This window comes from Lolium perenne, chromosome 1, assembly GCF_019359855.2.
Source record: "Lolium perenne isolate Kyuss_39 chromosome 1, Kyuss_2.0, whole genome shotgun sequence".
In the NCBI taxonomy this organism is placed as follows: Eukaryota; Viridiplantae; Streptophyta; class Magnoliopsida; order Poales; family Poaceae; genus Lolium; species Lolium perenne.
This window is the reverse complement of record NC_067244.2, coordinates 247,065,148-247,137,236: the sequence shown is the minus strand read 5'-3', so window position 1 is coordinate 247,137,236 and position 72,089 is coordinate 247,065,148. Positions and strand designations below refer to the sequence as shown.

The 72,089-nt window shown below is 42.0% G+C and overlaps 2 protein-coding genes, 1 long non-coding RNA gene and 1 pseudogene across 3 annotated transcripts; 2 read left to right on the top strand and 2 right to left on the bottom strand.

Annotated features, from left to right (window-relative positions):
* Positions 1–7,701: 7,701 nt before the first annotated feature.
* Positions 7,702–8,577, bottom strand: LOC127327282 (uncharacterized). Its single transcript, XR_011750727.1, has 2 exons — positions 8,462–8,577; positions 7,702–8,383 (listed from the first exon to the last, which is right to left on the bottom strand). It is a non-coding gene; the product is annotated as an uncharacterized lncRNA (long non-coding RNA).
* A 2,693-nt stretch (positions 8,578–11,270) lies between these two features.
* LOC127339471 (chloroplast stem-loop binding protein of 41 kDa a, chloroplastic-like) lies at positions 11,271–12,746 on the top strand (annotated as a pseudogene).
* A 21,469-nt stretch (positions 12,747–34,215) lies between these two features.
* Positions 34,216–42,958, top strand: LOC127339464 (uncharacterized). Its single transcript, XM_051365318.2, has 9 exons — positions 34,216–34,372; positions 34,472–34,595; positions 36,466–36,594; positions 36,668–37,090; positions 37,161–37,224; positions 37,371–37,510; positions 37,614–37,925; positions 38,230–38,643; positions 39,900–42,958. The coding sequence occupies exons 1-9, from the start codon at positions 34,353–34,355 to the stop codon at positions 42,699–42,701; spliced, it is 4,428 nt and encodes a 1,475-aa protein (XP_051221278.1). The 5' UTR covers positions 34,216–34,352; the 3' UTR covers positions 42,702–42,958.
* A 20,164-nt stretch (positions 42,959–63,122) lies between these two features.
* On the bottom strand, positions 63,123–64,923 carry LOC127327517 (uncharacterized). The gene is made up of 4 exons (XM_051354297.2): positions 64,751–64,923; positions 64,312–64,482; positions 64,142–64,212; positions 63,123–63,590 (listed from the first exon to the last, which is right to left on the bottom strand). Exons 1-4 carry the CDS (start codon positions 64,799–64,801, stop codon positions 63,323–63,325), a joined length of 561 nt encoding a protein of 186 aa, XP_051210257.1. The 5' UTR covers positions 64,802–64,923; the 3' UTR covers positions 63,123–63,322.
* Positions 64,924–72,089: the final 7,166 nt, after the last annotated feature.

Genomic DNA, 72,089 nt, shown 5'->3' with positions numbered 1-72,089 from the left:
GGAAACAGACTTGCTCGCAAGAGTTTATCGATAAGTAACAGCTTTATAGCAAGAGTAGTGAAATAACAGCAGCAGAGTGACAGAGACAGCAGTAGTGATTTTAGTAAACAGCAGGATTAAAATACTGTAGGCACGGGGACGGATGACGGGCGTTGCATGGATGAGAGAAACTCATGTAACAATCATAGCAGGGCATTTGCAGATAATAATAAAACGGTGTCCAAGTACAAAGCAATCAATAGGCATGTGTTCCATATATAGTCGTGCGTGCTCGCAATGAGAAACTTGCACAACATCTTTTGTCCTACCAGCCGGTGGCAGCCGGGCCTCAAGGGAAACTACTGGATATTAAGGTACTCCTTTTAATAAAGTACCGGAGCAAAGCATTAACACTCCGTGAACACATGTGATCCTCACATCGCTACCATCCCCTCCGGTTGTCCCAATTCTTGTCACTTCGGGGCCATTGGTTCCGGACAGCGACATGTGTATACAACTTATAGGTAAGACCATAAACAATGATTATCTTGATGAAGCAATAACATGTTCAGATCTGAGATCATGGCACTCGGGCCCTAGTGACAAGCATTAAGCATAACAAGTTGCAACAATATCATCAAAGTACCAATAACGGACACTAGGCACTATGCCCTAACAATCTTATGCTATTACATGACCAATCTCATCCAATCCCTACCATCCCCTTCGGCCTACAGCGGGGGAATTACTCACACATGGATGGGGGAAACATGGCTGGTTGATGTAGAGGCGTTGGCGGTGATGGCGGTGATGATCTCCTCCAATTCCCCGTCCCTGCGGAGTGCCAGAACGGAGACTTCTGGCTCCCGCGACGGAGTTTCGCGATGTGGCGGCGTTCTGGAGGGTTTCTGGCGACTTCGACTTCTCCCCTGGTGTTTTTAGGTCGAGGCGAATAAGTAGTCCGAAGGAGGGCGTCGGAGGCCGGCCGAGGGGGCCACACCACAGGGCCGCGCGGGCCCCCCCTGGGCCGCGCCGCCCTATGGTGTGGGGCCCTCGGGCCTCCACTTCAATTGCCCTTCTGGCTCCGTTAGTTTCCTGGGAAAATAGGGCCTTCTGCATAAATTCCGAGGTTTTTCCCGAAAGTTGGATTTCTGCACAAAAACGAGACACCAGAGCAGTTCTGCTGAAAACAGCGTTAGTCCGTGTTAGTTGTATCCAAAATACACAAATTAGAGGCAAAACAATAGCAAAAGTGTTCGGGAAAGTAGATACGTTTTGGACGTATCAACTCGCAACCAATGAAGCTAACGGAACATTATTAGGATCAACATTAGATCTACCATTCACAAGCATAGACATAATAGCATCAATCTTATCACTCAAGGAGGAGATTTCTTCGACAGAATTTACCTTCTTACCTTGTGGAGTTCTTTCCGTGTGCTATTCAGAGTAATTAATCATCATATTATCAAGAAGCTTTGTTGCGGTGCCTAGAGTGATGGACATAAAAGTACCTCCAGCTGCTGAATCCAATAGGTTCCGTGAAGAAAAATTCAGTCCTGCATAAAAGGTTTGGATGATCATCCAAGTAGTCAGTCCATGGGTAGGGCAATTTTTAACCAAAGATTTCATTCTTTCCCATGCTTGGGCAACATGTTCATTATCTAATTGTTTAAAATTCATTATACTACTTCTCAAAGATATAATTTTAGCAGGAGATAATATCTACCAATGAAAGCATCCTTACATTTAGTCCATGAATCAATACTATTCTTAGGCAAAGATAGCAACCAATCTTTAGCTCTTCCTCTTAAGGAGAAAGGAAATAATTTTAATTTTATAATGTCACCATCTACATCCTTATACTTTTGCATTTCACATAGTTCAACAAAATTATTAAGATGGGCAGCAGCATCATCAGAACTAACACCAGAAAATTGCTCTCTCATAACAAGATTCAGTAAAGCGGGTTTAATCTCAAAGAATTCTGCTGCAGTAGCAGGTGGAGCAATAGGTGTGCATAAGAAATCATTATTATTTGTGTTTGTGAAGTCACACAACTTAGTATTTTCAGGAGTACCCATTTTAGCAATAGTAAATAAAGTAAACTAGATAAAGTAAATGCAAGTAACTAATTTTTTTGTGTTTTTAATATGGAGAACGCAAACAAGACAGTAAATAAAGTAAAGCTAACAACTAATTTTTTTGTGTTTTGTTTAAGTGCGGCAAACAAAATAGTAAATAAAATAAAGCAAGACAAAAACAAAGTAAAGAGATTGGAAGTGGAGACTCCCCTTGCAGCGTGTCTTGATCTCCCCGGCAACGGCGCCAGAAAAAGCTTTGCTGCTTGTGACGGTAAAGCACATGTCCGTTGGGAACCCCAAGAGGAAGGTGTGATGCGTACAGCGGCAAGTTTTCCCTCAGTAAGAAACCAAGGTTTATCGAACCAGTAGGAGCCAAGAAGCACGTTGAAGGTTGATGGCGGCGGAGTGTAGTGCGGCGCAACACCAGGGATTCCGGTGCCAACGTGGAACCTGCACAACACAACCAAATTACTTTTCCCCAACGTGACAGTGAGGTTGTCAATCTCACCGGCTTGCTGTAACAAAGGATTAGATGTATGGTGTGGATGATGATGTTTGCAGAAAAAAATAGAACAAGTATTGCAGTAGATTGTATTCGATGTAAAAGAATGGACCGGGGTCCACAGTTCACTAGTGGTGTCTCTCCCATAAGATAAATAGCATGTTGGGTGAACAAATTACAGTTGGGCAATTGACAAATAAAGAGGGCATGACCATGCACATACATGTTATGATGAGTAGTGTGAAATTCAATTGGGCATTACGACAAAGTACATAGACCGCTATCCAGCATGCATCTATGCCTAAAAAGTCCACCTTCAGGTTATCATCCGAACCCCTTCCAGTATTAAGTTGCCAACAACAGACAATTGCATTAAGTATGGTGCGTAATGTAATCAACAAATACATCCTTAGACATAGCATTGATGTTTTATCCCTAGTGGCAACAGCACATCCACAACCTTAAAACTTTCTGTCACTATCCCAGATTTAATGGAGGCATGAACCCACTATCGAGCATAAATACTCCCTCTTGGAGTTACAAGTAATGACTTGGCCAGAGCCTCTACTAATAACGAAGAGCATGCAAGATCATAAACAACACATAGATGATAGATTGATAATCAACATAACATAGCATTCATTATTCATCGGATCCCAACAAACGCAACATGTAGCATTACAAATAGATGATCTTGATCATGTTAGGCAGCTCACAAGATCCAACAATGATAGCACAATTAGGAGAAGACGACCATCTAGCTACTGCTATGGACCCATAGTCCAGGGGTGAACTACTCACACATCACTCCGGAGGCGACCATGGCGGTGAAGAGTCCTCCGGGAGATGATTCCCCTCTCCGGCAGGGTGCCGGAGGCGATCTCCTGAATCCCCCGAGATGGGATTGGCGGCGGCGGCGTCTCTGGAAGGTTTTCCGTATCGTGGCTCTCGGTACTGGAACTATTATCGATGAAGGCTTAAGTAGGGGGAAGGGTAGGTCAGGGGGCGCCACAAGGGCCCCGCACGCTAGGGCCGCGCGGCCTGGACCTGGTCCGCGCCGCCCTGTTGTGTGGGCGCCTCGTCGCCCCACTTCGTTTCCCTCTCGGACTTCTGGAAGCTTCGTGGAAAAATAAGATCCTGGGCGTTGATTTCGTCCAATTCCGAGGATATTTCCTTACTAGGATTTCTGAAACCAAAAACAGCAGAAAACAGCAACTGGCTCTTCGGCATCTCGTTAATAGGTTAGTGCCGGAAAATGCATAAATATGACATAAAGTATGTATAAAACATGTAGGTATTGTCATAAAACAAGCATGGAACATAAGAAATTATCGATACGTTGGAGACGTATCAATGTGTAAGACTTAGAAGGGATAAAACCCCTAGTTTGAATGAATGTAGCAAATCGTTGAAACCAGACACGAGGAGCTTGTTTAAGACCATCAAGGGATTTCTTGAGAAGACAGAAAATATTTGGATTAGAGGAATATTCAAATCCAGATGGTTGTTGACAATAAAAGGTTTCATTGAGAGTACCATTAAGAAAGGGATTTTTAACATCAAGTTGGTGAATAGGCCAAGATGAAGAAACTGCAAGACTGAGGATGATGTGAATAGTGCTTGGCTTGACAACAGGGGAGAAGGTTTCATCAAAATCAATTCCTTGTTGTTGAAAAACCTCTGCAAACACAAATGAGCCTTGTAGCGAGCCAAAGACCTATCGGAGTTATACTTATGACGAAATACCCACTTCACCGAGACAATATTGGCACCGGATGGTTTAGGAACAAGAGTCCATGTATTATTTTGAATAAGAGCATCAAATTCATCTTTCATGGCCGAGTGCCATAATGGATCAAGAAGAGCAATTTTTTAGGAGCTTGGGATAGGTGAGATCGATGGAGTAGCTGAGAGATTGAGAAAACGTCGGGGAATATGAAAACTCTTTTTACCATGAGTACACATGACATGATCATTGGTAGGGATAGGTATGGAAACGACATTAGGAGGAAGTGGATTAGTTGCTGAAGAAGAAGATGTAGTGGACGCGAGAGAGACTGAGTTAGAGGATGTGCTGGTAGGAGAGTCTGCCGCGGTAGGAGAAGGTGACGCGGCGTGGTGCCGCGGGCTCTCGGCAGGAGGTGGTGCTGCCGCAACAGGGGGCTCGGCTACCACGGCGGGAGTTTCGGTAGGCACTAAAAGATGACGCGCCATGGGGGTAGGTGACGGTGAAATAGAATTAGTGATCGACGGGGGCTGGACGACTGAAAATGAAAAAGTATTTTCATCGAAGGTGACATGACGGGATATAAGAACACGACCAGGGGAAGGATCAAAACATCGCGATCCTTTGTGATCACCGGATGGACCTAAGTATATGCATGGCAAAGATCTTGGAGCTAGTTTGGGCGGCGGTAGAGAAGATGTTACGAAAACATAGACAACCAAAAACACGCAAATCAGAATAATCGGGGTGAGATAGAAAGAGAGATTGAAAGGGAGAATAAATAGGAATGCTTTAGTTGATCGTATATTTAAAAGATATGTGGCTGTCTGTAGAGCCTCTGCCGAAAAACATGGTGGAAGAGATGATTGGATTAGTAGGGTGCGTAAGATGTCGTTGATAGAACGAAGATGATGTGCAGCCTTGCCGTTTTGAGGAGATGTGTATGGGCAGGAAAAAACGAAAGTGGATGCCTTGGGAGAGAAAGAAATTTCGATTTTGGTTATTATCAAACTCTTTTCCATTGTCACATTGGATGAAACGAATTGGGAGACCAAAGTGAGTTAGAACATATTGCCCAAAATTAATGAAAATTTTGTGAACATCAGATTTGGCACGAAGAGGGAATGTCCAAATATAGTGAGAGTAATCATCTAAAATAACAAGATAATATTTGAACCCTGAAACACTTGGGACGGGAGAGGTCCATAAATCACAATGTAATAATTCAAATGAAAAGGTACTAGATGTAGTTGATGTGCCAAAAGGTAATCTAATATGTTAAATTACACATAGAGGGATCATGAGAAGAACTAGAACTAGGGAGGCTAAACTCTTGTAGCATGGATGACACGATAGTTTTATTGGGGTGACTGAGACGATGATGCCATAGGTCGACGGAGGAAATCATGGCTTGAGGTGTGGAGGTGGGTGCGCCATTATTGTCAGATCATTCACAGATAAACCAAATGGATCAAATTCTATGGAAACATTATTGTCAATGGTGAATTGACGAAAAGAAATCAGATTTTTAATTAATGATGGAGCAAATAAAATATTTCGAAGGATAACATTTGGTAGATTTTTAAATTTTGTGTTTGGATTAATGATATAAGAGTGACCGGTGCATGAGATTGGAATAGAGGATCCATCGCCAATGGTGATGGTAGAAAAGGGAGATGAGGAACAAGCTGACAGAAAATCCATGTTTGAAGACATATGCGAGGAAGCACCAGAATCAAAAATCCAATCCGTACCCTCATGATTGTTGGGTTGTTGAGTGTGAAATTGTTCATGGCAGCGAGGAAGGCGGCTTGATCCCAGCTTGGTGGAGCAGTTGACGAAGCAAGAGACACATGCATGTACTGAAGAGCCGGAGGAGCGTGGTACATGTGGGGCAGCGATGTCGGCGGAGCCATTTATTGCTGCGGCGATATCATGTAAGTCGGTAAAGCCTGGACGGTGTAGACCTGCTGCGGAGGACGAGGTGCGAGAGGCCCGGGCGCGCCGATGGAGGGGCGGAGGCCGGGACTCCAGTGCCCGGTGTAGGCCGGTGGGGCGCCGTACGAAGAGGGGGCCGACCAGGGCATCGGCCAGACCTGAACGAGACCCGTCCATGGGTCATGCTGCGGCGGCCAAGGGGCCATGGCGGAGGGTGGTGGCGGCACTGGTGATGTCGGCACGGGTGTACATGTGGCCGCAGTTGGAACTTTTCCTTGAGCTTTTTTCCCGCGACCAAAGAAGCCTCAACCCTCAAAAAGGTGTACAGAGTACGGAATCACCATCTTGCTAGAAATAGTCACGACACTAGTGTGTGTCTGAGTTGAACTAGATTATATTACTAAGTAATATGCGCCTTGACTTTGCCATGTAAGTATATACTCACGTGCACAACTCATGTAATATAGTCTTAATACCTCGCAAGAAACACAAAGAAGCAGCCAAAATCACCTACCAATGGCTCTCAGATTTTTAAAAGGGGTAAAAACTGACAAATTTTTTGCTAAATGGGGTAATATGGATGAAAAATTATTAAATGGGGTATATGGTGTCAAAAATGTGAAACTAAGGGGTGAAAAATGGAATTTACTCTAAGATCAATTTTATATTTTGACAATGTTTGAAAATCAACTTTCAATACTTGGTGAAACTATTAAAACCTAAGAAACTTGCTGAAAATATTTTTTGAAACACTTTTTTCACGCTTGGCTAGTAACAGTTAGGAAATAATTGACAATCGCCTTAGAATCCAAACCATAAAATATATTGATGAAAAATACAATAAACAACATCAAATTTTGAGTTCAATTCCTAAGGGACCACAACTCCGAGACACAATATTTTGTATCTAGTTTCGTAGAGGTTTGTTGCCCACCAACATGTTTGAATTTATTTCACCGTACTTTAAATTTGTATTATACGCGTTCGATAAATTTATGACATGCCGAATGTGTTTAAATTTTCTATCTATTTTAATGTCATTTCATTAAGATTCATTGTGTTTCCAAATCTACCGTGACGTTTCATTTTGTTTCGGCCTCTCCTTCTCTAATATATTACATGCAAGGCTCTTGCATGGTTTAAAAAAAAGAAATTCAGGTTTCAAATTTCATCGAGGCAAAACTTAGTTTAGGTTTGTTTAAAAAAATATCGTTAAAATAAATACACTAATTCAAACAAATTGTTAATTTGATAATTATTTTGAGCATACATCACTTCTAAATATAGGGTTTAAAAATAACTAGTTGTATTAATAGATGGGAGAGCGAGTATTAGTGAGGTAAAACTAGATGATACCCCGCGCGTTGCTGCGGAATCATTAGATAGTTTTAAATAAAATATAACAGGTGATACCAGATGTAGCAATACAATCAGAAATTCTAAATGACACGATTATAAGAAAGAAAAAAAGTAACAAACAACATGGTACATATATACTTTTGCAATTTCCGTATAGTACTTTCATGGGTATGTTCACTAATTAGATTGTATACAGTTACGCGACGCCCTTCATTTTGGTTGGCCTATATTGCATCGCCTCCTTTTAGTTTGCACCTGAAAATGAAATGTAACTATATGAGAAATTAGAATGGGAGGGCATATGGACTGAATGTATTATTTTACCACCAGACAAAATAGCATCTTTTTTTGTTGCAACCGATTAAAAAAGAATCGTAATGTCAAGAAAGAGCAAAAGTGGTCGGATGCTTCCATTCATTTCTGGAATGGCATCTGACTGACATCTTGAAACAAATGACACTCGATCAATATTGAAAATAAAATAGTCAGAAATTTTACAGGGATAAGTAGCAGCATATATCACAGTAATATATTAAAATTGGTGTTTTACAGTTATTCTGCTAGCGAGATAAGTAAGAAAGGACATCACACCTAGTTTTAGCAAGGATTATCACCTGAAGAAAACAATATATTGTGTTTGCAAAACACAAACATGAAGGGACTCTCACAGCGCTTGACAAACCTAGTAACACTTGAGCCTCATGGGTTCACTCTGTACAGCTTCAGGTACTCAGATGTGTCAATTGACAAATTATTAGAATCCTCAATCTGGATTTGACATATTGATAGTTATTTCTGCATTTTGTTAAAATATGTGATTCCAGATTAAGTACATAGTGAAAAGCAATAGAAACAGAAGAGCATGGTTGTTACCTGATTAGGAGATTGACATGTAGAATGGTTGTTCTTCTCATTTTTTTAAATACATCAGGAATGTTGAAATGACCAGAGGTGGCTTCTAAAACAGTCTGCAATATAAGCTTCTCCTTCTAAAACAGTCCAGATGGCAGGCAGCTAAACATACACAGTTCACTGAACTTTTCCACTGAGACATGCATGGACACATTCACCTAAGACCAATGAGTTTTCAAGGCCAGGCCTGGTATTAATCAGTACCACGAAAAGCAGTCGACTAGCACATCACGTATACTGTATTTAGCAATACGATATTTTTTAGCCATGAAATTGAAATAGAATCCATATCCGTCCAACCATTTTGATTTCGCTGGGAAGCGGTTACATGTAACGACTGCTCCTAATTAGGATGTAAAACCAAATTTGTTTGAAACCAATCTCTTGGCTGTTTTCAGCGCTGGGTTTCCTTCCTATTTTAGCACCTAATCACCACTGGAGCCGCGTTGCCGGATCGGAGCAGCTACAAATACCACCACCACCGCCGGCCACACCCACAACCCATTCATCCACCAATCGAGCTCTTCTTCTTCTTCCGGCCATCACCTACCCACCTAGCTCTCCCACCAAGCTTCTTCCCTTACAAGCAAGCAACAATGGCCGGCGGCATGACGGTGCGCGACGTGTTGTACATGTACGACGTGGCGCGGCAGGCGTACGAGCGGTTTGTGTCCATCAGCGGCAACCCGGAGCAGGCGCGGAACGCAGTGGCACTGCTGGTGTGGTTGGACCAAGGCACCGTCTCTGCCCTCCACCACGTGCCCAACATCAGCCCCGCTGCCGTCGCCACCGTCGCTGCCGAGGCCAACGGCATCCTCGAGTGTCTCCGCCACCAGGAGGCCATGCTCCCTGCCATCCCACTCATCTCCGTGCTCTGCCAAGATGGCGACGTTGACCCGCGCTTTTTCGCCTTCCACCAAGACCTCGTGGTGAGGGGGGTGGCAGAGATACTGGATGGCGTCGGCAAGCTGATCTTTGATGATCGTCTGCAAGTGTTGCTGAGGAGGTACCAGACAGGGCTGGTTGGCAACCCGCCAGAGCTGATGGCGCCATACCGCGGCAAGCCGGTGGCAGTGCCAGAGGACTGTCGCTCCATGTTCATCACCTTCTCCAAGGGCATGCCCCTCGACCGCGAAGAGATCTTCGAATACTTCAGGCAGTAAGTAGATTACATCTATATTTTGGATCGTTTATGCATGCATGTATAGATCATATGTAAGCAATTGGCTTGACATGCAGGAAGTGGGGTGACTGTGTTGTGAGGGTGCTGATGGAGAAGACATCGGGTGGCAACGCGCCAATGTATGGCCGGATCATCTTCAAGAGTGAGGCGTTCGTGAAGCTGGTGCTCAATGGACAAAGGCTCGTCAAAATCACCATTGGACACCGTCAGATCTGGCTCCGCAAGTACGCCCCGAGGCCCACCAATGCCTAAGATCAGAACTCACTCTTGCCAAGTGCCCTGCCCTGGAGTTCATGTTCGGATTGATCTACCCTCTTACAGTTATATCCATATTGCTAGCTAGTTGCTATACAAGGCTATCTTACTAGATCTTTATATTTAGATCAGTATATATCTATTTACATGTAATGCCCGAAAAAATTATTAAAAAGTTCGCCAATTTATTTATTCGGCAAGAAAAAATAACCAATAAGAATCCACCTTCATCGTATACATGTTACCCGATCGAGACATAAGTCCAACCAATCCGAAGACCTTTGAACATTTTAAAATATTTTTGCTTTTAAAATGAGCGTAGACCTTAAAATAGCAACAAACAAAGCACATGGTCATTGGATCATGATGCATACTATACATACATACCACACGTGCATTGTACATTTTTATTACTTGTTTGCACTTCATCTGTTATTTACACTTGCAAGTGTGCATCACCTTGTATGTTACTCGATCCAGACATAAATCCAATCAATAAGAAGACCTTCCACCATTTTAAAATATTTTGGAATCTAAAATGAGCATAGACCATTTTAAACCATTTGTTTCCCCACCTCACTCACTTTCTCCATCCAATCCTGGACTACTTCCCCCCACCCCCCCCCCCCCCCACCCATATATAATCTCTATTCATCGCACGACGCATTGTTGCGAGCCATGAAGGCACATGCCTAATTAAGCTTTTTGCTGCCAAGCTGGCATTGAAAAAACTGCATAGTGTCCCCTCATTATACTTAGAAAATCACTTCACCCCAAAACCTAGGAAGGTGTTCTAGATTTTAATTTGAAACTACATATTAGCAGAGCATACTTAACTTTTCTTTCTTGCATACCTTTACTATTATATTGCAGTCCGTCAAAAAATATTTGATGTCAACCATTCAACACATCTAGACCGTCTAATCATATAAAACATCTTCCACTATCTGTGTGACCACCTCTTCTAAAATTCTCCTAAGCAGCAATCACTTTCCAAAATAAACTTTAGGAGCACTAAAACTGTTTGTGCCCCATAAGGAAGTAAATAGGGAGTATTAATCGCGAGATCACCACGATCAAAGGATGCCCATGATCGGCAAATCGTCAAAATCAGCCAAGAGATCATATTTGCTACATGCATGGAAAGCACATACGGTAGGAAGAATTCTAATTGCTCGCATATGATCCTCAACATCACGGTCTTCTGCATAGTTTCTCCAGCATGATCTGATTGCCTCGCACACATACCATCCTTTCCTGCTATGGCTCTGCCCCATCCCCTACCGCACCTTGGCCTTCTCCCCCCCCCCCACCCACCCCACCACAGTCGTGATGAAGAGGGCCGTCGTATTCACCTCAGGCCACATCTCGAGCTTACCATCTTCATTGTCGCCATTCCTCCCGTGCGTGGCCGACGTGACGGTGGCGAGGTGGCCGACGTCCCATGTCGCGGCCATGTCGGTACGCGCAGAGGATGATGGGGTCAGAAGAGCATGCTCATCGTCAACACCAACAGAGAGGTGGGCATGTGGTCATCGGGTTCTACTTCACCAATGCGCTCCTCGCCGCCGGGCACGTGTTCACCGTGCTCACTGTCCGCGACGAGGGCTCCGACAAGATGAAGAAGCCCCCATTCACTCCCTTCTCAGTGCGATAGACTGGACGGCCCTCATGGCCGGCGGTTATCAATCAGTGAGTTCATGTTAATGTTATTGATGGATTGCCGTGGACGCAAAAGCATGCAGGAGCTTACGAGCACCAGAGCAAAGAGGGTGCGGGGTGACCTAGCGGACGTCGCTACGACGGTCGGCCGAACGTTCTTCGACGTCGTGCTTGGCAACAATGTCAAGGACCTCGATGGCAACAATGTCAAGGACCTCGACACCATGAAGTATGTTCGATAGCTAGCTGCCTCTATTTTTTAACACGGTATTCAGGCTTCAGAACATTTTTTGTGGTTTTCAGAACAATCCATCCGACCAGCCACCACATGTCGAGGGGGTAATATAAACGCCCGTGGTTGCATTTCCTCGTACTTAATGTCATGTTTTGTTACAAGAAAAACAAGGTTTATTTTAGCTTTGTGTGTGTGGATGCTCACACGCTGGATGCCATGAAGGTGAGTGCTTGGCACGTCGGCGTGGAGAAGTACATCGCGGCAGAGTTAGGCAGCTGGGTCTGGTTCAAGGAATGTATACCTTACAAATTAATCACTTTTCCCTCATTTAGTGATAAAGTAGGACAAATCGATAAAACTCATTGTATTCTTGCGATATACTCCCTCCGTTCCTTTTTAATTGACTCAAATTTAGTACAAAGTTGTACTAAATCTGAGTCAATTAAAAAAGAACGGAGGGAATATTATTTTGTATGTAGGAATTGTGCGAAAGTGGCCGGTGTCGATCCCAGGTCGGGGATGCAGCTGTCCAACATCTTCAATGCGAGGGACATGGGAAGATCTTCAACTGTGTGAGCGACCATTCTGTGGAGCTCGACGGCTTGGCCAAGATGTGCACAACGGCTGCTAACACCACCACAGCCGAGATCGCCCACTACAACCTGGCAGTTGCCGGCGTGGACGCCAAGAAGACATTTGCCCTAACTCAATCCCTACCACCGCTCGTACCATTACTATACGACCACTTCCTTTGCTCCGCCTCATCCACCCACTGTGTGCCCGCGTGGGTCCAGACTGCTACGCGCCAGAGGCAGCGACCTCCACTGTGGAGTCGGCACTCAGTAGTGTCACGTCCTCTAGCGGGATCGGCGGCAATTTCTAGCCCCGCGGGGCCAGGGTTGCATCGATGATGGGTGTACTTAGGGTGTATTTGGTTCCATAACCAGGGGGCGGAAGGAATGGTTCCATTCGATGTCATAGGATGGTTTCAATCCAGTGTTGGTTCGGAAAAAAACAGTTCTGTTTTCTGGTCGGTTCTAGAATCGCACAGCCGAACAGTCTAAACATGATTTTTTGTCCAAATCAAAATCAACACAGGGCAAAAGAAAAAACCTTCCCTGCCCGACCTCCATCCCGCCGGCTATGATCCACCTCCATCCCCGATGGCGATGCCCCTAGCCCTGATGTGCCGTGCAAAAATCAGAGGCAGATTCGGAGGAGCACGGCCTAGCGCCGCGTGCTTGGCCATCACGCTTGGCTGGCCACATGCGGGAAACGCTTGGTCGCCGTGTGTGCTGACCAATGCGCGTGCCTGGACGCCGCCAGATCCTTGGCCCGCTGCCCCGTCTTGGGAGAGAAAGATGGAACATGAGCAATATTAGCCAGAACATCCGACTTTTTCCTTTTTTTCCACATATATGGAGCAATGCTTAGCGAACCCAGCCACCCAGGTTCAAGTCCCCACGGACGCAGAATTGGGTTCTTATTGTTAAAAAAAAACACTGTATGGACTTCCCCTACCGTATTTCTTTCAAAAAAAAATGCTTAGCGAACCATTCCCATAGATTGCACTGATTTGGCCGGACGAGTCCATCCGCATCGTGGAGTATATTCCGTTCCAAGGAACTACTCGATTCCATTTCTTTTGCCCAATCAAACACAGGAACAAGTGTTAGATGCACAACCATCCCATTCCGTTCCTCATAATTCTAGAACCTAACACACCCTTATCTGCGACCATGTGCTCATGCGGTTCTTGAAAGTTGAAACGAGCATCTACTCATGTACTTATATGAGGCTTGGGTGTTCCGTTTCCATGCCTGTTTTTCCTTTTTTTTATCTGTATCTTCTAGCTTAGCATCATGTGCAACCACGGTGTGTACTCAAAGATATTAAGCAATTACCATCATGTACAAACTCCCCCACATACTTCCTAGGAAAAATATGGTGACAATTGAGAGGCTTACCCTGCTATTTTTTTATAGAATATTCTTAGCGAAGACATGTTGAATGTGAGAGCACCCAAGAGAGATTGTATTGACATAGGTATCCCCAATGGACCTGCCAAAGATGGTACCCGGGGTTTACTGAAGGCCCACGACTCGATGAATATGAAATTTGAAAGCTCAAGTTAGTACTAAGGAAAGCTAGAGTTGTATTAGGAAATACATACTTGTAATTTTACGGGACGGGTTAGAAATCCTCCCGGACTCTGTAACTTGTGTATTACGAATCCCTCGGCTCCGCCTCCTATATAAGGGGGAGTCGAGGGACAAAGAGAGGATCGACTCATTGTTTCACGCAACCCTAGTTTTCATAACCGTCGAGTACTTTTCGGCTGAACCTTCGAGATCTACTTGCCCTCTACTTCCGACTAAAACCCTAGTCTACAATACGTAGGCATTGATAAGTTAATTCCTTGTTAATTGGCACCGTCTGTGGGAATTAGAGGTGTCAAGAAGCTGATCTCGATGGCACGTTCAAGATCGTCGACTTCGTCAACTGCAAGCAACGCGATGGACAGAGATATACCGATCGAAACTGGTCTAATCGATTTTGTTCCTCACCCGCCCTCCCGTTTGGATGCATATGCGTATTTGGAGGAGCTCATGGAGATGATGTTCGAAAAGTTCCACTTCCATGTCGAGAAGGAAGGATCGTATCATCTCGAAATTCCGATCTCGTCGGGATTATCAGCGGTCGATCCCGATTTTTCGGGTTCAACATCGTCAATCGAGTCAAGCGACGAGGAGATTTCACCGCCACGCTTCATCAGCACTATGGCAAGTGAAAAATTCGCCAAGATCTTCAGCGACATGTCTTTCGAGTCATTTGCGGACTCCGATATAAGCGATGACTCGAGCAACATCGACAACTTCAACTTCATCGATAGATCCACTATTGTTGGAGAGGTCTTCACCAATCTCTATGATAGTGTCACCAAATCAGACAAAGTTCAGAATCCAAAATATCATCAGATCTATGTAATTGTAGAACCAAGTCGCCCACAGGAGGAGACGTCAGAGAACTTCGACGATGCGGGAAATCCGTATGTCGATCCTGCAGATCTCACGCGAGGTTTAGGGACAAAATATATCGGACCAGGAACACGAGAGATAGTGCGATTTTCGCAGGCAGTATGAGATCGAGTCGCAAGTGCCATTGATGGTACAGAGCCGATGACCATAACAACGACACCTGAGGAGTTACAAGCGTATCAATATAGGCTTGTACGTACCAGGAGGGAGCTCGAGAAACAGAAAATCGAGTTGGATAGGAGGCAGGAAGCAGCTTCTGCGTCAAGCAGGCGAAGAGCAAATTTGAATCAACAATCTGGCACTTCAGGAGATAGTCACAGAGCAGCTCGAAATAGAGCAAGATCTCGGCTGCAAAATATACCTGAGGCAGATAGGGAGAATCTGGTTCAAAACCTCGACATGTCCTTTATGTCGATAGCCACGAGGGGGAACATTATCCCTAAGACACCAGAAGCTGGGTATATGGTGACGCAAGCCTTCATCCTCGCATCCAAGCCACCTCCCGAAGATCCAAGAGAAGCATTGTACAATATGGCCATGGCAGGAGTTGGAGCCATGGGAACGGCGTTTATAAATTCGCCTCCCGAAGGATCAGCAAGGCAAAATAGTCCACGACCTACCGCAGCAGCACCAGGTCCCGAAAGAACAAGTGGGGCGAGAGACGCAGCAACTCAAGCACGGGTAGACAGAGCACGACAAAATAGAAGGGAGCAGCGACATTCTCCAGAAATAGATGAAGAGGATATGTGTGGTTTACCGCTTTACAAGGAGAGTCCGGAAAACTCGAGTTCCTTCAGGGTTTAAACTACCCGATAATTTCAAAAAATTCGATGGCCTGCAAGATCCCGAGGATTGGCTAGTTGATTATCTCGAAACGGTGAAGTTGATAGGCGGAACCAGAGCAACAGCCATGCAGAGCATTCAAGTACACCTGAGTGGAGCCGCACGATCTTGGATAAAGAAGCTTCCTCCAGGCTCCATCGACAGCTGGGACAGCTTTGAGGATATATTCGTCAAGAATTTCCGATCCACCTGCAGAAAACCCGCATCACTAGAAGAGTTGAGGGCGTGTAGACAAAAGTATGATGAATCAATGAGAAAGTACATCCAGAGGTGGAACATCATTAAAAACTCGGCAGAGAACATTGATGCACGTGGTTGACGTATTGTCTTTCCGTTCGACATGCGTCCGTTGGGAACCCCAAGAGGAAGGTGTGATGCGCACAGCGGCAAGTTTCCCTCAGTAAGAAACCAAGGTTTATCGAACCAGTAGGAGTCAAGAAGCACGTGAAGGTTGATGGCGGCGAGATGTAGTGCGGCGCAACACCAGGGATTCCGGCGCCAACGTGGAACCTACACAACACAAACCAAGTACTTTGCCCCAACGAAACAGCGAGGTTGTCAATCTCACCGGCTTGCTGTAACAAAGGATTAGATGTATAGTGTGGAAGATGATTGTTTGCAGAAAACAGTAGAACAAGTATTGCAGTAGATTGTATTTCAGTATAGAGAATTGGACCGGGGTCCACAGTTCACTAGAGGTGTCTCTCCCATAAGATAAACAGCATGTTGGGTGAACAAATTACAGTTGGGCAATTGACAAATAGAGAGGGCATGACCATGCACATACATATTATGATGAGTATAGTGAGATTTAATTGGGCATTACGACAAAGTACATAGACCGCTATCCAGCATGCATCTATGCCTAAAAAGTCCACCTTCAGGTTATCATCCGAACCCCTTCCAGTATTAAGTTGCTAACAACAGACAATTGCATTAAGTATTGCACGTAATGTAATCAATAACTACATCCTCGGATATAGCATCAATGTTTTACCCCTAGTGGCAACAGCACATCCATAACCTTAGAGATTTCTGTCACTTCCCCAGATTCACGGAGACATGAACCCACTATCGAGCATAAATACCCCCTCTTGGAGTTACTAGCAAAAACTTGGCCAGAGCCTCTACTAATAACGGAGAGCATGCAAGATCATAAACAACACATAGATATAAATTGATAATCAACATAACATAGTATTCTCTATTCATCGGATCCCAACAAACACAACATATAGCATTACAGATAGATGATCTTGATCATGTTGGGCAGCTCACAAGATCCGACAATGAAGCATAATGAGGAGAAGACAACCATCTAGCTACTGCTATGGACCCATAGTCCAGGGGTAGACTACTCACACATCACTCCGGAGGCGACCATGGCGGCGTAGAGTCCTCCGGGAGATGATTCCCCTCTCCGGCAGGGTGCCGGAGGCGATCTCCTGAATCCCCCGAGATGGGATTGGCGGCGGCGGCGTCTCTGGAAGGTTTTCCGTATCGTGGCTCTCGGTACTGGGGGTTTCGCGACGAAGGCTATTTGTAGGTGGAAGGGTAGGTCAGGGGGCGTCGCGAGGGGCCCAGGAGACAGGTCAGCGCGGCCAAGGGTGGGGCCGTGCCGGCCACCCTCCTGGCTGCCTCGTGGCCCCACTTCGTTGACTCTCCGGTCTTCTGGAAGCTTCGTGGCAAAATAGGACCCTGGTCGTTGATTTCGTCCAATTCCGAGAATATTTCCTTACTAGGATTTCTGAAACCAAAAACAGCAGAAAACAGCAACTGGTACTTCGGCATCTTGTTAATAGGTTAGTTCCAGAAAATGCACGAATATGACATAAAGTGTGCATAAAACATGTAGATATCATCAATAATGTGGCATGGAACATAAGAAATTATCGATACGTCGGAGACGTATCAGCATCCCCAAGCTTAGTTTCTGCTCGTCCCGAGCAGGTAAACGATAAACAAAGATAATTTCTGGAGTGACATGCCATCATAACCTTGATCATACTATTGTAAGCATATGTAGTGAATGCAGCGATCAAAACAATGTAAATGACATGAGTAAACAACTGAATCATAAAGCAAAGACTTTTCATGAATAGTACTTCAAGACAAGCATCAATAAGTCTTGCATAAGAGTTAACTCATAAAACAATAATTCATAGTAGAGGCATTGAAGCAACACAAAGGAAGATGAAGTTTCAGCGGTAGCTTTCAACTTATAACATGTATATCTCATGGATATTGTCAATGTAAAGTAATATAACAAGTGCAATATGCAAATATGTAGGAATCAATGCACAGTTCACACAAGTGTTTGCTTCTTGAGGTGGAGAGAGATAGGTGAACTGACTCAACAGTAAAAGTAAAAGAATGGTCCTTCAAAGAGGAAAGTATCGATTGCTATATTTGTGCTAGAGCTTTGATTTTAAAAACAAGAAACAATTTTGTCAACGGTAGTAATAAAGCATAGGTATCATGTAAATTATATCTTACAAGTTGCAAGCCTCATGCATAGTATACTAATAGTGCCCGCACCTTGTCCTAATTAGCTTGGATTACCGGGATTATCGCAATGCACATGTTTACCCAAGTGTCACAAAGGGGTACCTCTATGCCGCCTGTACAAAGGTCTAAGGAGAAAGCTCGCATTGGATTTCTCGCTATTGATTATTCTCAACTTAGACATCCATACCGGGACAACATAGACAACAGATAATGGACTCCTCTTTTATGCATAAGCATGTAGCAACAATTAATTTTCTCATATGAGATTGAGGATATATGTCCAAAACTGAAACTTCCACCATGGATCATGGCTTTAGTTAGCGGCCCAATGTTCTTCTCTAACAACATGCATGCTCTAACCATAAAGGTGGTAAATCTCCCTTACTTCAGACAAGACGAACATGCATAGCAACTCACATGATATTCAACAAAGAGTAGTTGATGGCGTCCCCAGGAACATGGTTATCGCACAACAAGCAACTTAATAAGAGATAAAGTGCATAAGTACATATTCAATACCACAATAGTTTTTAGGCTATTTGTCCCATGAGCTATATATTGTAAAGGTAGAGGATAGAAATTTAAAGGTAGCACTCAAGCAATTTTACTTTGGAATAGCGGAGAAATACCATGTAGTAGGTAAGTATGGTGGACACAAATGGCATAGTGGTTGGCTCAAGTATTTTGGATGCATGAGAAGTATTCCCTCTCGATACAAGGTTTAGGCTAGCAAGGCTATTTGAAACAAACACAAGGATGAAGCGGTGCAGCAAAACTCACATAAAAGACATATTGCAAACATTATAAGACTCTACACCGTCTTCCTTGTTGTTCAAACTCAATACTAGAAATTATCTAGACCTTAGAGAGACCAAATATGCAAACCAAATTTTAGCATGCTCTATGTATTTCTTCATTAATAGGTGCAAAGTATATGATGCAAGAGCTTAAACATGAGCACAACAATTGCCAAGTATCACATTATCCAAGACATTTTAGCAATTACTACATGTATCATTTTCCAATTCCAACCATATAACAATTTAACGAAGAAGAAACTTCGCCATGAATATTATGAGTAGAGCCTAAGGACATACTTGTCTATATGCTACAGCGGAGCGTGTCTCTCTCCCACACAATGAATGCTAGGATCCATTTTATTCAAACAAAACAAAAACAAAAACAAACCGACGCTCCAAGCAAAGCACATAAGATGTGATGGAATAAAAATATAGTTTCAGGGGAGGAACCTGATAATGTTGTCGATGAAGAAGGGGATGCCTTGGGCATCCCCAAGCTTAGACGTTTGAGTATTCTTAATATATGCAGGGGTGAACCACCGGGGCATCCCCAAGCTTAGAGCTTTCACTCTCCTTGATCATGTTGTATCATCTCCCTCTCTTGATCCTTGAAAACTTCCTCCACACCAAACTCAAAACAATTCATTAGAGAGTTAGTGCACAATCAAAATATACATGTTCAGAGGTGACATAAATCATTCTTAACACTTCTGGACATTGCACAAAGGTACTGAAAGTCAATGGAATCGAAATATCCATCGAACATATCAAAACAGGCAATGCGAAATAAAAGGCAGAATCTGTCAAAACAGAACAGTTCGTAATGACGAATTTTATTGAGGCACCAGACTTGCTCAAATGAAAATGCTCAAATTGAATGAAAGTTTCGTACATATCTGAGGATCACTCACGTAAATTGGCATAATTTTCTGAGTTACCTACAGAGAATTTTGCAAGGATTCGTGAAAGCAAAGAAATCTGTTTCTGCGCAGTAATCCAAATCTACTATGAACCTTACTATCAACGACTTTACTTGGCACAACAAAACACAAAACTAAGATAAGGAGAGGTTGCTACAGTAGTAAACAACTTCCAAGACTCAAATATAAAACAAAATACTGTAGCAAATTAAACACATGGGTAGTCTCCCATAAGCGCTTTTCTTTAACGCCTTTCAGCTAGGCGCAGAAAGTGTATATCAAGTGTTATCAAAAGATGGTGCACTGGGCCCCCAGACCATAGGCCGGCGCGGCCCAGGCCCTGGCCGCGCCGCCCTATGGTGTCGTCGCCCCTTCGACCCTCCTGCGCCGCCTCTTCGCCTATTTAAAGCCTCCGTCGCGAAAACCCTGATGCGTTCGACGAAACCCACAGAAACCTTCCAGAGCCGCCGCCATCGCGAAGCCAAGATCTGGGGGACAGGAGTCTCTGTTCCGGCATGCCGCCGGAGCGGGGAAGTGCCCCCGGAAGGCTTCTCCGTCAACACCGCTGCCATCTCCACCGCCATCTTCATCACCGCTGCTGCTCCCATGAGGAGGGAGTAGTTCTCCATCGAGGCTCGGGGCTGTACCGGTAGCTATGTGGTTAATCTCTCTACTATGTACTTCAATACAATGATCTCATGAGCTGCTTTACATGATTGAGATTCATATGAGTTTTGTATCACTACTATCTATGTGCTACTCTAGCAAAGTTATTAAAGTAGTTCTATTCCTCCTGCACGTGTGTAAAGGTGACAGTATGTGCACCGTGTTAGTACTTGGTTTATGCTATGATCATGATCTCTTGTAGATTGCGAAGTTAACTATTGCTATGATAATATTGATGTGATCTATTCCTCCTACATATGCATGAAGGTGACAGTGTGCATGCTATGTTAGTACTTGGTTTAGTCTTTTGATCTATCTTACACTATAAGGTTACTTAAATATGAACAAATTGTGGAGCTTGTTAACTCCGGCATTGAGGGTTCGTGTAATCCTACGCAATGCGTTCATCATCCAACAAGAGTGTAGAGTATGCATTTATCTGTTCTGTTATGTGATCAATATTGAGAGTGTCCACTAGTGAAAGTGTAATCCCTAGGCCTTGTTCCTAAATACTGCTATCGCTGCTTGTTTACTGTTTTACTGCGTTACTACTGCTGCAATACTACCACCATCAACTACACGCCCGCAAGCTATTTTCTGGCACCGTTGCTACTGCTCATACTTATTTATACCACCTGTATTTCACTATCTCTTCGCCGAACTAGTGCACCTATTAGGTGTGTTGGGGACACAAGAGACTTCTTGCTTTGTGGTTGCAGGGTTGCATGAGAGGGATATCTTTGACCTCTTCCTCCCTGAGTTCGATAAACCTTGGGTGATCCACTTAAGGGAAAACTTGCTGCTGTTCTACAAACCTCTGCTCTTGGAGGCCCAACACTGTCTACAGGAAAGGAGGGGGAACGTAGACATCAAGCACTTTTCTGGCGCCGTTGCCGGGGAGGGAAGGTAAACGGCACTCACACATTGGCAAGCCCGGCAACTAAGCACTTTTCCTCCCTCGTCAACTACGCGCCAAGCACTTTTCTGGCGCCGTTGCCGGGGAGGAAAGGTAAAAGGCACTCATACTTCGGTTCCAGGTTAAGTACTTTTCTAGCGTCGTTGTGTTTGTGCTCGAAGCTATTTCCTTTAGATCCTGCAATTGCATCTTTTTGTTTCTTGTTTTACACTAGTAAGGCATAATGGAAAACATCTGTGAGCTTTTTATTCTATTTCCTGAGTCAAGACATGAATGGTTTAATGCGAAAATTAAAAAACCTATGGAATCTTATTTGCATGATAGTAGCAATGATATTACTATGAATACTTTGAACACTATTGTTGCTAATGCTATGGAAAATTCTAAGCTTGGAGAAGCTGGCTTTGATGAGCATGATCTTTTTAGTCCCCCAAGAATTGAGGAGAAAATTTTCTTTGATGATACTTTGCCTCCTATTTATGATGATTATAATGATAGTGGTCTTTTGGTGCCACCTACTATGGAGAGTAAATTTTGTTGTGATTATACTATGCCTCCTACACTTGATGAGAATAATAATGATAGCTACTTTGTTGAATTTGCTCCCACTACAACTAATAAAATTGATTATGCCTATGTGGAGAGTAATAACTTTATGCATGAGACTCATGATAAGAATGCTTTATGTGATAGTTATATTGTTGAGTTTGCTCATGATACTACTGAAAGTTATTATGAGAGAGGAAAATATGGTTGCAGAAATTTTCATGTTACTAAAATACCTCTCTATGTGCTGAAATTTTTGAAGCTACACTTGTTTTATCTTCCTATGCTTGTTACTTTGCTCTTCATGAACTTGTTTATTTACAAGATTCTTATGCATAGGAAGCATGTTAGAATTAAATATGTTTTGGATTTGCTTCTTGATGCTCTCTTTTGCTTCAAATACTATTTCTTGCGAGTGCATCATTAAAACTGCTGAGCCCATCTTAATGGCTATAAAGAAAGAACTTCTTGGGAGATAACCCATGTGTTATTTTGCTACAGTACTTTGTTTTATATTTGTGTCTTGGAAGTTGTTTACTACTGTAGCAACCTCTCCTTATCTTAGTTTAGTGTTTTGTTGTGTCAAGTAAAGTCGTTGATAGTAAAGTCAATACTAGATTTGGATTACTGCGCAGAAACTGTTTTCTTTGCTGTCACGAATCTGGGCAAAATTCTCTGTAGGTAACTAAGAAAATTATGCCAATTTACGTGAGTGATCCTCAGATATGTACGCAACTTTCATTCAATTTGGGCATTTTCATCTGAGCAAGTCTGGTGCCATTTTAAAATTCGTCTTTACGGACTGTTCTGTTTTGACAGATTCTGCCTTTTATTTCACATTGCTTCTTTCGCTGTGTTGGGTGGATTTCTTTGTTCCATTACCTTCCAGTAGCTTTGGGCAATGTCCATAAGTGTTAAGAATGATTGTGTCACCTCTGAACATGTGAGTTTTTGATTATGCACTAACCCTCTAATGAGCTTGTTTCGAGTTTGGTGTGGAGGAAGTTTTCAAGGGTCAAGAGAGGAGGATGATATACTATGATCAAGAAGAGTGAAAAGTCTAAGCTTGGGGATGCCCCGGTGGTTCATCCCTGCATATTTCAAGAAGAATCAAGCATCTAAGCTTGGGGATGCCTTGGGCATCCCCTTCTTCATCGACAAATTATCAGGTTCCTTCTCTTGAAACTATATTTTTATTCGGTCACATCTTATGTATTTTACTTGGAGCGTCTGTTTGTTTGTTTCTATTTTTGTTTGTGTTTGAATAAATTGGATTACATCATGCTTATGTGGGAGAGAGACACGCTCCGCTGGTTCGTATGAACACATGTGTTCTTAGCTCATAATATTCATGGCGAAGTTTCTTCTTCGTTAAATTGTTATATGGTTAGAATTGGAAAATGATACATGTAGTAAATTGCTATAATGTCTTGGACAATGTGATACTTGGCAATTGTTGTGCTCATGATTAAGCTCTTGCATCATATGCTTTGCACCCATTAATGAAGAAATACATAGAGCATGCTAAAATTTGGTTTGCATATTTGGTTTCTCTAAGGTCTAGATAATTTCTAGTATTGAGTTTGAACAACAAGGAAGACGGTGTAGAGTCTTATAATGTTTATAATATGTCTTTTATTTGAGTTTTGCTGCACCAGTTCATCCTTGTGTTTGTTTCAAATAACCTTGCTAGCCTAAACCTTGTATCGAGAGGGAATACTTCTCATGCATCCAAAATACTTGAGCCAACCACTATGCCATTTGTGTCCACCATACCTACCTACTACATGGTATTTCTCCGCCATTCCAAAGTAAATTGCTTGAGTGCTACCTTTAAAATTTCATCATTCACCTTTGCAATATATAGCTCATGGGACAAATAGCTTAAAAACTATTGTGGTATTGAATATGTAATTATGCACTTTATCTCTTATTAAGTTGCTTGTTGTGCGATAACCATGTTCACTGGGGACGCCATCAACTACTCATTGTTGAATATCATGTGAGTTGCTATGCATGTTCGTCTTGTATGAAGTAAGAGAGATCTACCACCTTATGGTTAAGCATGCATATTGTTAGAGAAGAACATTGGGCCGCTAACTAAAGCCATGATCCATGGTGGAAGTTTCAGTTTTGGACATATATCCTCAATCTCATATGAGAAAATTATTAATTGTTGTTACATGCTTATGCATAAAAGAGGAGTCCATTATCTGTTGTCTATGTTGTCCCGGTATGGATGTCTAAGTTGAGAATAATCAATAGCGAGAAATCCAATGCGAGCTTTCTCCTTAGACCTTTGTACAAAGTGCATAGAGGTACCCCTTTGTGACACTTGGTTAAAACATGTGCATTGCGATGATCCGGTAGTCCAAGCTAATTAGGACAAGGTGCGGGCACTATTAGTACACTATGCATGAGGCTTACAACTTGTAAGATATAATTTACATGATACATATGCTTTATTACTACTGTTGACAAAATTGTTTCATGTTTTCAAAATCAAAGCTCTAGCACAAATATAGCAATCGATGCTTTTCCTCTATGAGGACCATTCTTTTACTTTTATGTTGAGTCAGTTCACCTATTTCTCTCCACCTCAAGAAGCAAACACTTGTGTGAACTGTGCATTGATTCCTACATATTTGCATATTGCACTTATTATATTACTCTATGTTGACAATATCCATGAGATATACATGTTACAAGTTGAAAGCAACCGCTGAAACTTAATCTTCTTTTGTGTTGCTTCAATACCTTTACTTTGAATTATTGCTTTATGAGTCAACTCTTATGCAAGACTTATTGATGCTTGTCTTGAAGTGCTATTCATGAAAAGTCTTTGCTTTATGATTCACTTGTTTACTCATGTCATATACATTGTTTTGATCGCTGCATTCACTACATATGCTTTACAAATAGTATGATCAAGGTTATGATGGCATGTCACTCCAGAAATTATCTGTGTTATCATTTTACCTGCTCGGACGAGCGTAACTAAGCTTGGGGATGCTGATACGTCTCCGACGTATCGATAATTTCTTATGTTCCATGCCACATTATTGATGTTATCTACATGTTTTATGCACACTTTATGTCATATTCGTGCATTTTCTGAACTAACCTATTAACAAGATGCCGAAGTGCAGTTCTGTTTCTGCTGTTTTTGGTTTCAGAAATCCTAGTAACGAAATATTCTCGGAATCGGACGAAATCAACGCCCAAGTTCCTATTTTCACCGGAAGCATCCAGAACACCCGGGAAGGACCAGAGGGGGGGCACTGGGCCCCCCAGACCATAGGCCGGCGCGGCCCAGGCCCTGGCCGCGCCGCCCTATGGTGTCGTCGCCCCTTCGACCCTCCTGCGCCGCCTCTTCGCCTATTTAAAGCCTCCGTCGCGAAAACCCTGATGCGTTCGACGAAACCCACAGAAACCTTCCAGAGCCGCCGCCATCGCGAAGCCAAGATCTGGGGGACAGGAGTCTCTGTTCCGGCACGCCGCCGGAGCGGGGAAGTGCCCCCGGAAGGCTTCTCCATCAACACCGCTGCCATCTCCACCGCCATCTTCATCACCGCTGCTGCTCCCATGAGGAGGGAGTAGTTCTCCATCGAGGCTCGGGGCTGTACCGGTAGCTATGTGGTTAATCTCTCTACTATGTACTTCAATACAATGATCTCATGAGCTGCTTTACATGATTGAGATTCATATGAGTTTTGTATCACTACTATCTATGTGCTACTCTAGCAAAGTTATTAAAGTAGTTCTATTCCTCCTGCACGTGTGTAAAGGTGACAGTATGTGCACCGTGTTAGTACTTGGTTTATGCTATGATCATGATCTCTTGTAGATTGCGAAGTTAACTATTGCTATGATAATATTGATGTGATCTATTCCTCCTACATATGCATGAAGGTGACAGTGTGCATGCTATGTTAGTACTTGGTTTAGTCTTTTGATCTATCTTACACTATAAGGTTACTTAAATATGAACAAATTGTGGAGCTTGTTAACTCCGGCATTGAGGGTTCGTGTAATCCTACGCAATGCGTTCATCATCCAACAAGAGTGTAGAGTATGCATTTATCTGCTGTTATGTGATCAATGTTGAGAGTGTCCACTAGTGAAAGTGTAATCCCTAGGCCTTGTTCCTAAATACTGCTATCGCTGCTTGTTTACTGTTTTACTGCGTTACTACTGCTGCAATACTACCACCATCAACTACATGCCCGCAAGCTATTTTCTGGCACCGTTGCTACTGCTCATACTTATTTATACCACCTGTATTTCACTATCTCTTCGCCGAACTAGTGCACCTATTAGGTGTGTTGGGGACACAAGAGACTTCTTGCTTTGTGGTTGCAGGGTTGCATGAGAGGGATATCTTTGACCTCTTCCTCCCTGAGTTCGATAAACCTTGTGTGATCCACTTAAGGGAAAACTTGCTGCTGTTCTACAAACCTCTGCTCTTGGAGGCCCAACACTGTCTACAGGAAAGGAGGGGGAACGTAGACATCAATTCCCCTCTCCGGCAGGGTGCCGGAGGCGATCTCCTGAATCCCCCGAGATGGGATTGGCGGCGGCGGCGTCTCTGGAAGGTTTTCCGTATCGTGGCTCTCGGTACTGGGGGTTTCGCGACGAAGGCTATTTGTAGGCGGAAGGGTAGGTCAGGGGGCGTCGCGAGGGGCCCAGTAGACAGGTCGGCGTGGCCAAGGGTGGGGCCGCGCCGGCCACCCTCCTGGCTGCCTCGTGGCCCCACTTCGTTGACTCTCCGGTCTTCTGGAAGCTTCGTGGCAAAATAGGACCCTGGGCGTTGATTTCATCCAATTCCGAGAATATTTCCTTACTAGGATTTCTGAAACCAAAAACAGCAGAAAACAAGAATCGCACTTCGGCATCTTGTTAATAGGTTAGTTCCAGAAAATGCACGAATATGACATAAAGTGTGCATAAAACATGTAGATATCATCAATAATGTGGCATGGAACATAAGAAATTATCGATACGTCGGAGACGTATCAAACATATCTGACGAGAGAGCAATAGATGCGTTCGTGGCAGGAATTCGACGAGGAGATTTTGTCGAAGACTTGGGGAGAACCAACCCGAGGACAGTATCAGCATTAATGGAGATAGCAAACAGGTGGGCAGATGGAGAAGATGTTGTTCACAATAAGCAACATAGGTCACCGGAGGAGGACCGCGGTCGAAATTTTCAAAATAGACGACGATTTCCTCGGCAGTTCTCGAGTTATGATGCTCCTGGCCAAATATCGGTTGGTTTTCGAGGAAGCACTGGAGGAAACAATAGAGATGAATATCAAAGAAGTAGCGAGCAGCGAGGTGACAATAGAGATGACTCCCGGAATAACATGCAAAATAGTGGACCAAGGTTCCAGAGACCATATGTATCTCCCGAGGATATGATGAACGGGCCATGTCAGATGCATTTCTATCTCGACAATAATGGGAAGAGGCAGTCAGGACATCTGCAGAAGGACTGTCAAAATTTTCAAGCAATGTTGAGGTTTGCAGGGCAAGCCAATGATCAAGCAACAAATAGAAACCCCCAGGGGCCTAGGAGTGAGATCCACCTGCCACCTCCTCCCGCAATTACGGACTAAAATCGGCACCAGCTCAGAATAGCGGCAGCACCACACCCACCTCCATATATCGACCCCAACTCCAACAGCGCGGTCTCGATGATTCAGAAAGCTAGGCCGTCTAACAGGGCTCAGAAAATAATCTCGTGTCAAGTGTTCATGGCAGAGAAGATGCCTCCACCAACGATTGAGTATCTAAATTGGTCGGGACAGGACATTGGCTTCACAATAGCGGATCACCCGCAGCAAGTTCCTCGACCAGGGCAGTCAACACTTATCTTACCAGCGGTGATCGCAGGATTCGACGTATCTCGAGTATTCATAGATGGAGGCAGCAGTCTAAACCTTATGTATGCAGATACACTAAGGAAGATGAACATATCCCTGGCAAACCTAAAACCTACGAACACACGTTTCCATGGCATCACGCCAGAGAAGCCAAGTTATCCGCTGGGGAAGATCAATCTCGACGTTCAGTTTGGAACCCGAGAAAATTACAGAATAGAAAGGCTGGAGTTCGAAGTTGTGGATTTCCCGTCGCAATATCACGCCTTGTTGGGACGACCAGCATATGCCAGGTTTATGGCAGTACCACACTACACGTACCTGTTGTGGAGGTTACCTGGACCTAAGGGACCGATTACTGTCAAAGAAAGTTTTGCGTTAGCTGATAAATGCGACAAGGATTTTCATCGACTGTCAGAAACCTTCGGGATGCAAGCAGAATATATGGCGTCAAGGCTAACAACTGATTATGATATGTTGCCAGATGTAGGAAGGCCACTCAGGGAGCCAACATTTAACACCACCAAGGATTCTAAGGAGGTGCAGATTCACCCGACAGATCCAAAGAAAACGACGTCCATTGCAACAGACATGGACCTCGCATAGGAAAGCGCGTACGTCGAGTTCCTCCGTGAGCACTGAAAAATCTTCGCATGGTGTCCAGCTGACATGCCAGGAGTACCCAGGGAACTTGCCGAGCACCTCCTAAACTTGGATCCGCCTCCTATATAAGGGGGAGTCGAGGGACAAAGAGAGGATCGACTCATTGTTTCACGCAACCCTAGTTTTCATAACCGTCGAGTACTTTTCGGCTGAACCTTCGAGATCTACTTGCCCTCTACTTCCGACTAAAACCCTAGTCTACAATACGTAGGCACTGATAAGTTAATCCCTTGTCAGGTATGCATGTAGAACGTTTTTCGTTAGCATGATGCAAGTCTTTTTTTGCAATTAGCTTGTGTTATTTTGCTTCTAATCATTTAGTACCATGATATTGGAGCTCTGATTCCTTCAAACATAGTGTTTTTTTTGCATATATACACCAATTATGACCATGATGGAATTACCTTTCTCCTAAATTGTCGAGATCACTTTGTCTTCTAAAATTTGCAAATTTCTGCTACCCGAATTTTACCATCCTTGAAAGGGTTTCTCTCTTCAATTTGTCTTTTTTTTTGTAATTTTGGAGAAATGAAGCCTAGCGTTTGTTTTGACATGTTGTGCGCTGATTTATGCGAGTTATTTAAATACAATGCTTATATATTTGCTCTCTATCAAACTATACGAGCTTGAGGCAAAGCTTAGGCAGAGAGACTTAATAGGTTGGAACACATAATTTGACAATATAGAGTTGTTTGATGGTAACGAGAACATAGTTTCGTCATGTGAGGTGGGTTAGAATCATCCGTTCGTGAAATAGAACAAAAGGTTCATAATTGTGTTTGAACGGTTTTCCAAACCGTAGCTTTGCAATGATATTAAGCCAATGAAATATTTATAAATTTTCATAGTGAATATTCGATGTTGCTCATAAACTAAACAACAAAAATTGCTCTTGTGGCATGATTATGAGGCAATGAGGAAATTTTTGGTCACCTAACCATGTAAATGAAGTTGGAAAGAACAATACTCACATTGTACGTGATTATCTAAAGCGCGCGCGAGAGAATAAACCTTAGTTAAGTATAAATAGTTGTGACATTGATTTTTATGCGTACAATGCTTAATTAGCTTTTACTGAAATACAAATCGAGGAAAGTGAAATCTTAAAGATGTGTAGTTATCAACTCCGTTCGCTTCAAAATGGATGTCGTAAATTTAGGAAATTTGGATAAATTTATACACTAAATATTGTACAGATACATCAGAATTTAGACAAATTTGCGATCTACTTTTCGGACGAAGAGAATACTATTTTATACGCACAAATTTTAAATGCATCATGTTCATATAAGCTAAACTCACCTCTACATGTTCGTTTTTCCTGCCCTACTTTCTAGAAGTTATTGAATGGTATTTTTTGTTGATGAAAAAATAAGATGCATAAGATAGAAATAAATGCCAGCCATTGTAAGTATACCTTGCCACTCAGGACGGGTCAGGCTGAACAAAGCCCTACTCGGAAAATCTAGGCCCAGGTGACAAGGTATTAACTTGTCAATGCCTACAAGTTGTAGACTAGGGTTTCGTGGAAAATAGAGGGCAAGTAGATCTCGAGGGTTTCAACCGGAAAAGTACTCGACTGCTCAAAATCTAGGGTTGTGTTGACAATGAATCGATCATTTCTTTCTCCCTCGACTCCCCCTTATATAGGAGGCGGAGCCGAGAGTTTCGTGATATACAAGTTACAAACAACGAGAGACTCTTTGAGTTCGTCTCGTATTAGTTACAAGTCTTTTATTCCTAATACAACTCTATCTTTCCATATCAACACTTAATTAGGCTTCCGGGCTTTGTATTCTTCAAGTCATGGGCCTTCAGTAAACCCCAGGTACCTTAGTTTCGATCTTGGTAGATTAGATCTTACTTCTTCCTAGATTAGATCTTGGTTTTTGTTCATGTTCACGGTAGAATTTTTTTGTTTTCCATGCAACGAACCGATCAGACCCCGATATACTGGCGTAATTCGACATGTGCCGCTTAAGGTCTTACCAGATGCCGAACTCCGGTGATATTTTATCGGGTATCTAACACGTCCGTTAGGATTTTTCTTCGTATCTGTTGATACGGAAAAAGTAGCAGAGCGCATTCGTGTGCGATACCACACCACGCAGGACGGATCCTGGGGTCTTACCTTCGTAAAGTATCACGACATTCAAAGATTTATTCGCGACGGACACGCTCTGAGAATATATTGTCGAGTGCCTTTTTCGGCTGTTGGAATGACATATTTATTCGAGTCATATGATGACTTATTATCTTAACTTCCCGATGGTAGTATATGAAGAGTTATATCGTAACTCAAAATATACTCAATTTGACTCCTTAAGTTTCATCGGGTACGCGACCAGCCTTCCCGATGGGAGTAGCCCCCGAGGCTACAGCCCATGACTCAGCATGTCACGACAGTCAGGCTGAAAAATCAGCCCATGCCCGTTCTGGCAGACGGAAAGTCTGATGGGCCTCAGGTCGAGCCTCTTCACCAATTCACAAAAATCGCAAGCCTAGCCGCCGGGCCAAAAAATAACACTAGGCCCGGAGGCATGGTCGGGCCGGGCTAGGCTCAAATTTTTTGATAGTTTGGGTCAGGCCGACCAGGCCGAGTCATGTACACAATACTCACACATGTCGGCAAGACATTGTTGTAATAATCTAGATGATTATTGTGTGCTCAAAACTATCATTTGATTATTTATGCTCGGGTTGTTGTATGTATTCTATGTTTGTGTTTTATCATTTTGCATATGAAATCTATGAAAAAAAACCCTGCTGGTGCTGCTGGATTCGGTTTGCAGGCTCCGTTCCGTGCCAACAATTTTGCGACCACGAACATGAGTTGAGTGGCTCGAACTCGCGTTTTACAGTTTGCATTTTTACACTAACTGTTAGAGATGCTCTTAGAGTTTTTTAGAAACGCAGTATAGACGCAGACGCTTACATACACTCGTATACACTCACCCATTCTAGAGTTACTTAAACATGTTCTTGGGAAAAGAGTGTTTATCAACGCTATCAAACTTATTAAGTTTTTCCACAAGTTCTGGAAGTCTCTCCATTGGCAATAGAATATTTTGATGCCCCGCAAGCAGACAGGGCTAGTTGAAGCACACTTTTGTGAATACCTTTTGGAAAACCAAATGTTTAAACTTTATTTTTTGGAACTTTTTAAAATCGACAAAATCAACAAGATTCTAAATACGCCATAACTATTAATAAGTGTGTATCTATCATCGTTGGAGGGCGTGTGGAGGTGTGTCTCCGACGCATCTTACTGGTTTTGGTTGGTGTTCCTATTGATCTACGCTTCTCTTCATCGGCAACGGTTGATGATCTTGTGTGCTCGTCCTTTGTGGCCTTAGCACGGCGACTTCTCATCTGTATAGCACATCAAACTCTACTATATATGATGCCCGGCTCAAGTGAGGGAGGGGCGAGGAGGCGAGCCTTCGGCTCGCTCGAGTGCATGTAGTCGTCGCTAGGTGGCTCAAGGATCTAATTATAGTTTTTATGACTTTTAGTATTTCTTATATTGTTGCCAAGGATTGTGAATAAATCGATGGACTTTTCACCAAAAAGTGATTTTTGTCTATTTAATTTGCTTGACCATTTGACCTTCTATTAATACTGATTTATGGTTGTAAGAAGTGCATTTACGAAGGGCGAGTGAGTACAAAATGCATTTGGTGCATATTTGGCAAATGCATCCATTGCATGACAACTTTTATTCTTACAAAGTCAATTAAGTCCAGATACGGATTATGTACTAAAAATACTACAAGGTAAGACCGGCAGACGCACCAAAAAAAAGGTAAGATACAATAAGTTAACTGGCTATAGTTTATTTCATGTTAGCAAAAGCCTCATAAGAGATAAGGGAAGAAAGAGAATGAAGTACAACCCAACTAAACGACTATACCACACTAAACAAAAAGCAAGTGTCTGGATGTAGCTATTATGAGGGTTTTTGTCTGGATGTAGCTATTATGAGGGTTTTAGGAAGTGGTTATTTCTCCCTAGTAATTATTTATTATCTACCTTCTCCATATGTAAGCATTTAGTGCTACACCTATATTTGTAGACGACTTATAGCCAACATATTGTATGAGCATGTAAAGACTTTAGGTGACCCGGCATTACCATATAGGTAGCAACGTGCTCTACGCGTCGTCATGCCTATACCAAAGCGCTCTCATGGAAGAAACTATGGGCCATCAAGGCGCCAGGCTAGACGAGGATTACACTTTAGCGCTTCTCACATGATTGTTTGCCCTCGGGAGTGTAGCTGGAGCGACTCCACATCCCGGCACCTACAGAATACATGCACTGCTCCATGGAAGGAATCATTGAGGATGCTCTTCTGTTTTTCCCATATGCACGTGAGGTATGGTCGAAGGTTAAGAGCTACTATGATATTCACTTGAACCGCAAGTGTTTCACCTCTCCTAAGACGATTATCTAGCCAGGGGAGGCGACCTCTAAGTTATGGTTTTAGCTGTGACATGTTGACACATTTGGGATGTAAGTAACAAGCTCAGGGAACAAAAATATGATGGTTCATCCCTCAAGTATGGCCACACACATTAAAGGTTATATTGATATGCTCATTGAGTACGTGTTCAAGACCAAGTCTAACCACATAGGTGAACCCTCTTCATCACTTCTATGGGTTTCACCACCGGCAGGTATGGTCTTGATTAATGTTGATGCTGCTCTCTTTACTTCTTCTCGTTGCATGGTTGCGGGAGTGGTGATCCGAGGCCACAATGGTGAATGTGTAGCTGCTTGCAGCAATGCTTACGAGGAGGCCATCATCCCTGAGCTAGCTGAAGTAATGGTGGTGCGAAGGGCACTTACTTTTGCTTAGCAGTAAGGCCTCGATAGATTGTCTCTTGCCACCGATTGCTTTTCCATCGTCCAGCGCATCAACTCAGTGGTTTTGGGTCGCTCCATTCTGTGGGTCGGTTGTTTCAAGTTATCAAGAACCTAGCTGCTTCGTTCACTTTGTGTTCAGTGAGAACTTGCTCGTTGTAGTGAGGTTGCTTTGTCTAGTCGGTGGTGTGGTGTGGTTTGCCTGTATCTGGGAAACTATTTGTATTGACATTTTGTCCTAGCGACTAATAAAGCACGCACACGTTCTCTACAAAAACAACTTTTTGGTCTTTGGCATCATGGCAAATATAGATTGAAGATGCTTTTACACCGTGGTAGATGCATGAACCTTTTCAATAAGAACTTGGCAGATGTGAGTGAGCACTTTCTCGAGGCCTCATTTGCAATCCCATTTCTAAATGGGCCCCAAAAAGACCAAAAAATTCCTGCGCAGTGCACACCTGTTTCTATTTCTTCTTATTTTCCGCACGGAAACATATAGGGTGTGTTTGGGTTGCTACCAAATCATACCCTGCCAATTTTTTGGTCATGACCAAAAGATTGGTTGTTGTTTGGATAGTTGCCAATTTTTTGGCTTGCCAATGCTCCACTACCAATTCTAGTTCAATTTTTTAGCCAATGTTGGCCAACTTATGGGCAGAAAATAGCTCAACCAAAATATTGGTGGGGTAATCTTGGGCACAAACCAAACATACCCATACATTTCGTCGTCATTATAAACGGATTTCTCTCCCCGCAGTCGCCACTCCTCTCAAACCCCTCCTCTCCCAGCGCCGCCCGCATCGCCGGAACCCTAACGGCTACCGCCGCCGCGGCGCCCGGCGATCGCATTGGTGGCGCCACCGATGGCGACCCACCCCTCCAAGTGAGTTCCCCCTCCCCTCCCCCGCCGCCGATCCGATCGGGACGCCCTCTTCCCCCCCTATCTTGGCAGTTCTCGCTAATTTTGGTTCTGATCCCGCAGGAGGAGTTACCTGTACGCGGGGAGCTCCTCGTTAGACGATCCCGACGTGGTAGAGCTGTCGCCGGCCGCCGTCGCCGCCGCCGGCGGGTGGGGCTCCAGCCACCAGAAGAGGAAGCGGAGCCAGGTATATTGTTCTTGGAATTGGAACTATCTATTTCGGAATTGAACATCGGGCTTGTGTGTCGATGATCTGTGATTGTGTTCGGAGATAGGTGCGGTGGCTCGTTATGTTGTTCTGACTTTTTTTTTCTGTGTTAGCCCCTTAGCTATGGGTGCCAAGCAGTTTAGGTGGAAATTGTGTGTGGTGTCGTCCATTTGTTAGTTATCCTATCTGGTTTTGATATGTTAGGTTCATGAATTCTTTGATCTTCTTGTGCGTATCTGAAGTGTAGTTCACGGGCTCACATCTTAAGGGATTGTGCCCCATTGTGCTCTCTTTGTGTAAATAGTTCTAACTTCTAACTACTTAATCATGTTGCACGTATTGCGCTCTTCACCTCCGATCTTGACACTAAATAACCCACTATGTCCTTGCTGTCTCATACAATCTTTAGTGTTGTATTTTTGCGAAATGCCATTGTTTTGACATACTGTTCTTTCAAAACATTTTACGTGGTAATCTCGGAGCATGTGAACACCTTATATGTTACTATTCTCTGTTTTGTTGACCACGGAACCTAAACTACGACAGCAGGAACCATTTTGTTTGGTTCATAGTTGCATGACATTCACCGCTGTTATTCTTCTCTATTATACTATGTGTTTAGCCAGACTTGGTATTTCATATATGCAAAATAGCCAGCTACCCACGGGCATAGCTACGCACGTCGCCCTAACCGTTGATTTGCATGTTTTATGATATAGAGCGCAAACGGAGGGGGTGGTCTAACTGTGAGTTGGCAACATGGGCAGCACACCAAGAGCACGCCTCCCCGACGACCATTACCCATTAGAATTTTTTACCATGCGCAGTCTCTTCTCTGCATGATGTTTTCATATGGAGGTGGCTGGCCAGAGTGCCAGACGCTTTTTTAAGTAGATGTAATCCGACAACCACACAAAAGGTTTCATTAACTATACTTTTCTTCCTACCTCGCATGTCGCCCAGTTGCCTTTTCTTTCTGCTTCATCGATCTAACCTGCAAGCAGCACTATGATCTGCCAAAGGTCTCAAATGTGTACGTACGTGCAAATGAGCTAGCTAGCTAGTTTGTTGAGCCCAGATCAATCAACTGCGTGCATGCAACAATTGAATACGTGATAGCTAAAGCAATGAGAAAGTCAGCTATAGTAGTTGTTTGCCTCACGTGCCCCATGCAGAAACGACACTTTGTTGACGTACGCCAAATTCAAAAGAACAAGAAAGGGTCCATGTTGCATTCTCTGAGTCTTCGCCGGTACGTCCGTATATTATATGGCTAACCTCATGGATGACATAATTTACAAAACGCCTGGAAGAGATAGACTCATGTTTAAACGGACACACTTTTTTAACGACTTACGTGATCGAGAGGCCCCACATAGAAAAATTCCCGCCAAATTCCTTTTGTCACCCATGCAAATAAATTGTACTAACGGCTGAAAAAGGATACGGAGTACCACCTTGTCAAAGCCAAAACCTTTTGTCACCCATGCAAATAAATTGTAACAGCTAAAAAAGGATACGAGTACCACATTATCATAGCCAGAGCCTTTTGCCACCCATGCACATAAATTGTAGCAGCTAAAAAGGATACGGAGTACAACAAATTATTGCTTGCAAGCGATCGCTGCATAGATAGCGTTAGTCTGAGCTAACGGCTGAAGCCTTCTATCCAAAAGATAGCATCCACATGCTCCGCAGATCCAACGGCTGGTAGGCTATGCACAGCTAGCTACGTGGGTAGCAAATCTGTGTTGCATCTTTTTGCTAAAATGCTACTGGGCTATATAACGACATTCTTGAATTTTCTTACGCGAAATTAATATCATCTTTCTCCAATGGGAATTAATAGGTCGTTCCTCATGAAGTAATTGAAATTGATGATGATCCTGATGGAGTTGTGATCATTGGTGAGAAAGCACCAGTTGAAAAGAATAAACACGCAGCTGGATATCCTCTGGAATGGCCAAATCATGTGAAGGTAAATCCTCTCATGTCTTTGCTTTCAAACAGTTTCCTTGCATACTCTGACAGATGCTTTTCTATGGGAACAGTTCCAGACTACTGTGGCTAATGACATTGCCGGACCAAGCACCTATGCTTCAAAAGGTACTGCCATTGTGGGCGGTGTGAAAAAGCTTGTCGAAAGCACAGTTTTTCCTGATTTTGATGACTACAGTTTCGATGAATTTGAGGAAGACTATTCTTATGAGGAAGATGAGTACACTGACTATGATTATGATCCTCTACCTTTTGAGGACAAATTCAACTTATTTGGCAAGTTTGATGTTGGGGCTCCTTTACCATGGATGCAGAAGACCGCCGCTGAGTTGTCAAATAATACCAAACCAGTTTCAATCTTGGATGATAAGGTTGATGAAAAATACAACACATTTAAGTCATTTGATACTGTTAATGGTCATACTGATCATTATTATTCGAAACCAGAGTTAAGGATGGTTCACTCAGTGAAGAAGGTAATTGTTTTGTCATGCCCTGTTTATCCTTTGCCATCTTATAGCAGTACTAAGTTTGTCCTGTCAACAGCCATCAAAAGACTGGGCGAAGCGTATTCAGCGTGAGTGGAAAGTCCTAGAAAAAGATTTGCCAGGTAGTTAGCTCTTGCTTCTCACACTCAATCTTTTTTATGAACTACCTCTTGGTACCATCTTTTCCGCTCAGTATCTTTATGAAATTTCCTCCTGTTGTCAGAAGACACTGTTATGATTTTGATTTGCTTTTCTCCAAATATAATAGATACTATATTCGTGAGGGCATATGAGGATAGAATGGACCTTCTTAGAGCTGTCATAATGGGACCAGCAGGCACTCCTTACCATGATGGACTCTTTTTCTTTGACATTTACTTCCCTCCTCAATATCCAAGTACACCTCCGGTAAGATGTTTTTGACTTTCATCTCCAATCTTCCATGAATGATTGCTGTTCTTGCTCCAGTTTGCTTTTCAGCACCTTACACTGATGGTTTTATTCTGTGCAGCTTGTTAACTACCGTTCTGGTGGGTTGCGGCTTAATCCAAACTTGTATGCTTGTGGGAAGGTGTGCCTTAGCCTCTTAAACACCTGGTCTGGTAGTGGATGTGAGAAATGGAATCCATCCAATTCAACCATGCTCCAGGTTCTGGTCTCCATCCAGGCTTTAGTTTTGAATGCTAAACCTTATTTCAACGAGCCTGGTTATGCTAGTTCAGCTAACACACCTAATGGGGAGAGGAGGTCCCAATCGTATAATGAAGATACCTTCTTGCTGTCCTGCAGGACAATGTTGTATTCTCTTCGAAATCCACCAAAGGTACGGATATTTCTCTGCTCATCCTAGTCACCATAAAAGTTGTTTCCTTTACATTACTAATATTTTCTGTGAACCAAGTTAACCATTTCTCTCTGAATACCTGCATGGATTGTGATAGATCTGGGGACATCTATCTTATTTATGAAGTAGTACCTCCGTTTCTAAATATAATACGTTTTGGTAGCTAAAATTGAACTGACAAAACTTCTTATATTTGGGAACAGAGGTAATCCTTTGTATGATGAAACTACTTTCGGCAATTTGGTTGAATCCTGGAACCTTAACGTGGATGCGCTTTCTGCAGCATTTTGAGGATTTTATCGCTGGCCATTTCCGCAAGTACGGGCGCACCGTCCTCGTAGCCTGCAAAGCTTATCTTGATGGCGCCCAGGTCGGATGTCTTGCTGGGAACGGAGTGCAGGATGTCGATGAGGGTGACAAGAGCTGCTCGCTTAGGTTCAAGACGTCGCTGAAGAGACTGTTTGACGAATTGCTGAAGGAGTTAGCTGTGAAGGGAGCAGACCGCGACAAGTTCCTACCGGAGAACATGAAACCTGTTGCCGCCTCCGCCTCCAGCTCTAGAGCAGCGCAGGTGGATGCTGCGTCCGCCTCCGCCTCTGCTTCCAGCTCCACCTCCACCTCCAGAGCAGCGTGGGGGGACTCCACCTCCGCAGCCAGAGCAGCGCGGATAGACGCCACCCTGAGGCTATATAGTAAGTGATAGCCTTGCGGTCACCCTGAGGCTGTGTACTAAGTGATAGCCTTGCGGCCAGCCGAAACGGTAGCAATAATTCTGGCCATCGGAGGCGATCCTGGAGCAACTTGTGTCTCAGGTCGGGTAGTAGGCAGGATCAACGATGCATGTGCTGAGAAGATCTGATTGTTCTTTTCTGTAAGTAGTGCATGTACATATATTTAGCAGGCAGGGTGAACGGATTTTACATAATCTATCAAACCCGACTATCCCTGCCACACCTGTTGATGTCACCGTGGAGGCCTAATTGTATATCTGATGGAATTTGTCAGTTTATCCCTACCTCGCGCGTTGATGTGATCTCAGCCGAATTTTCTTCTTTGGTATGTGGGTCTCCGGTTTGGTGTGATCTGCTTTGGATTGTTCGAACATTGATCCGTCCGAGACCCCGAGGGCGTCTCTTCCAGTCTGAAATCTGAATTGTCCTATGTATTTGAGGGCCAGTGGCCGGCAGGTGAAGTTTCGTTGACAACTTTAATGCAATTCAGTGTTACCTTTTGGGATCTATCAGTAGCTGGCTGACACTGTGAAGACGGCAAGTCCTTGTTAAGCAGATTATTTCTGAACAACTAGGCAGTAGGCACCATTCCTGGAGCAACCTTTGCCGAGACAAATCCACAAAAAAGAAAACAAATTCATCTATCTTTTATGGGTAGCAGTAGACTTAGCGCTGACGAAGTCATTCTTTCTCTTTTCATTTATCTGATTATCTGAAAAGCCAAGAACACTTGACAGTTGACAATAGGCAAGATTTAAGCAATTTTTCTCACTGGTTAAACCATGAAAGATCGCGGATAACTAGTCCTATATCTAATCCAACAAAAGTCATTGCCATGTAAAAAAAAGTCAGTATCACCAAGCACAAACACACCAACATGAAAGATGATCATCACTTAGATAAAATAGAAATGAAGAGGGAAAATTTCCATCTACCACCAGCCCCACTGGACACACAAACAGAAGCCAGTACACGCAATAAATGAAAAATGACAGAAATGCTCCTCATCTACCACTAAGACCAGTAAATACACAGCTCAACAAAACTCCATCATCTGAACTTCAATTGTTCATCTTTTTAGAAGCTTTACACACATGATATACCTATTTTAAGCCTAATTAACAAGGTCCAGCTCATCGGACCCAGAAATAATAACTTGGCAAAACCAAATCTAAAAATGAGCAACAGTAAAGTAAAATCAATCAGTCACAATCATGGGCAGCTTAAACCCCACAAATCGTACAGTAGAGTCAAGCACTCAAGCCCAAGGGTCGTCTCCACCATCTCCGTCCCAAACACCAAACCAGAGGGGAGAGGAGATCTCAATTCTCAGTCCCCGATGGCGCCACCGCGCCCCTACCCCCACCGCCGCCTCCTCCTCCTCCTGGCCCTGCTCCTGATCCCCGCCGCCGCCGCGGCCGCCGGCCCGCTCTACACCGCCCACTGCGCCGCCCCGGGCCACGCGCCGGACCTCCTCGACGGCGACGACGGCTCCTCCGCCCCCGCCCACGCCCTGCAGCTCCCCACCGGCTACTTCTCCGGCGGCGGGGACCGCCTCTTCGGCCCGGACGCCTCCTTCATCCCGCGCACCTTCTCCCTCCTCCCCACCTCCGCCCTCCGCACCGCCGACCCCTCCCTCCTCCACGTCGCCGCCACGCTCTCCCTCTCCGGTGGCCGCCGCGGCCCCAACCTCACCCGCGCCGGCCGCTTCCTCTTCCAGCACGACCCCGCCCGCTCCCACAACCGGCCCCGCCTCCCGCGCTTCTTCGGCCGCCGCGGCGCCCTCAGCTTCGACCTCGACGGCTACTACTCCACAGCCACCGGCTACCTCTGCATGGTCGGCACGGGCGCGGGCCGCGCCGCCGACGGCGCCCCCGTGGCGCCCCTCCCCGCCGTGCTCCGCCTCCGCTTCCCCGCCCCCGCCGCCAACCTCACCCGCCCCTTCGTCACCGGCCGCCTCGAGCCCACCACCCCCTCCCCCATCCTCGACCCCGTCGCCCTCCTCGCCTACGCCGAGGACGGCTACGCCTACGCCGAGGCCGCCTCCTGCCCGCAGCCACCAGCCAACGCGCTCCAGCCGTTCGACGGCAGGACCTTCTCCTGCGCCAACATCAAATCCCTCCTCAAAACCGGCTTCACCCTACACCACAGCAACGGCACCGCCTCCTCCTCGCTTGGCATTCGCCAGAGGTACATGTTCGTCAACCGGGTACAGTGCGCCGCCGACGGCGCCGTCCGCGCCTACGTGGTGTTCTCCAACCAGTCGGACTTCTCCAGGTATTACTTCATGGTCGCCGAGAAGGCGGTCGTGGCGGAGGGGTTCTGGGACCGGAAGGCGAACCGGCTCTGTCTGAAAGGGTGTCACGTCGAGAGTGCAGGGCCATCCCGTGCCGAGGTTGCGGTGGGCGAGTGCGGCATCGGGATGAGCTTCTGGTTCCCGGCAGTGTGGTCGATCCAGGAGCGAAGCTTCTCCGCGGGGATGGTCTGGAACACGAGCTTGAAAACCGAGGACGCGATCGTCGGTTATTCGAACCCACTTGCTCCACAGTTGAGGGGCAACAGTTTCGCTGGCCTCAAGTACAACTACACCAAGGTTGATGAGGCAAAGCAGTACTATTACAAGGACTCTAGCCTCACCAAGAAGAGGAAGGGGAAGTTTCCGGATAGTAATACATACCTGGACTTGGCGTTTCGCTTCTACTTGAAGCAGGGAGGTGGTTCTGGATACGCATCGCCGATCACAATTGGATCGATGCTGTACGATGGGAATTCTGTAATGGTTGACAGTGGCACTTTCTCTCGTCCTGCTGTGGCGGAAAGGAAGCAGGGGCTACTCAATGTCAGCTATGATATCCGCTACGTTGGGAATTGGTCAATAGAGTCATTTCAACGTCAACATATCGCAGCGGAAGGTGTTTATGACACCGAGACAGGCTCCCTGTGCATGATCGCGTGTCGTGGGATTAATGTCTCGTCAGATTGTAAGATTCTGGTCACCGCACAGTTTGCTAGTTTGGACTCAAAAGTGGCACAGCATGTCCAGGGGAAGGTTAGAAGCTTGAGGGAGAAGACTGACCCTCTTTTCTTTGAAACGCTGGAGATTGCTTCATATGGGATGTACATTGACCAGGTGGAAGAATCAATTTGGAGAATGGACTTGGAAAGCACCATGGCTCTGATCTCGATGACACTATCGTGCGTCTTCATTGTTGTGCAGTTGTTCCATGTCAAGAAGGTACCTGAAGCGCTCCCAGCCATGTCGATCACTATGCTTGTTGTCCTCGCATTGGGTTACATGACCCCACTTGTGCTCAACTTCGAGGCTCTTTTCAAGAACAACAACAAACAGACCGTTCCGTTCTCAGGCGGCGGTTGGCTCGAGATGAATGAAGTCATGGTGCGGATCATCACCATGATAACATTTCTGCTGCAGCTGCGCCTCCTTCAGTTGGCATGGTCGGCACGGTCTGTGGATGGAAACAAACTTGAGACATGGGCTGCCGAGAGGAAAGTGCTCTGGATATGCTTGCCGCTGTACATCATAGGGGGAGTTGTAGCTTTGATTGTCCACATGAGACCCAGCCATAACGGGAGAATGTTAAGGGGGCGTGTGTCTCGCATGAGGCCGCCGCCGCACGCCTTCTGGGAGGACCTCGTCTCCTACGGCGGCCTACTGCTCGACGGGTTCTTGCTGCCCCAGGTCATCCTGAACGTGTTCTCAGCCTCCAAGGTCAGAGCCCTCTCCCCAGGATTCTACATCGGAAGCACTTTGATCCGTGCGCTGCCCCACGTGTACGACGTGTTCCGGACCCGACACTTCGTGCCCAGCCTGAGGCCTTCCTTCATGTACGCGAGCGCTCACGACGACCTCTTCAGCCTCGCTTGGGACATCGTCATACCTCTCGGAGGGGTGCTGTTGGCTGCGCTCCTGTTCTTTCAGCAGCGGCTTGGGGGCGCCTTCTTCCTCTGTTCAAGGGCCAGGAGGGCGAGAGAGTATGAAATGGTTTCTACCACCAGCTCTTAGCAGGTTCTACAGCTTCGTCGCGAGATTATGAATATAGCGGAGGGTTTTACATGTAGACTAAGAGATAGTTCTGTTTCCTGATGGGTGTTTATGAGGCAAAACACCCCTTGTTCGCAGTGAAAGTTAAATGCATGTATACCATAGAAATCTCCATGTTTCCTCTTTCCTGGTGGATGTTTATCTTGCAAAACGCTTGTTTACATGCATGTAGAAAGAAGAAGAAAACAGGTCAGGCAAGGTTCGATTCTTGATTTGCAGTTCTGTTTTCTGTGCTGCTATGTGGTTTAAGATTACCTCGTTGTTATTCTGCTACTCAGAGGCAACTAGCCCAGTTGGGTTTCTATCATGAAATTAATCTGATTCCCTCCATGTTATTCCTGGCTGATGTTTACACGCTTGTTTACTGTGAAAGTTAAATGCATGTATACTGCAGAAGAGAAAAAACAGGTGGGCAAGAATCGGTTCACAAGTCACAGTTCGTATTTTCTGTGGGTTTCTATCACCAATTCCTTGAAATTAATATGCCCCTGTTCTTTTTCTGGGATATGCGTTTCTTAGCAATTTTGCCTGTATCATCACCTCCGGCATGTCCAGTGAATTGTAAGGGTCCAACATTTAGCTTTTAAAACTTCTGTGGCCAGTCATTTGTGGGTGTTTGTGTTGGATCTGATTTTGAGTCAGTGGCACGTTGGTGGTTGATTAATAAGAATAATGCAGTGGTTAATCTGGTTTGCGCCGCTACTCTTTGGGCTTATGGAAATTGCGAAATGATCTATGTTTCCAGGGAAAAGTGCGGCCAGGCGTGCAGGATCTTTGGAGAAGGATACCAATATCAGTGGAAGGTACTCTACTACTCTCCAAGGATGCTGTTTCAGCGCTGCTGGCTCGAAACGCGCTGTTGTTGAGCAAGAGGAGAGGAGAGCTGCTGCGGAATAGGATCCCCAGGCTTGGCGAACTGGACACTTCTTCCAAGGAGTTCGATGAACGACAGGCCGAGACCTGCCGGATGCTGATCCTGAAGCTTATTGGAACTTTTTTTTTGCAAGCGATCCTCCAAGGATCGAATTTCATTACCATCACGATAACGAAACACGGGCACGACAGCTCCAGGTTTTGCTATTTCTCAGTCGCCTGAGAAAAGTCCAGTTCTCAGTCGATTTTTTTAGCCTTTCGATTTTTCTTTGAGATTCGTGCACCCGTTTGTCTGTGCGTTGCTGTTTTGCCCGTTACCCGTTTATTTTGGCCCGTGTCTTTTTTTGAAATATTGGGCCCACATTTGGTGGCCCATACTAGATTTCAGATTTTCCCTATAAATCTCAAAGCCCACTTAGTGGCAGCCTTGTGAGTTTGAGCCCAAGTTGGTGGCAGCTCACTAGGGAGTGGCAAGAGGTGGGAAGTTTAGTCCCACATGGAAAGTTGGGAGGAAGTTAGACCACCTTATAAGGTGGGTTGTTCCACCACTAGTAAGCAAGGAAAAAAATAGCGCGCTATAACAAAATAGCGTGGATCTAAAAATACGCTATTAGCGTTAATAGCACGCTATAGCGCCGAAATAGCATAGCGTCGGCTCTCCAAATATGCTATAGCGTGCTATTAGCGTTGGAATAGCGCGCTATTTTTTTCCATGCTAGTAAGTGAGTGAGAAAAGGAGTGCTACACGCGCACGCTCCTCCTCCTCCTCGCTCGTCTCGTCTCGACTCGACTCGACACGCGCGCCGCGCTCGTGGTGAGTGGATTGAGCCTCGAGCCGAGACTTTCCTTACTTTTTGCAGCTCAGGAAAACGAACAGAGTCCTAGACGGACGCGTCGCAGTTAGTCGGTTCGGGTCGCTCCCGGATCGTGGGCTATCTGTAACCGACTCAAAACGTTCGTGCGACGTGGGCGTGGCCCACGTTGCCTAGAGTTTCCTGTGCCTATATAATCTCCTGCCCGGCTACCGCAGAAACACATCTAATACACGAGTTAGGGTTTCCACCTCTCTCTGCTTGCGCCGCCATCGTAGCCTACTCCATCCCGCGCGCCGACGTGCATCGGCGATCGGGAGAGCAGGTCTCCGGAACCACTCGTCCTTGCGATCCTGTACGGGAGAGGGCGAATTAGGTTTTTGGGAAACGCTCTGCGCGACTGCTCAAGCTCTTCATCACGGGTCGCCTTCCGTCCAAGTCGGGCGGTGCTGCCTACCGTCGTCTTCAACGCCGTCTACTTCGACCCGTCGTCCCTGTCGTCAACAACGTTGTCATCAACAACGTTACTGCTGCAACATCATCTGCTACACCTCCACCGCCACCTCCACCAGATCGGTACGTGCGACATATCTCGATCTGTTTAGCGATGGATGCTTTACTGTTTGTGCTGCTGCTACTCATGTTGATTAATGCATCTAGTATGTTCGAGTTTCACATGTTAGTAGTTGTTGTCATCATGCTTTATATTCTGGAATTAATCATGGAAATTGTGCCTAATTATCCAACATTTTTCTCCTTATCTGTCCGTTTGCCTATCGTCGTTTCATTTCTTCGAGAGAGAGGGGAACGAGCCCGCGAGGTGGTCGGCGAGTTCGCCGCCGCCGTCGTCGTCGCCGAGCGCTCGCCGCCGTCGTCGTCGCCGAGCCTTGGAGAGTTCCTCTCCGAAGCGGAGGTTTCAAGGCGGTCGGCGAGCTCGCCTCCGTCGTCGTCCTCGCCGGGAGAGGGGAACGAGCCCGCGAGGTGGTCGGCGAGTTCACCGCCGCCGTCGTCGTCGCCTAGCCTTGGAGAGTTCCTCTCCGAAGCGGAGGTTTCAAGGCGGTCGGCGAGCTCGCCTCCGTCGTCGTCCTCGCTCTGCTGGTGTAGTAGATCTCAAGGAGGTCGAGGAGCCCGCGCGTCGTCCCCGTGCGTCAGCAGCAGGCCCAATTTCACCAGGTTTTTCTCGAATCAACTATCCTATTCTCCTATTTCTGCAGTTTTATGTTACGAAAATCTGTTGTGTGTTCTTAATTTTGCTTGTGTTGATTCTATGTCTTCGTGTATGTTCGGCGAATTTTGAATGCCCTCGCGTGTTAGGGTTGCCTGATTCAAATACTGTGCGCCGTTTTTTAGTGTTTGATTTGAGCTAGGCTATTGTTGAGGTAAGTTGCAGCGTATGGACATCTGTAGATGGGCTTCCTCTCTTAATCAGTTCACTACTTGATGTCAATTGCTTGCTGCTGTCCCTTGTTTGTAGATAATCTTAAGTATTTTTTGATGATTTTGTCCTGTTTGTCCTGTTTCAATTTTACTGTCATCTCCCTATATCTTGTTTTTGCTTTTCACTACCAATGCAAAGTTTGTTGTTAGCTAGTGAGGGTGTTTTCATATGTACGTGTGACCAAATCATAACCATTTGAAGCAAATATAGAAGTACATAATGACCGTGATCGAGATAATCTGAATGTGTACTACTGCTTTACACTAATTTTTTTACTAGCAATTATGTATGGATTCCTTGAACATATGATATGCATTTCTAGCAATTATGTTAGAATTTTCATATGAAATGTTTCGGTACTCATGATTTTTTGTCGCCGAGTAATATGACAATGAAAATGTTGTCTGATACGAAGTTGTAGGACAACATGTAGATAGCAGCCTTAGACATTTTTACAGTAGTGTTTTTCCACGAGTAGTGAACTAGCAAATGTTTCTTTTATGTCTTGCATGAATTTTTTATGTACTGCTATGTTTGCCTTTTGCTACAATTCTAAAGAGTATTAGTCAATATAGTTGGTGGAGTCCAGTGGATGTTCTGATTTAATTTTTAGTTTTGTTCTGCAATGCACTTCTGAATCTACATTGTATTTGGTTGGCTTTTTTTGAGTAACCAACTTTGTACTTTTGATAAAGGCCTTTTTTACTGTAGTTATAAATTTCGCAAGCTTAGCTATGAACTGTGAAATTTTCTCCTCTTATATCTGTGTGGTCTTTTCAGTATGCTTGAAACTATGTATGTTTATATGTTCTGGTGTGTTATCCTTTTGTCTCTCTTAGATTTGTGCCCTAACTTGCATTTTACTTTTTCATTTTTTGACTAGACCAATGGAAAAATCTACGGAACAAGTGCTTAGTGTCATCAATATGAACGACAGAGATTTTCCGCAGAAAAACCATAACTCGATAAAGAGTGAGGAGGTAAACAAGTGCTTAGTGTCATCAATTTCTGAACTCTGCTTTTTGTGTCTCTGCCTTTTGTTTATTTGCTCATGACTTTCTATATTCTTTTATTTTTGGCTTTGTCAGGATTTCTGTAATTCCGAAGAAGAAACAATTGTCCTGGAGGCGGTTAGTTCAATTGTAAGTATGGGTACTCTTTTTTTTGTTGATGTTAATTGAGGGGAACAGTAATGTATTTGCTCATGTTAATAAATCTTTGTCCAGATAAAAAGAAGTCTGAAACGTAAACGCAAACCTAGCAACATTCAGAAACAAAAGAGAACGGTGAGTTCTCAATATATACTAAACCTTTTTTCATCACAGTACATTTCTTGTTTTTAGATTCATCTGGATGATTTGATCTTATAGGTTTTTGTGTCCTGTTTTTCTTATTATTAGAAAATTGTTCGAGATAGAAGGCAAGGAAGACATCTTGTTGACAAAGATGTTGTATCAGCTAAAAGTAGATGCAATGTTAGTTCACTGGTTCAGAAATTGCAAGAATTGGATGAAAACCAGAAACAGTATCTAAGGGACATAGATTTTGGTTCCATACTAGATCTCACTAGTGGTACTGTTCCATGGTCTTTTGTTCAATGGCTAGCCGATCATGTCGACATAAAGAACGAAGGATTTGCTTTTCAACAGAAGTTTATTCCTATCAGTTCAGAATCTTTTGCCCATGTCCTTGGTGTTCCAGCTATAGGAGTTCCTGTCCCTAATGTGTCCAAGATCACAACAGCTGAATTCCTGCAGTATTTTGGATTATCAGAAATGCCAACAATCAAGTTCTTCCGTGACAAGATAAAGAAAGGGCAAGAGAAGGTTGAGTTCTTAAGGTGCTTCATGATTGTAGCTCTTTCATCCTTTTACTGCCCAACCTCAAGTACAAAACCAAGCACAGCTTATCTTGGTGCCCTTATCAATATTGAAAACATCAAGAGCTACAATTGGGCTAAATTCTTTCAAGAATGGAATTTATGGTATATCAAGAAGTACCAGAACTCTACATCAACCTTAGCTGTATGCAACTACTACATTGCGGTTAGTCTCTTAACTTGAACTTGTACTATTTTATCTTTAATTTCTTCATTTTTCAGTTCTTCTATTTGTTTTGTAACATAAGTAAGTTTGCTTTCTTCAGGTTCGCTATCTTGATTTCTTAGACTTTGGATCAGTCCAAATTCATTCTTCCCTCCCAAGAATATCAGTGTGGAAAGGAGATATGATCAAAGAATATATCAAGTTGGACATGGATGACGACAACTTTTATGGCAAGCTGGAAGTAAGTAATTATTTCTATACTGTGAGATACATCATTTTCTTTTTGTGTGGTCATTTTTGTTTGTCTGCGAAGATGATCTTCAGTTACTGCTGTTGGACAGTAAATTAACCTATTATTACCTTCTTTTTTTTGTTAAAACAGATAAAGGATATTAAGGATACATGTTATGGACAAGCAGCATCAGACACTGCTGCTAACAGTGGCTTCAATATTGAGAGTTTCAGATTGTCTCTCGATTCTTTTCAGCAGTGCACTTTGAGTGAAAAGGTTACTTACTCTTTTGTTCCACTTTTCTTCCAGTTCTCTTTGTCATGTTTTTTTACTTTAGTTGTTATGTTGTTGATGCACTTACATTTTTTCTGTTGTCTATTTTCAAAGCAGGTTAAAGACAGTATCTCCTCAATGTTTCAAGACTTCGCTGTTAATGAAACAGACTCAATTTCTTCCAAAGTGCAAGGTCTGCTCATAAATGTTCTACAATGCCTAGTACAAAATAACTGCTTATCTTCACAAAGCACCGAGAAACTGAATTGCTCTTCACAAGATGAAAACATATCAGTCGGTACTAATATGGAGTCTGGCGACACTTTGAAATTGCCCTCAACCGATACAAGCAAACACCTGGAAGGAAACCAAGGTTGTTTTATTTGCACATTGATTTCACCTTATTTAATTTTTAGTCTGATAAATAAATCTTTTTCATTTTTAATTATTGATTTTTTATGCCTGATCATGTATGTTTTTTATGACAGGGAACTCAATAAGATGTTCTGGCAGCCAACAGTCCAACAATTCAGTTAATGCAGCTAATAACAACAAGCATCACCATCAACAACTACAAGGGAGCAAGCAACATCAAAAAGATCAAATGATTGCGTCAACAGATCAGGTTATTTAACTTGTATACCACTATATGTCTATTTATAAAAAATTTCATTCCACCAGCTATTTTTTAAATGTATTCTTCTTTTTCTAAATAATATCAACAGATAATTGCACGACTTGTAGAGCCTGAAAAACTCGTCAAAACTACTGATGAACCTATGCACTATGTCAATAGTGCATTGTGTAACCTACAATTAAAAGATAGAGAGCTACCAGAACACGACAGAAATGTAAGAAGAACATCTCTTCTTTTATGTCTTTTTCTGGATAATTCTTTTTTATGTTCCTATTTGTATTTTGATTTTTTCGTTTTACTATCGTAAGGATGAAAGGAAAGGAAAATTTGTTGCCGAACAATCATACGGTTGTAGCGCAAGCTTGGATCACATGTTGAACAATGAAAAAGAAGCTGTAGGCTTAAATTGTGATACCCACACATCCAGAGGTATTTTTCATCTGGAAAACCATTTCTTTTTTCGCCCCACAGTTTTTTTTCTGCTACTCTAGACTGATTAGTTTATCTATTTTACATGTTCTTTTCCAGTTCACACAGATCATTACTTATCAAACAAGAAGAAAGAAACAGAAAAACCTATCAACTCAGAGTTTACCACTCCACAGAAGCTTCATGTAATGTTTTCAGGAATCAATAAAATGGGTAAGAACTAGCATGAAGTTACACACACTACTCTAAGCAAGAAAATATTTGATTGATTTTTTACCTATATACTTGATTGAATTTGATCACATTTTTCAAATTTTATTATATCTAACTATTTATTTTTTGTTTTTAAAATAGGAAAAGAGAACTCAACAACATTGATAGACAACTCATCTGGTTGCAAGAGCAGTTCAATTCAATGTGGTCAAAGAACTCATAATTCTGAAAATCAATTATCATCAGGCAGAAATATTAACAACATATTACCTACAACAACAACAACTCCAGAATTAAGTTCAGAATCAAGGATTCAAAGTTTCTCGAGTCATGAATATGATGGTTTTGAGAAGATCGGTGTTGATGATTTTGAGGTATCATATCTTATTCATTTCTGTTCTAATTCTGTTTTTCAAACAAAGTGTAGAGTAGCTACATTTTATTTTTGAACAAATGTGCAACTAGAACAGGCGTACCACTTATTCAATAACATGCAACTACTATCTTTGCTAATTCTGTAAAGTCTAGAAACATGCATCTACTGTCTCTTTTCTGAAGAAACATGCAACTACTATCTTTTGCTAATTCTGTAAAGTCTAGAAACATGCAACTTCTGTCTTGTTCATTCCCTCTTTTTGCTCATTTCTGAAGAAACATGCAACTACTGTCTTGTCTATTTCCTCTTTTGCTCATTTCTGAAGAAACATGCAACTACTGTCTTGTTCATTTCCTCACTATCGAGATATATGCAACGAAACCCAGGGTTGCACGTTTCTTCAAGAAATGCGCAACTAGTATGTATATTTGTCGAGATAAGTGCAACTTACCCACACGGGGTTGCATGTTTCTCAGACAAATGTGCAACTCTTCATGGCTTGCACCGTTTCGTCGAGAAACATGCAACTAAACACGGGGTTCTCCCAAGTCATGTTCATTTTGCACTTTTCTTCAAGAAATGCTCATTTCTTCAAGAAATTTTGTGAACTAGTAATATCTAGTATAACTCTATCAACTAATGTCCAATTGCACATTTGTTCGACATATGTGCAACTAGTGTCTACTTTTTTAAAATGAGGTATATCTTTTGTTTTCTTGGTTGCCCCTTTTCTTCTTGGTTTTACCCACACGGGGGTTGCATGTTTCTCAAAGAAATATGCAACTCGACATGGCTTGCAGCTTTTTCATCAAGAAACCTCCATGGGTTGCATGTTTCTTCAAGAAATATGCAATTCAAACGATGTTATAAATTTTTATCAAAGAGGCAGAAAATGTGCAACTAGTGTCTATTTTTTAAATTGAGTCGTATCTTTTTCTTCTTTTGGTTGCACCTCTCTGTCGAGATACGTGCAACTTACCCAACCGGTGTTGCATGTTTCTCAAAGAAATGTGCAACTCGACATGGCTTGCACATTTCTGTCGAGAAACATGCAAATATAACTCATGTCCATTTTGCAACTTTTAAAACCCCCATGAGTTGCATGTTTTCTTCAAGAAAAGTGCAACTCAAAACGTGTTAGAAATTTTGTCAAAGAGGCATATCTAGTACCCTATCTACTATAACTCTATCAACTAATGTCCACTTGCACATTTCTACGAGAAATGTGCAACTAGTGTCTAGTTTTTGTAAAATGAGGTGCATCTTTTCTTCTTTTTGGTTGCATCTATTTTGTCGAGATACATGCAACTTAGCCATCCGGGGTTGCATGTTTCTCAAAGAAATGTGCAACTCGACATGGCTTGCACATGTTTCGTCGAGAAACACACAACTCTAACTCATGTCCATTTTGCACTTTTTAAAACCACCATGAGTTGCATGTTTCTTCAAGAAATGTGCAATTCAAACGTGTTAGAAATTTTGTCAAAGAGGCATATCTAGTATAACTCTATCAACTAATGTCCACTTGCACATTTATTCGAGAAATGTGCAACTAGTGTCTAGTCGCATCTTTTCTTCTTTTTGGTTTGCAGCTCTTTTGTCGAGATATGTGCAACTTACCCATCTGGGGTTGCATGTTTCTCAAAGAAATGTGCAACTTGACTTGGCTTGCACATTTTTCATCAAGAAACACGCAACTATAACTCATGTCCATTTTGCACTTTTTTAAAACCACCGTGAGTTGCATGTTTCTTCAAGAAATATGCAATTCAATTGTGTTAGAAATTTTGTCAAAGAGGCATATCTAGTATTCCGTAGTATTACTCTATGAACTAATGTCCACTTGCACATTTCTTCAAGAAATGTGCAACTAGTGTCTAGTTTGTAAAATGAGGCGCATCTTTTTTCTTCTTTTTGGTTGCACCTCTTTTGTCGAAATACGTGCAACTTACCCATCCGGGGTTGCATGTTTCTCAAAAGAAATGTGCAACTTGACTTGGCTTGCACATTTTTCATCAAGAAACACGCAACTATAACTCATGTCCATTTTGCACTTTTTTAAAACCACCGTGAGTTGCATGTTTCTTCAAGAAATGTGCAATTCAATTGTGTTAGAAATTTTGTCAAAGAGGCATATCTAGTATTCCGTAGTATTACTCTATGAACTGAAGAAATGTGCAACTAGTGTCTAGTTTGTAAAATGAGGCGCATCTTTTTTCTTCTTTTTGGTTGCACCTCTTTTGTCGAAATACGTGCAACTTACCCATCCGGGGTTGCATGATTCTCAAAGAAATGTGCAACTCGACATGGCTTGCACATTTTTCGTCAAGAAACACGCAACTATATCTCATGTCCATTTTTGCACTTTTTAAAACCACCATGGGTTGCATGTTTCTTCAAGAAATGTGCAATTCAAACATGTTAGAAATTTTGTCAAAGAGGCATATCTAGTTTAACTCTATGAACTAATGTTCAGTTGCACATTTCATCGAGAAATGTGCAACTAGTGTCTAGTTTGTAAAATGAGGCGCATCTTTTTCTTATTTTTGGTTGCACCTCTTTTGTCAAGATACGTGCAACTTACCCATCCGGGGTTGCATGTTTCTCATAGAAATGTGCAACTATAACTCTATCAACTAATGTCCACTTGCACATTTCTTCGAGAAATATGCAACTAGTATATAGTTTGTAAAATGAGGAACATCTTTTCCTATAGGGTTGCATGTTTCGAAAAGAAATGTGCAACTCAACATGGGTTGCACCTTTTACTGGAGAAACATGCAACTCATAAGTCATTTCCATTTGCACTTTTCTTCAACAAATGCGCAATTCAAACATGTGTTGGATATGTTGTCAAATAGACATTTATAGACATGGCTTGCACAATTTTCATCGAGAAACATGACTTGTATTTTTTTGATTTCATGTTTTGTGTATGGCTTTTCCATTTTTCTTTATGACATATATGCAAATGTGTATTTTTAGAACTTTGTATTTGTCTATAATAGATTGACGATGGTAGACCGTCACTATCTCTAGAAGAAAGTTGGCTTGCAAGTCCAAGAGCTCAGGTTAGTTATATTTTATAATCAACTACGACTTTCCTTTTCTCTGTATGTAAGCTATATAACATGCATTTTTGTTTTTTTAGGTGCTTAGACATGAATATATGAAAAAGTTAGCACAAAGGAAGTCTCTCTGTATAAGTAAAGAAGAATTGCAACCACAAGAAGCATCAGTACATGCTTTTCAACCTCCTTCTCCTCAAATGGTTGATTCGTTTGGAATAAGAACATCTCCACAGAGGACAAATTATCCTTCCAACCCCAATTCCCCAGCTAGGAATGCAGGCAATGAAATAATATCAATAGTAAGTTTTATCTGTTTCTAATTTTGGGTTTCTTTTTTATCTGTATTTTTTGTTAATTTGCCCTTCCTATCTTTTTTGTTCTATATGCTTACCGTCTACTAGAATTAATCCTGTTATTTCTTACAAAACCAGAGCTCACAAGAATCACCAGAGGTTGTGTTTCTTCGGGAAAACAGAGGCAGCCAAATGATGAACTCCCATGATAATTCTGACGATGTTTACATTGGACAACATCGACTCAGCCCAATTCGAAAGAATATATCTGAAGACATTGATGCAATGTATGACAGCAACAACTTGTCTAAGCAGAAATCACAAGCCAGTTGCTCATCAATATTGCCACCAAGGCGTATAGTAATGCCTAGCAGATATGTGTCATCTCCTTACGATATCAACATATCCAGTTATGAACAAGATGAAGACCAGAAAAAATACTATCAGGCAATTGTCCGTCTAGCAAATATGGAGGGATTCAAGCAGTAAGTATATCAATTTAAATGTTTCCAACCTTATTTTTTAATATATTTGATTGTTCTTCAACATTTTTTTCAATTTTGCTTATATGTCTCTGTTTAACTATCTAAAACAGCAAGAAGGCAATACAAATTGGCAACTGTAAGGTCAGCCTTGATACATTCGGGAATTCTTTAAAACCAGGAGGAACAATTGAAGCTTGGGTCATAAACTTGTATTGTCGTATTCTATTCTTGTCTAACCATCCAAAGAACTCTAATAGACACACATTTTTCCATACATCAAGTGTAAGTAATTTTTACTTCTAATTTTATGTCCTGTTTGTTGCAGTAACTACACTGGATGTGTACATCTTTGTCCGTTTTCAGTCCTGACTGATATTTTCTTGTCATGTTCGAATTATTACTTTAAATAGGAATATTTTCTTGAAAAATGGGAGAATGAATCAAGAAGATTATATATGAAAGATCAAGCAATTAAAGCTTTTGAAGGTGCTGGAAAAGCAAGGAAACTACACTTGACAGATTCGGTATTTTTTAAAAAATATTTCATGATTTAATTTTCTTCTAGTTTTAAACCTTTTTCATATATCTTTTTCATGTTCTTTTTTTCTAACAACACCACTTTCTTTGTTTCAATAGCTACACTTCCCATCCCTGTACAACTTTCACTGGTTCCTTTTCACTGTCGACATAAGGGACAAAAAATTCATCTTTATGGACTCCCTATTTGATAAGGATTCAGATTTACACCAAGAAGTTGATAACAGAATGGTATACTATAAAATTCATTTCTATTTATCTTAATGAAATCTAGGTTGTCAGTTTGTCTTTTTATGATCTAATATTATTTGTGTGGCCAGTCTTAGTGGCATTATCTTCTTTTTAATGTATACCGTATTCATTATTTTTTGTGTTGTCAAGCCATGTCTGAGAGTGGCTACTGTGTGTTTTTGGGGTGTGTGCGTGCGGTGTTTCAAGTTTATTAGGTTAGTTAGCGAGATAGGAGGGAAAAGAGCACGTCATGGGAATACAGGTAGACCATGGTGATCATGTCAGCATGCGGTCATGGACATGAGTTTAGGCGTCTGGGAGCGTGAATAGTTAGTGCGTGTGTGTGTTCTAATATTTACTAGTGGTGATAGTGTGAGCTTGCGGTCATATCTCCATTAGAACACCACGAGTTAGAGCTCGCGCTAAAGAAGAAGAGAGAGTTGTTCGTGTGTCCTAAATTCCTTCATTTGTACTGCTTGTCTTCCTCATCCGTTTCAGTTCAGAGACAGAGAGAGAACTAGCTAGGGTAGGCAGCGCGAGGAAGTACATTTTTTACTAGAACTAGCCTTGATTCTATTTTTAGCTTATGAAACATACTTCTTGTTGTTTTTTTAACTCTGTTGATTTTAACACCAAAAATCAAGCAAGCCACTGTTAACTTTTTGTGGTTTTTACAATTGTGTGGAATATCATTTGTCTACTTCTTACTAAACATACCACTTACAGATCATTAGTGCAAACGAAACTTGCCAATGCTCATCCCCTCCTTTTTTACTGTGGAACAGCTTGCTTTTTCATCTTTCATATCTGACAATGTACTGCAGAAACTCTGAATTGTTAAATGTCTTTTTTACTGTCATGTTCAGTAGCAAGCTTTTAGTGTTGACTCCCATTATGTCTAATGATTATTTGTATCATATTTTACCCTGCTTTTTATTTAACAGATTATGAACTTTGAAAGAACTTGGAATGAATGCCGATTGAAAGAAATTGACTTCCAAAATTTTGAAGTTATATACCCACCTGTACCAAAGCAAAACAATGGGTAAATTTTTTTCCAGAAACTTAAAGTTCTTTTTCTGATTGTCTTTAATTACTGAATCTTTATTTTCTGTATCTTTTCCTGACTATAATCTGACTTTTTCAGCAAAGACTGTGGCCTACATTTGATGAAAAGTATTGAACTCTTCAAGCCAAGAACTAGTTTGATGGGCAAATTCTCGTACAAAGATATGCCAAATTTTCGAATTCAATTAGCAAATGACATGATGTTCTGTGAACACAACGAGATGCATGAAATCCAAGAAGCTGTCATGACCTTTAAACCACATGTAAGATATAATGTGCCTAATTATTTGTTTAAACCTCATTTTTCATATTTGTTACAATGTCTTACATATGCGATGTAGCTGATAATTCAATAAATCTTTTCGACAGTTCACTGAAATCTTTTGTACTGTTTTTTTTTCAAGTGCAATAACTTGATTCATGTGGCTTTCTTTTTCTGCAGGTTCATGGAAAATATGCAAGAATGGGGTGATCAAAGAAGTCAAGTGCTCCTGTGTCTTGTAGATATGAAAGAAAAAAGCATTAGTAGTTCCAGGTTTGTTTTTGCTTTTGTGTAAATAGAGTTTTGCGTCAAAGTTAGATGTTGGGAGCCAAATGGAAGATAACAGTTAGGCTCAGTGGACAATCTGTTTCTGTTCTAGTTTTTTCTAGGTATATAAGTTGGTATTTTGTGTCTATCTACAGATTGTTATCTAGAGATTTGAACAATCGTTCGTTTTTCCAGTTGCATCTTGTTGCAGAGTTAAGTTGGACGGTTGCTGTGGTATATATGTTTGACATTATATATGTAGAGTTTTCGTTATATGTAATTATATATGTTTGTATACATGCTTGTTTTTCATTGTTAAGCGACACATCCAAGTATTAAAATTTTCGTATTTTTGCAATTTGCCAATCTAGTTTTAACTGCACTTGTTCAAAAAAGAGAAGCACAAGATCAAGATTTTACAGTATGCATATCAATCACCATAAAGTAGACATAGGATACTTTCTTTTGCAGATACTAGTTTTTGTACAAGCAAGCAAAAATTCTAGGAAAATAAACACGAGGTAAATATTACAAATATCAATTCAAATCAAGCATAGTTCAAATATCTATTTTATTACAACTTATATCACTTATTCTAACTCTTCCTTTTTTCAAAATCTGAATTTTGCAGCATAACACTACACCATGCAGAGCACTCATCCTGACAATCTGATGTAAGTCTTCTATCACTTCTCTTTTGCCTTCTTCGTCTTCTTGCTAGTTTCATCTGTAGTCTTTCTCTTCCCTAAAATATAATGAATTGACAACTAGGTAAGAAAAGTACAAATAAATACAACATGGCTAAACAATCTTTCTTCATGCACATAGTATGTACCTCTAGGGTTATTTTTCGCTTTCTTGTTGTTTGCAAACAATGACTCATCCAAGTGTAAACTTTGACATGTTTGAATGTTATGGTAATGTGACCCACAGTGGCTGCATGTAATCTGTTGCTTGCCCAAAAACTCTTCTGCAAATGTCATGTATCTTCTGTCCAACTTGTTCTTTCCCAAAACAGTTGGCCTCCCCTTGGACTTTAAAACCTTGGGGTCGTTTAAGTAACCATATTCAGTTTCGATAACTTGCTCCTTACTTTTCTCTTTTGGATCAACTTCTTTTGCTTTGTCCTCAGCTAATGTCATTGCATCTAGTTTCTCTGCAATCTTCTTAACCTCTTGAGTGACAAACAAATATTTCTCATTACTTTTTGATCCATCAGATGCTATATTGATGCAAACTTTGGATAGCACAATGAATCTCATTTGGCTGCACTCTCCAGTCATCTCCAAAGGTACATTGTATCTCAAATCCCTTATATCTTTCTTCTCTCTAGGCATCCATCTAGCAATGAAATACTTATCTGGAATGTGCACAATGTTTAGATGGACAAGAACCTTGAGAACATGAGAACATAAAATTCCATCCTTGTTGAACTTGGAACAAATGCAATTGAAATCATCACTTGTTAAATCAACAATAACTAAGTAGAGAGTGCATTCGCTACCCGCATGGGTAGCTACACACCCATGCAGTATACCAATATGCAAGCCATATTAACTTGTTTTAGCTCGGTTTCCTAGTAGAACGTGGAATTCTAGTGTACAAAAGTGGTTTCCGAATTTTGATATGAATATTTTTTGATCAAAGTCAACTCACCAACGTATTTTGCATTGACTTTTTGAATATTGTGTTGACTTTGACAAAAAAAGTTCAAATCAAAATTTGGAAACCACTTTTATACACTAGAATTCCACGTTCTACTAGGAAACTGAGCTAAAACAAGTTAATATGGCTTGCATATTGGTATACTGCATGGGTGTACTGTAATCTCTAGCTGCAGCCAGGCCAGATTTGAACACTTCATATTTTTTGTTTGGCTCAACCTCTTGAACATGTAGATAAGCAGTAAATTTCAGCTGCTTCTGAAACCTGTAAAATATCTTGCGATTGTACTTTTTTCCAGCATGCACTTCCATATCATTTCCACACCAATAGCTAGGTGTTGTTGTCCTAGTGATCGAATCTTCATGTTTCTCATTTTCTTCTATATTTTCTGCAATCTTGTCATACTCACTCAAGAAGCTGCTGACACTGTATGTAGAGCAAACATTGTCTTTGAAAATAGCATTGGTGCCTTCACTCCTAGCTGTACTGTGAATGAAGGGGAAGAAGTTATTCTTGAAGAATACAGGTACAAACTTTGCCCTATTCTCCCACATAGTTGTCAAGTACTTGAGGTTGCTCACTCCATATTTCTCTATCATTTCTTGCCATGAAGATTCAAACTCTGCTACTGTCAATGAAAAATGAATAGTGTCCTTGAATTTATTGTGTAGATTAGGTATCTTTCCAAAGCTTCTAGGATGTTTCTCTTCAGCTTTCTTTACAACATGGAAAAGGCAATTCCTGTGTATAGCATCTAGGAAAACTGCAGGAATTGCTTTGGCCATAGCTGCATCTTGATCAGTAATTATGGTCTTCGGACACTTTCCACCCATGCATTTCAAGAAAGTTCGAAATAACCACTCAAATGTTTCAGCACTTTCATTCTGAAGGATAGCACAACCAAATAGACAGTTGTCGCCATGTCCCGTTACTCCGACAAAAGGAGCAAACGGCATGTTATATCTGTTTGTCTTGAATGTGGTGTCGAAACTGATACAATCACCATATAGATCATACATTCTTCTAGATGTAGCATCACACCAGAAAATGTTCTCCACTGTATTTGTTTTCTTGTCCACTTTGAAATCAAAGTAGAACATTGGATCATCAGTTTGCTTCTTCTTAAAATATTCAAGAGATTGCATCATGTCATTGAGCCTGCTTTCCTTTCTCATTGCAGTTCTTAAGTTGCTTACATGTTTTTTGGTATATGGAACAGCCCTTGAAAAACCTCCTCTCAAATAAGTTAGAATTGCCATGATCTTTCTTGTGGGAAGCTTCACTGAATTGAATGTCCTTATAAAAAGTTTTTCTTCATTTGTCATGTCCTTGTGTGACCTCAAAAATCTGGATTCTTCGGGCGGGCTCAACTCATGGTTGTGTTCCATATTGAAACTAGTTACTGTCCATTTATCTCCTTTTAGTGTAACAATCATTTCAGCTAGACAACCTGTAATTTCCAGATTGTTACTCTTCCTCTTCTTAGGTTGATCCTTAGGTTTATCTGCTTCGGGTTCCAGAGGTTGCTGATGTTGCAAAGGTACAGTCTCTCCTTTCTCTAGCATCTTCTTTCTCTTTGTCTCCTGCCTCTTGACTTCTTTTTTCTTCTTCCTTTCTTCTTTTGTTTTCTCATCTAGTACTTTTCCAGAACGATTGCATTTGAAAGTACACCTAGTAACTTTATTATCCTTTCTGCAGTGATAATTTCCAGCTATTTTTGCTGAAAAGCCGATAATATTTCAATATGAGTTGTAGAACTCAAATGCAGCCTCTTTTGTATCGAAAACTTGATTTATATGGGGTACATGGTGACTACGGACCTCCTGACTGCATGTTTGAGCGGCTTTAACACTTTCATTCTCAAGGTATATCTCTATATCTTCCTGATCCAGTTCATGTACACCTCCATCTTCTTCTACTGACCTTACTTCACATTCACTTGCATCTGCTGCTAAATCATCTGCGCTGCCAACATTTTGATCATTTGTACTGTCAAGTTTATCTGGCTGAGAACATTCTTGTTCATCACATGAACTTTTTCCTGAAATCTGATCTGACTGCTCTTGATTGACCCATGTATCCTTGTACTTGTATGCACTATCTCCATTAGCATCTGAATTCTCTTCTGGTTCAAACATATTTCCGCAGATGTCGTTGTCTCTTTGAGGATAATCTTCCTCACTATTATGAACATATTCACTTCTGCCTGTTATCATGAACATTCTGTTCTGCAAATTTGAAAACAACATAATAACATGAGTGAAACATTAATATTTTATTTTCTGTAGTCATTTTTTTAAGTTCTTATAATTTTACCTCATCTCCCATTGGCCCAGTTAGCAAATCCATAAAACTGCAATTACCTTGCTGAAATAATAAACATATCAGTACAATTCCTTTCTTTTTCATGCATTTTTCCTGAATAAGTGTATGAATTAAAATTGTTTTGTCTGAACTTAACCTGTGAAAAATGCATTGCATCCATGCTCTGCATCATTTGAGAATATGACATGCCACTGCCTTGTGATAAATTAACCTGCATTTTTTAAATTTTTTTCAATCAGTTCATTTTTTCATTATTTTCAAATGTACCGTATCATTTGTTAAAGCATGGAAATTCCAAACTAACCGCAAATTCATCCATTTGTATGCTTGCAGGCTCTAGGTCTAAGTGTGATGGCAGAGGAGCCTGTACATATATGAATATCAATTATTATCAATTCTTGCTCATTACATTAGAAACTACAAGACAACAAGGTAAGTGTTACGAAAACATTTTACATTCTACATTCTGTCAACTGCTACTGCATTCTACATTCTACATTAGAAACTCACATGTGTACATTCTACATTCTGCATGCCTTCAAAGAATTCAAACTGCATTACGAAAACATGTTCAACATCAGTACTAGCAAAGAAAGAAATCCAAAATAAACCATGTGATGTAGGTTTTTTACACATTTTATCTGATTTTTATCTCAATTTTATCTGTAAGATGTAAGAATGTAAGAAATCCAACATCATCAGCTTTTTCTTATCACAAGTATGCAATGTTCATCGCTATTTTTTAACTTTTCTTTTTTACCTGTGAACTAGATGAAGAGCCCATAGTAGGATTGATGAAACCAATGTTCTCTGAATTTCTTGTTGAAACATCATTCTCTTGAGGCTGCCCATTCAGAGGTATGTAATATGGAACCTGCATTTGACAAGTAATCATTGAATATAGGTCATGCTATTCCATTCTGAATTTCGAACAAGCATTAAGTTTAAGAAATATCACCTAACTTCTATCTTTTAATTGTGAACTGTATGATCCATATTTTTTTTGCTTCCTCTTGATATCTGTCTTTGCCTGTAAATTTAAAGTCAATTTCATTTTATTTAATCAACTGAAAAAGTGACTCATCCAACATATTTTCAGTACAACTAGACTTGGCAGATTGTGCTTTGTCAATTTCTCTGCCTTATTTTTACATGCAATGTTTTTTTGGTCATAATGCAAGTGCAAAATGCATTACCCTGTAAATCATTCACCTTTCTTTTTCTGTAAATCATTCTCCTTTCTTTTTTGAATCCTGATTTTAGTTCTTGTTTTTGATCAAGACCTTTTTACGAATCCGACGTGATGAAAGCAAAACTGATATCACCAAGCAAAGGCATAACATAGCAAGCACAAGCTCAGGTGTTTTTCCGATGTCATCACCGTATGTGCTGACTTATTGTACTTAAAAATATCAGTGACAAGTGCTAGCCATATTCATTCTTATTCAGCAGGAGACAAACGGAAAAAACAACTAGCCATCTGATGCGAAAGGTAAATCAGAAATTTTCGTCCACTATTCCATTATTTTTCATGATATATCGGTGATTATCATTTTATCATTATAACATCATACTGTGCGTTCCCTAACCACAGTAACCCGTCAAACAGAGCTTGTGATCTACCACATATTCTTGTGCTCTGTTTTTCATCAGTTTTTGAGCCTGTGATCTACCACATATGCTCTGTTTTTTATCTAATTGATCCTGGTTCATTTTTGAGTATGCAAATTATATGCTGGTAAAGCACAGCCTCTGAGAGAATGCTGTTTTGCTGATATATCTTTTCTTGTCCAGCTATCATGAAGTGAAAGTAAAGTGCTGGTCATGGATTACAGTGCTGGTCATGGATGAATGAGTAAGACAAGAATAGATGTCCAATTTCTGGGAAGAACTGATATGAGAGAAATTGCACAGAGAAGATCTGGGAGGAGCAGAAATTGCACAGAGAAGACCTGGGAGGAGCAGAAATTTCATACCAAGGTAAGATCCTGATCCATACTCCATATTCAGCAAGATTCCTGTCCATGGAGGGGTAGAGGGAGGGGGAGAACAGAGCAGATCTTCCTTTTTCTATCTTTTTCTCGGATTTTTTTCGTGGGAGATGCTGTTTTCCTCTTAGGGTTTGCTCCACTCTCTTTCCCCCATGGCCACGATGGTGAGGACGATGAATGGGGAAGAACTGATCACGAGATGCTCGTGTCTTCTTTTCTTGCAGAAGGGGTTTGTCTTCCTGACATTATGTGGGCTGGTTGACAGCTGACACAAAGCCCACGCACAGATCAGTTGACAGGAAGACAAGAAGAAGCCCAGGTGACAGGAAGACAACAGGAAGCCCAGGTAACAGACCACATTAATGTCAGGTGACAGCCCACATAAGCCCAGACAGAGACAGACAGCTCATTGATCGATCGACTGAGATATAGTTTTGTTCTCAGTCGACTGCCTGGCTGCGTGTTACTAAGGCGTCGACTGAGACGCAGAAATTTCTCAGTCGACTGAGACGCAGGCGCTCCCTTCAAAAAATGTAACTCTGATATCTCTTCTCGTTTGTTGTTTTCTCTTGGCTATGCTTTTAGTTGTAGTTGTCAGCTTGGTGGCTGGTTTGGTGTCGTGTCCTTGTGGTTTCCCAACCTGGTCTTGCATTCAGTGTATGGCCTGGGTGCCTAAAAACTATGTTCAACTCTGTTGGTTTCAGTGAAACCGAGGGAGGGCCCCTTTTGTGAATGAAGGCAGTATCAAAAAACTGTTTTGAGAAGAGGAAGATCATCAATCCCATAAAGCTCAAACTGAATGCGGCTATATTTAATTTCTGAATCCCTTTACTCTCCAAAGCAAATTGACAGAAGAACATAATCCACCCAACACGCCGTTTATTAATTTGAGCATCCATTTCCTGTTTACAACATACATTATATGGATATCTGTTTTCTCTTTAAACTCAAATACATGTATATAGACACCCTATGATCGAAAACCTCATTTATGTATCTGAGAATTGCTCCCTGTAGTAGGATCTGCTAACCGAATAAAATTAGAAGTCATCATCATCGTCATCCCCCCCTCGAATTGGATCTCTTCAGGTTGACGATGAAGTCATCGTCATCGTCGTCGCTGTATTCGACCTTTCTCTTGGCCTTTCCCAAGGAATCTGCGTTGTGCGAAGTGGCCGGTTTCTTCCAGCTCTCTGGCTCTGGTTTATGTTTTGCTGCAGTAGTGGGCTTAGCGGGGGTCCCCGATCGTATTTGCTGTTGCCGTTTTTGCTTCCTGTCGTAGGCTTTCCTGGCCCTCTCCGGAGATAACAGCCCGTGCTCCATTAACCTGCAGTTGTGCGTTACATATGTCTGTCAGTGTCAGTGCCAGTGGTGGCTTAACATAACCCAAGCGAATACTGTAGGAAACAATATGGTTGTGTATCCCGTCCGTCAGCTCTGGATGATAATGGAGATTGAACTAGTACTTGGCGTTGTGCTAAGTTGGTCAGGGATACGATACATTTGGTATTTTGGTTGAGTGTCAGTCAGTCAGTCAATCAAGGATGATTCAGATTTCAGAGTGAAGTTAATCATTATTTCTAGAGGATAGCTGCGCGTAAGCCACTACTATTCCCTTGTAGTATTACAATCGGTAGCATCTTACATTCAGAAATCAGACTAGCCGGGAGGTGGGCACAGAACAATAGAACTCTACATTGTGTTTGGCTTCTAATAGGAACATGACGCATGTAGCTGTATCAACTAGGAAGGAGCAGCAGCAGCAGAGCACAAAGCCATACGTAATAACCAGTGAGAACCTAAATTTACGGGGAAGAAATAGAGCACTAACTGGTCTGAACAATCAATCGGTTGAAACGAAGATGAGGAGGTACCAACCAGAATTCGGCCATCTCACTGGAGGGGATCTGCTTGGAGAGCGACTCGTAGAATATCCTGAGGGGTTCCCTCTGCCAAATTGCCAAATCAGATGGATGGAAACACATTCATATACAGCATCAACGCATGAAACGGATTGTTCAGAGAAGAAGCATCAAATGGTTGGTTACCTCCTCGGGAGCATCGAACTTCTGGCCGGTCAGGGTGTAGACCTTCTTGGCCGCCTTCCCTCGCTTGGTGGCCGTGCTAGCTCGCTTGTTGCCGCCGCCGCTGCTGCTGGCGGTGATCTTGGCCTTGGACGAAGCCAGCGATATGGATCTCATTCCTCCTCCTCCTTTACCCTGCGAGCGAACAAGAGCAGAGCAGATCAGACAACTTGGTTGAAGTTTGACGGCGAGCTTGCTTGGAATTAGTTGCCATGCGAGGAGTAGGGGAGCATGGGGCGTTGGCTAGTAGCAATTCAGCTGGCAATTGAGCAGATCGACGCAAGCTTAGCTAAACGCCTAAAACATTATATGGATGTAAGAAATCGGAATTGCAATTGGTTTTGTTGTTGGGAGAGGTGCATGAGATCTGGTGTGGTGGCGGGAGGAAGGAAGGAAGGATTACCTCGAACTTGGAGAAGGTGGACTTGCCCTTGGAGGAGAAGGACGACGCCATGGTAGCTCGCCTCTGTAGCAGCAGAGCAGAGGAGCAGAAGAGGAAAGGGGGGAGGATTCAGAAAGAGAGACGACGAGTGAGGTCAGGTGACGTGGTCAGTCCTGTCCGAAGGAGGATATAGTACTAGCAGTAGCACATTCAGTTGGCGTGGGTTTCAGTGCCAGACAACACGGTAACTCCGTTTTCCTTCTTCGTTTTTGAGAGAGAGAGAATAGAGGGGAAACACTTTGGGCAGGCCATCTACATCTAACCAGCCCAGCCCGCCACTCTGGTCACACAAATTTTGCTTAAATCCACTCTTTCCTTTTTCTCTTTAAAAATACTAGAAAAGACACGCAAACACATTTTATATCTGGTATTTATCAAGGGAAACAAAATCCAGCACAAAGGAGACACGGCTCAGACACAAAACAACCAGTAGTAACCAAAAAAACACCGAAAACCATTTTGGTCCTTTGTTTCTACGATAGTTCAACGATTACCGAAGAATGAAACATGCACTAAACAAGAAGTAAATGACTTGGGACACCTGTAACTGCCTTTGCCAACCAAAGGTGGTGCATTTGGGTATTTCAAACATGACTACTTTGTGTACATCATATTTTGTTATACTTAGTTTCTCGAATATGTTGTGCATATTTGAAAAGGGTAGTAGAGAAAAACAAATATTAGCATTGCTTCTCAAATATAGTAAAATCTCATATTTGAACAGTCAACATATATAAGGCCTACATTTTGCATCGTACGGAACATTTATTTCCCGTGCTTATAAAGAGAGAGATGTTGGTCGGGTATATATTGCGTTGAAATTCCTTCCTACATGAGTACTGATATTACAATTACCAGATTATACCTTTGCACGAATCTTGTCAATGTCTCTCTTTCCCGTCCCTCAGGCCAGATTCGCACATCAGATTCGGTTTTTAGCCGTCCCGGTATTTTCCTAGTTTTTCTTGGTCGGTTTATTCATTTTGAATTTCGGGGTCCGTGCCCTTCTTGTTCGTTGCTCATTCCTCTCTTTTCTCGCTTTATCTTTTCCTTTTCTTCTGTATCGGGAGTAAGCTCGATCCAGTTTGGTGGTGGTTCTCGGCGGCGAGGTCTAGGGTTCTTCTGCGGTGGAGGAGGTGGTGAAGTCTGCCGGCGTTGAGGATCCGAAGGTGGTGAAGGCTGTGTCTAGTTGTATGGGCTTGCGCAAGGAGAGGGGATGTAGTGAGTTCCACCATGCCCGAGCTTCCAAGGATGAGGCCGCTCGATTTCTTCCTCATTCCATGGGCGGCAGGGAGCTGCGTCGCCAATGTTATGGGTACTTTCTCTTCTTTGTTTGTTTCTTCCATTTGTTAGCCGCGTGATTTCTAAGCTGTGTGACGAAATTTATGAATCATCAAGCTGGATCTAGTATATTTTCCTGTTGTTCTTAAGTTATTAGGTTTTGTGCTGTATCTGTGACCTTGTTGATTCAGAATTTTCGTCAGATGTTTTGTTCTCTGTATTTAGTTCTGCGGGTAGGCATGTGGTTGTAGATCTCGTGTTATGAATATGATGTTACAAACATATGGGTAGTGCTTGGTTGCTGTTATTGGGGGGGGGGGGGGGGGGGGTTAAGGATTTTTTTTTGTTTTGTTCCCATGGCTTAATTGAATTATATGTAGTTGATTGTCCCCCTCATGTATTTCTTCTCATTTTTGTATTGTAAACTTGAGTCATCTAGATATTGTCTTCGTGGTGTAGTATGTTGGAAGCTACACCAAGTGTTAGTTGCTAATACAGGATTTGTGACTTAACTCATTTTATCGGAATATAGTTTGAAATCATGTGAACCAATATCAATTTGTATAGATTACATTTGTAACTACAACCCTAACCATGTATGGAGTGTTGAGTTAGTGTGCTATTTTTTTGTATCATATATGGCTCTAGTCTCAATGAGGAACATGTTATGTTCCTGTTTTGCTTTTCTAGCAGGGGGGGCATGCTTACCATCTTTTGGCTGATATGCCAAATTGTGGTTCATCTTATGGTGTTATTCATGATGAAGAAAGCTCTTCCAGTGAAGATGGAACAGTTATATATTCAACTTTTTCGAATTGATTTTTTGTATTCTGTCTTTTTTTATGGGGTGTGATACTTATTTTTTTTATTTTGCTTAGGGTACTGGTGTCGTTAGGAGGAAGAGGCACTTGGATGATGCTTTGTTTGATTTTTTTAGCAAAGAGGTACTGGTTTTTTTTACTTTTCTGACATATTCTTGCTCTATATTTTTTCATTCTATCTTTTTATTGTCAGTGGTGTTTTACATTTTCCCTCGACCCACGTCTTGAGAATATTTAGGCCTTTTCACACTTTTTTTAGCAATGCGTGGGCAGATGAAGGACTTCTTGTTGTTGTTGCTGCTGTTGTTTGTAGGCTATTAAAAGTCTGAAGATGAACTTCTCTACATTCTGCATGGATTCTGATATGTGGGCAGAGGTCTTGTCTTTTCCACATCTCTTGTTTTGCTAAGCAATTAATCTTGGTTTACAAGTATTCTTGTATTTTATTTTTTCTAATTGATAATGATTCTACTTCTTTCCAGAATAAAAAGCTGAAGTTTTCTGGACTTGATAAGAAATGTTTCTCTATATATACTCCTTCAAGTACTTCTTCGAAGTTCTGAATCGGCTAACTGTGGAGCAGAGGGCTATCATTGAGAATTTTGGTTTTGGTTGTCTCCTTTGTCTTTCCAAGACTTATATCCCATCATCATTTATCCGTTGGCTTGCTTGGTCTGTTGATCTTGATTGTTCTCAAGTCATTCTTGATGACAAGATAATATATCTTTCAAAAGATTCTTTTCATCTTGTTCTTGGTTTACTAAATGTTGGTGATGAGCTAGTCGAAAATAGTGATGCTGGAATGGATTTCATCAAATCTTTATTTCATTTATCAGAAGTATCACCTTTTTTGGCAACAAATTAAACTAAAAGCAGACTCTAACCGATCAAGATGTATTTGTGTGTTTTATGCAAGTTGCTATATGTTGCTTTTTGTGCCCTTCTACTAGTGATTATTTGGACACAAAGTATATAGATCAGCTTGGTAATCCTGAAAGATCCAGAAGATTTGGTCTTTGTCAGCTTGTCTACAAGCATCTCATGCTTGGAATTACTAAAATGGCTAAGTTTGTTCAATTGATAGGAAGGAATCCAAAGGTGTTTGAGTTCTGTTCGTATGTACTTGTAGTAAGTACTATGTCAATATATTGTTTAGCCTCATAATTTTCATCATTGTTCTATTTTTTAGTTTCTTTTATTTTATTCGCATGTGTTGTAGGTTTATTATCTGGATTGTCTTGATTTTGACATCCATATTGCTGGCACTGGACTTCCTAGGGCATCTTCATGGCACGGAGACATGATCAAAGTGTACTCTGATTTAGATCGCAAAAGCAGCATATGCTTTGGTAAGAGGCTGGTGAAGAAAAATCTTGCAGAATGTTACTTGGGGGTAATCAATTTTACCCGTTTCCTCTTATATTTTTTTTAAACATTTTATACATTTGTCTTTTTAGCTTTTTGTTCTGATATGATTTTCATTATCATTTGTAGGGAGTCAATGTTATGAACTAGGGGGTTAATAATGCAACCCATTCGGAGTTTATGTCTAAAAGGCAGAAGGTATCCATGCATGATAAATTTGACATGACTTTGTCAGGACATGTGTTCATTTTTTCTTCCCTTTCTTTTTTCTACTGTTTTATTCCATATAGAACGGTCATGTTAAGTTTTATCTTGTTATCTTTTTTTCCACTGCAGACAATAGATGGTATTTTCGACATTGTTCAGAATTTGTATCCTTTTTGTCTAGACACGAGTAACAAGAGAGAGAGATATATACTTGTTCATGAAATTCTTCATTTCTTAGCAAATGCTCATCCATGGTACAAGAGTAGTGGTGTGATGAAGTCCGACATTGGGATTTTGGGTACTGATTTTATAATATTATTTTATTGTCTACTTGTATCTTTTTTACAGTTCTATTTCTTTCTGTAGCTTTATTTCTTATTTATTTTTTCTCTATATAGATACTCCAGGTGGTGTTGCTAAGAAACATGTTGATAAGAATTCCACTGTCCCAGGTAATTTATTCTTGTTTTGCAGGAAAATAGTAAGGTATCAGGGAAGTTTGAAATGGCGAACTTATGTCAAAACAAATCCATGGGTAGTAAAAAACTCCTATACTTTTGTTTGTTGTGTTTTGCATTTTGCTGATTTTATTTTATGATGTTTTCCATGTTGTGTTCTATCTAATTTAAATCCATTTTCTATTTGTGTGTAGAAGTTGCAACAAGTATTGTTTACACAAAGGGTATTAATCTCACTTCAACACAATCAACTACAATGTTTCAGCTTTTAGGTCAGCATGGTATCGGCATGGGCACAATTTTTGTGCACAAACTAACTGTTACAAACACGACAGCCAATGGAATGGTAAACCATTGTTTTCGAGATTGTTTTATACTCCCTCTGGTTTTTTGGCACGGATATTAGCGCAAGAGTATTTTTTACACAAGACCCCCTAGCTGAACGATTTGAGATCAACGTAAAATTTTGGAAATCCATATCTTCCTAACTTACCATAACAAATCCCATAAATCTCTTTTGTTGATTCTCCATATATGTGCAGCCAAGTTCAATTAAGGAAAGTAAATCATTGCTGCCTAATTTTAAGAAATCGTTGGGCCATGCATTAAGAATCTCAATTAATTGTTTCCAATTTTGTATGGATTTTTTCTCACGCATGTTGTGTGGGAGCTGAACGGGGGAGGGGTAATTGAAAAAAAGCCAAGCTACAACCTTATATTCTGAAACAAATGCCAAAAATCTATAGGCACTATAGAAAGGAATGGAGGGAGTATCATTTTACCTGTGTTATTTCTGTATATACACAAAATTAGTTTTTGATTTCTTTGTGCATGCCTCTTTTTATGTGTAGCGCATCCCCAAAGAAATTGTCAAGGCATTGAACATAGTAAAGAATAGTTGGGGCATTCTTTCTATGGGTGAATATGATGATAAGAAAGATGCAAAGTACTACACAAGCAGTGATGGTAGGATCAGGTTTGAGTCAGGTTGGGCGGAGTTTGTTCGAGAGTTTGATCTGGATACTGGCATGGTTGTCCTCATTTTGTTTCATATGGAAGGCAGTGGATTCATGGAGGTTTCAGTTCGTCTTCTCTAGGCCAATTTATGGTTTGTTTGGCTTAGATGGTTTGAAGTCGACACTTTCTGAAGTTTTACCGTAGTCATTTATGTAGTCACAAAAATGGCATTCTTCTGGATATGCCTCCCATGTCTATCCTTATTTATGTAAGAACAAAGTGTCCATGTACTTGTGTGTTTATGCACTTTTTAATAGTGCAGCACTTCAATTATGCATCTTGTAATATATATTTTTCTCTCTTTTTGTTTTTTTGGGTTTACATGGGGGTGGGGTAATTCCGCCTACCATTTTGTTGGTAGCCGGTCCCAAGCCCGAATAAAGGAGGAGGGTCCCTCTTTATTTTTATTTTGCTATGTCTGTCAGTTTTGAATTCCCTAACTCTCTCAGTGTTATCGCATGGTGTCTCATTTAATTTTTGCTCTTTCTCACATTTTTCATTCGTATCTTGGTATCATGAGTTCCCCGTTCATCAAATCAGACACTGATTTTGTTCGCTACTGCATGCTTTATTTTCTTTTGTATTTTATTCAGAGCAGGATGCTAGTTAGCGGAAAACAGGCAAAGTGACACTTTGATTTTCATCTATCATGCTACTGCCGAGCCGGGGAAGCCTTGGTTGCCGATTGTGCTTTTTTTGGTATTTCTCTGTTATTATTGTCACTCTATTTTTAAAATCTTTTCATTTGTGTGCAGCAAGTCTTACTGCTTGCTTAGAAGGGAAGGCTACTGATCACTCCATTTTCTAATTTTTAAAATCTTTTCATTTGTGTGTAGCAAGTCTTACTGCTTGCTTAGAAGGGAAGGCTACTAAATGATTTGTGTCAAGCTAGATTTTTATTGACTATATGATTTCTGACCTGCTGATCAACCGAGGATGTGAGTTGGAGTGACATTACTGCATTCTTGACTTCTTAGTTTCTCTCTGTCCACTCCTCATTCTTCACTCTTTTTTGGTTAGTCATTTCTTCTTGTTTCTTTATTTCCCGAGTTGTCTCTTTCTACATTATCCTTATTTTCGGTGTCAGATTAATCATTATTCTTCAGTTTCTTGATCAAGACAGAGAGAGGGTGAGGAGTGAAGGGTTTGTCAAGATCCAAAGGTTTTCCCATCTGCTTCTCCCTTCTTCCTCCACATTACCCTCCATCGCCTCCTTCGGTATTATGCGTGTGTATAGGATTTGTAAGATCCAAAGATTTTTGCTCAGTTATTATTGTTTTATCTCTTGAAACATTGGCCTGAGGATCAAACAACAACAACAACAACGGTAGTATTCAGAGACCATGGACGGATGTGCCTCGCCGTGTGAGTTTTGCTCTCTGACTCTTAGTCTCTAAGTTTATTACTCAGTTAAGTCTCTTAGGCAAAATCTCCATGTTAGGAGTTTGGCATGTCAATGTGTTTCTCGCTGTTGTTACCATGGGCACTAGAAGCTAATTCCATGAGTTTTTGTAAGTTTGGACATAACAGAAAATGGCATGTAAATGTAGTCTAGTAAATGTCTACCTACTGGTTTCTGTCAGTAATTTTACTTGACTTATTCTCTCTGTAATTTCTAGTAAATGTCTTTTGAAAGAGCAAAATCTAAACCTCGTGTTTTGTGTGTTTGATGACAACACTTGAATAATCTCACCGTGTGCAAAGAGTGTCTTTGATAGATTTGCAAGTGCACGGTGACCTCGCTGGACACGTCAAGATCGGAGGACTGAAGCGTAGCTTATAGGTTTTCTGGTTTTGTGTATGTTTTGCGAGGTGACATGGTTGGAGAGGAAAAGAGGAGAAAGCAGTTTCTGTCAGGCCGGTACTACCGGTACCAGTAGCGGTAGTACCGCTATCCCTACTGGTACCACCCAACGGTACCGCTCTGGTGTTTTGCACTGAGATTGACCCACAGAACAAGTTACGGTACCTTGAGCGGTAGTACCGCTTGAGAGCGGTAGTACCGCCTGAGGAAACGCTTAAGTACCATAACGGAAGTTACGGCCGTACCGCTCTGGTACCGCTTCGGTACCGCTTGGGATCCAGTAAGCTCTGGAGACCATTGTGGTACCTCGAGCGGTACCGCGAGCGGTAGTGCCGCTATGTGTCCAC

What these genes read in the sequence shown, in the direction of transcription:
- LOC127339464 (XM_051365318.2), top strand. Translation starts at nt 34,353, where the DNA reads ATGGCGACCCACCCCTCCAA. An exon ending in ATGGCGACCCACCCCTCCAA is followed by an intron (nt 34,373 to 34,471) that starts GTGAGTTCCCCC and finishes CTGATCCCGCAG; the next exon opens with GAGGAGTTACCTGTACGCGG. An exon ending in CCTAGAAAAAGATTTGCCAG is followed by an intron (nt 37,225 to 37,370) that starts GTAGTTAGCTCT and finishes CAAATATAATAG; the next exon opens with ATACTATATTCGTGAGGGCA.
- LOC127327517 (XM_051354297.2), bottom strand. Translation starts at nt 64,801, where the DNA reads ATGGCGTCGTCCTTCTCCTCCAAGGGCAAGTCCACCTTCTCCAAGTTC. An exon ending in CCACCTTCTCCAAGTTCGAG is followed by an intron (nt 64,483 to 64,750) that starts GTAATCCTTCCT and finishes GTTCGCTCGCAG; the next exon opens with GGTAAAGGAGGAGGAGGAAT. An exon ending in AGTGAGATGGCCGAATTCTG is followed by an intron (nt 63,591 to 64,141) that starts GTTGGTACCTCC and finishes GCACAACTGCAG; the next exon opens with GTTAATGGAGCACGGGCTGT.